This window comes from Tauraco erythrolophus, chromosome 1 (assembly GCF_009769465.1).
Source record: "Tauraco erythrolophus isolate bTauEry1 chromosome 1, bTauEry1.pri, whole genome shotgun sequence".
NCBI lineage: Eukaryota > Metazoa > Chordata > Aves > Musophagiformes > Musophagidae > Tauraco > Tauraco erythrolophus.
Genome location: NC_141465.1, coordinates 58,556,110 through 58,627,420, shown reverse-complemented (window position 1 = coordinate 58,627,420; position 71,311 = coordinate 58,556,110). Strand labels below are relative to the sequence as shown.

The following is a 71,311-nucleotide window of genomic DNA, read 5'->3' as shown; positions in this document are numbered from 1 at the left end:
TATTTTTTCTATAGTCTTCACTGAACATCGGCCACAGAAAGAAGGAAAGAAATTTGAAAACATAGAAAGGAAATGGAAGATAAGCTTTTCTTCTTGCAGAAAACTATGTTGTCTGATGTTGCAGAAAGAATATTAAATGTTGTTAACAGAACTTAACAGAATATTACTGTTAAAAATCAATTTAAAAAAAAACACAAACCCAACCCCCCCCAAAAGATTATAAATACTAACTATATTTTAGTCATCGGAATTTAGCAGCATGTATAAGAACTATTTTATGTGTAGAGGTTTGGTAGAACAGCACCTAAACTTTGTAGAATCATTTGCCATTTTCTGTAAATGTCCTTCCATGATGCATGGTGCCAGTGTCTTTCTTTGAAATCTTTCAAAAACGCCACAAACTGACTCAGAATGAAGCGCCTGCAGTTCTTTCCTTTTGAAGTTGAAGTGGCCAACATTAACTCAGACATCACAGGCAGGCAGAGCCCTCTGTGTCCTGTAGCACATGAGCAGGGCCAGGTTGGGGACAGATTCTTTCAACTGTTGAGTGATCATCAGACAAGACAAAGTGACAAACCAAATCTGATATAAATCCAGGAAGTCCTCTCTCCATCTGTCTCTTCATCTCTGGGTGTTGCAAAGTGGTTTTGCAATGGGAGGATGCCCATAACCTCCTTCTAAAATGCGGCTGTGAACTGCTCTGTAAGAAGCTGTCTGAGAGGCCACAGCGTCAGAAAAAAAGCGTTGTAGAAAGAATCAGACAGATTACAGCAACATCTTGGGGTGGATGGAAGGGTGAAGTGACACACTTTGGTGAGATGCAGAAGTTACCAAGTTGGGACTGGAGAGGGACTGTAAGAAACACTGGTTCAGCAGACTGTTTGGTACAAGCACTGGAGTCACAGGCCTAGATGAACTCAGCCATGTCTGTCCATATTATGGACCATAAGCAGGTCTGGCTAATTAGATCCAGCTGTAGATTGATCGCAGTATCGATGCTTGAATTGGTCCCACGGAGATGTTCTTCCGGGCTGATGGAGGCTGTGCCAGCATGATGCTGTGTCAGATGCAGGTTACTCAGCAGCCTAGTGAACTTCTACAGTGACCTCATCCTCTGCTGTGAATCCAGTCAGGCATTCCACTTCACCCCTTCCTAGCATTCTAGGTTCTGGTACACAGTCAGCACCATTGTGGATCATTCTCCTTCTTTGAGAAGATGCCACCATTCAGCAGCAGCTTTGACCAATGGGTAGTTACACTGGCACTTTAGAAGCTATCATGGTTTGATGTGGGGGGGAGGTTCTGGTGGCAGGAGCTGCCCATCAGATCGGACTCCCATCCCCCTTGGGGCCTAAGCCAATTGGTGCCTCTGCAAATTGTCCTATTTACGTCGGGACAAAGGAACCGGAAAGGTGTGTGCCTTTGCCCAGGAGCGAGGAGAAGGGAGGGGGGCGCTGCCCCGGCTCCCCAGCACCCGGCCAGGCGGCGGCCTGGGCCAGGCCGGTGCCACCCGCTGAGGATGGCAGCGGCGGAGCTGCTTGGGGAACTCGAGGAGAGCTCCGCTCCTGGGGTGCCCACCGGGCCAAGTTCACCCAGAGAGGACTGAGATCTGAGAGAAACGGCCACACCGACAACAGCTCAGTGAAGATGGAATGGGACAAAGTGTTCCGGAGCTGAGTTTCCCCTGCAACCGGTGGCAAGACGGCAAGTGGCCCCCTTGCAGCCAAAGGCAGTCCCAGGGGAGCAGAGACCCACTCGCAGCCCTTGGAAAACGCACGTCAAGAAGAGATGCCTGAGCCTGAGTACGGTACGCATCTAAAGTCCGTGGGACAAACCCCATCGATGGGGAGGTGTTTTGTTCAGAGGAGATGCCTGAGCCTGAGACTATTGTGAATCATGGGCACAGGTCGAGACGCATTGACACATTGACGCGTTTTAAAGTCTGTATGGAGACACATTTAAAGTCTATATGACAACCCACGCCAGGGCGAGTGGCAACAACTCCCTAAGAATCCGAGACTGTGGTAAAGCCCACACCTGAGCAATCTGTTAGGGAAGGATTGCATCCTGCAGGTAGGACTCACACTGGAGAAGTTTGTGGATTTTTCCCCATGAGTAGGGGATCCACTGGAGCAAGGGACAATGGTGTAAGGACTCCTTCTCCTTTAAGAGAAGAGGCAGTAACAACATGGAATGAACTGATCTGCACTCCCCCATTCCCTGTCCCCCTGCGCTGCTGGGGGAGGAGGTAGAGCCGGGAAGAAAAGGCAAAGGGGGGTGGAGAGGTGTTGTTTTTAAGATCTGGCCTTGTTTTCTTTTTATCCTTTTAAGTAACTGGTTTTGCTTGTCTTTATTCTTTTAAGTAGCTGTTAATAAATTGTTTTGCTTTAAGAAAGCTGAGTCTGTCTTGCCCAGGACCATGGTTGGTGGGTGCTCCCTCTGTTCTTGTCTCGACCCTCAGTCCTTTTATTATACTTTTTCTCCTCTCCATTTACTGGAGTGAGAGAGCGGCTGCATGGAGTTTAGTTGCCGGATTGGCCTAAAACCACGACAACTGCTGAGTCCTGTTACCTCTTATGTGGAATCACCTATATGTGGGAAATATATCAAAGACCCTGATGAGACCTGAAGAGAAGGTTGTCTATGAACTTCCTATCACAAATAAGCATTTAGAAGAGTCATTTCTTCATGCTGTCTCAATAAACTGAAGGCTCAGCAGACATCTTCAGTTCACAATTTTCATCCAGTTCACTGTAGAGCTTAAAAAGATTATCAGCAGTTGTGAAATTCACCAAATGCCCACCTTTTCTGTCACAGCTTATTTTGAGAACACTTACCAGAATCTTTACCTCAAGCACAAGGCTTGAGCCAGCTGTGAGGGAATAACAAGATCTGGGTTTCTCCATGAGCCGAGAGGAGCCACAGGTGTGTCCTGGTTTCAACTGGGAAAGAGTTTTTCTTTTAAGCAGCTAGAAGAGCTCTGTGTTTTGGATTTAGTCTGGGATTGGCGAGAAGAAGAATGTTGATAGTTCATTGATGTTTATAGTTGGTGCTGAGACATCAAGGACCTTTCAGCTTGCCGTGTTCTTGCCAGTGGGCAGAAGCACAACAGGATAGGGGGGAGCATGGCCGGGACAAAGGGTCCACAAGTCCCCTTATGATTTGAACTTAGAATTGAGGGCCAAATTGACCAGTGGAGTATTCCACATAATGCAATGTTTAATTTCATATTATTATTATTGTTAAATTGTTCTTATCTTAACCCACAAGTCTCCTTCCCTTTTTTCCTTTAATTCCTCAGGGGGCGGGGGAGGGTAAGCAAGCAGCTGCTCGGGGTTTAGCTACTGGCTGGGTTAAACCACGACATTGCAGCACTGACAGGGCAGCATTCTCACCAGACAGGGCACTGACAGGCTCCTCAGACTGCCTGATGATCACCATACAGGGCAAGGTGCCAAGTCCAGTCCAAGGTCAATCCTGGAATCCGGTCAGCAAGTCAGAACTGCCTACACCATGTCTCAGGTGGGGTCCTTGGGCAGAGGATCCAGCGGGGGGGGACCCAGGTGATGCTGGTCAGGGCAGTTAAGGTCTGCTGGCACACTCCAGGCCCTTGAAAAAGACCATTTGAACTTCATAAATCCCCGTGTAAGGTTTTTTGCTTGATGGCGAAAGATGCATCACACTTCTTTAGAGTCTTCACAGCAGCCTTTTACATAGGCAGCATTACTGATGGCTTCTCATGAGAAAATATAACTATTACACAGACAAAAAAATGTGCAAAAAGCTTTGCCTTACATTGAATTTCCCAGTTTTCCTATAACCCTTGATTGAGTTTATCCTAACACCTGTAAATCACTTATAAAGAGAAAACTCACACAGAGGTTGTCACTTGTATTTTCACTCACGAATCCCGATTATCCCCCTGCAAAAGAGGTGAGAACATTGTGGCTGCCTTGCCAAAAACTGTCCGCTCTTGGTGTGTGTAGCCTCAGTTATCGCTTATTTCTTCCTATGATTTAATGGGAAGACCTGGAACAGGAAGGTGTATTAGGATCTTTGCAAGTTCTCATATCCTGGTGGCAGATTGAACTTTCATGCTACTTTGAGCACTCAGTTAGATTAAAAAAAAATAATGAGTAGAGCTAATGGAAGGAAATCGAGTGATTTGTGCAGCTATTTCTCACCGTGGGAAATAAAACAGGTGCATTCCTCTGTTCCTATCCACTTCACGGCTTAATTTTACTTTATGGAGAGAGGCTATTTAGAGTCTGAAAACAACATTGCAATTGCTCTTCAACAGTTATGCACTCTCTGAGAGATTCTTCTGTGCTGCTGCCTCCACCTTCAAACACCATTTGTAAACTGTTAGATCACACAGTGAATCATTTTCTTTTCCCTTCAGAGAGAGAATAAAGAGATTTCCCCTCTTCATTGACAAAAGAAAACAGAAATCACATTAAAAGTAACCACAGGGTGCCACATATTCTTTTTCTAAAAAGATACATACTAGGAATATTTCTGGAAATTATATAGTAGAGAAGATTTAGATGAGCACAGGAGGTAAATCATTCTCCAACATACACACCTAAGTTGTAAACTAAAAAAAATTTCTCTTCTTCTTTGGTATGTTTTGGAGAGGAAGGAAGATGGAAGGAAAGGAAATAGAATTATACTGGGTTGTTGTTTTATTTTATGTAAACACCCACGTAACATCTTGCATGCATTACCGCAAGTGACCATTAAGGTCAAGAAAATGGTGCATTTCAGGAAGAGCAGAAGCACACAGATAAGACCACACGTAGTTGGGAGAATTATATCCTTTTCCAAGAAAGGAAGAATGGTCTGTATTATGGCATGAATACAAAACCTAGTATCTGCTGTTTATAGTTTAATTGTGTTTATGAATAGACCTAGGATATATATGTAAATAACAAGCACTCCCTCTAGTGAACTTTTGTGGGATTCAGTGTTGTAACTACTGGAGGTACGGACGAGGAAGTTCATAAGCAAACTGACATCTGCTATTAGACTGTCTGTTGAGGTCGGAAAAAAAGTACAAGCTTTTAAACACACTAGATGTTTTTTAAGGTCAGTATCGCAATTTATTTGTCAGAGTTGGGCAGAGACAATGTCTTACAGTAAAAAACAGACCTACATACAGTGTTGCACTTGAATGCAGTCTCCTACTGATGTTTACTTTGCCTGTTCATCCTGCCTCTTCCTGGTAGGTGTGATACCCTCACTTTACTGACCTTCATTTCAGACGCTGAAACCTGAAGGGAGACATTTCATTTACTCATTTAGGTATCTCACTACAGTGAAAAATAATAATAAAAATGACACGTCTGCCCAACACAGAGGACTGCATTTGAGCAGAGACGCTGTTTACCCTTGCCACACCGCAGAACTGATGCTTGATTACATCTTTTAAAAGTTATGTACATTATCATTACTTCTTCTTGCCCATATATTTTACAATATTATTAAATGTAATACTTGTAACATTTATTTCAACTTTGAGTATATCAGAAAAATAGTCTATGAAAGCTGTTACAGTTGTGGCTGATGTCAAGGCATGGATAACCTCAGTTCTGGCATTTTGTAATTTCTCAGAGCATTGATTTACCCTTTTCATTTAAAAATACAGAATATTTATTTCTGGCACAGTTTTAGGGGCTGGGCCTATCATTATGCACAGGATTCAAAATCTTTGCCATACATAGTGTCTTCACTGTGCTGCTACTGAAACTCTCCGGAATGTAACTAGGTCTGCTTTGCATGCTCCCAAGTGCAAGTTTGTAGGAGGCGTGACGTACGATGCAGGGGTTCTCAGGCTATAATGCACACTACTGTTGCATGGTAGCAGCAGTTTCTGATTCTGCCTTTACACTAGTACTTTACTAAACCGTAAAAGAAACAGATTAGGGGCAGCAGTTAGCAGCGCCCGTGATGTGAAATAGCACCTCTGGACAACACCTGTGGTCTCACTGCAGCTGCTGGACTGATGGTGACCTCCTGCACTGAGTGTTTTCATTGATGCTTCAGAGTCATTATGTCCACAAAGTGGTTGCCACCAGCCTGCCGCTGAAGGTTACTGCAGTCCCAGTTTCTCATGTGGAGGGAGTTTATCCAAGGTAGGACCTGGCGCCTGTTTCAAAATGCTGGAACAGCGGTAGGAAGGTGCTGTAGTGAGTGAGACACTGGATGAGGGCAGGAGGTTGGTGGCAGCAGCAGGAACAGCTCATGGGTGAGGGACGAGCAGTAGAAAATTGAGGGAGGTAGGCAGGGATGTGCAACTACAGTCCCAACGTTGAAACTCAAGTTATGTGGTGTCCCAGTTTTAGCTGGGACAGAGTTTTTTTTTTAACAGCCAGAAGAGCTCCCTGTTTTGGTTTCACTCAGAGGCTCACTCTGAGAAGAATGTTGATAGCAAGCTGATGTTTGTGGTTGGAAGTGAAACTCCAAGGACTTTTCAGTGTGCGGAGTACAGAAACACGGCAGGATAAGGGGGGAGCATAGCTGGGACAAGGGGGACACGATTCCCCTTGTCATTTGTGTGGAACTTAAGACTGAGGGCCAAACTGGCCAATTAGTATTCCATATCATGCAGCGTCATGCCCAGTATAAAAGCGAGGGTCAGCCGGGAAGAGGGGCTTTTGCGCTTTTGCTCTTTTTGCACTTTTGCTCTTTTGCGCTTGCTGCGCTGCTGCTCTGCTGTTTTTTTTTTTTCTTTCTCTCTCTCTCTTTCTCTCCCTCTCTGCCCCTCTCTATTTCGGGGCCTCACGTTCGTCCGGGATTTGCAGTTTTCGGGACGAGACGGGCTTCGCATACGAGGGGTGGTGAGCACCTACATTGTATTAAATCATCTGTATTAAATCACTCTTATCTCAACCCACGGGTTTCACGTTTATCCTTTAATTCTCTCCCTCATTCCTGGGGGTGGGGGAGGGGGAGTGACCGGCTGTGTGTGGGGCGGTTCAACATAACCCACGACAGTCTTAATTGGCGCCCAACGTGGGGCCCGAAGGGGTTGAGATAACGATGTGGCTGGCCGGAATGCTGTTTGTTATGCTTGCGTACATGTTACCGGACATTCATAATTTATTGTCTTATCTACCCTATATGATGTTAGGCGGAATGTTTATGCGGTTTTCTGGCTCTGGGTGTTGGACCGGCATGAAAAGTATGTTATCGGTAATTAAGGGTTTTGCTATACTGTACGGTGTAACTCTGATAAGATCATCGGTGCTGGGTCCGGCTCAGTCTTTGTATTCGGCGGTGCAGAGGGGGATGGTGATGTGGAACTCGTTTATTAATTTTGAGCGTCACCTGGCGGATATCATCGCCAATTATACCGGTGACTTTTCATTCACAAAAGCTTACGTTGATTTTGATAATGCCGAACATCATTGGAATAATTTAACCGGTTTGATTGTCCTGCAAGGTCTCCTGAATATATGTTTAATTATCTATATATTCAAAATCAATCGGCCATTTAGGGGTGTATATCAATTTATTTCTCGGGTTATTGTGCTTGCCATCTCAACTCCCATGACAAGCACTATAGCTACTCAGACTACAACGTTATCAGTTGCCCCCGTAAGGAAAAGAAAATGTATACAAAAGTTAGACGACGAAGAAGAGGAATCAGGGCCATCACAACAACCAAATGAGGAAGAGCAACCAGGACCATCAAAGCAACCAGACAAAGAAGAACAACCGGGGCCATCACAACGATTGGAGGAAGAGAAACCAAGGAAATGTCTGCGAAAGTCAGAACGCAGAGGAGAGGATGATGATGATGATGAAGAGCGACCAGGGCCATCACGAGAAATGAAGCGGGAGCGTTCTGTTTCGCCCCAGAGGAAATCTCAATGGAGGAGGAGTGACATCATAGATGAGAGGATAACCACCAGATCTCTAAAAATGAGCGAGCTGCGAGATATTCGAAAAGATTATGGCCGCCTTAAAGGTGAGCCCATTGTCTCTTGGTTGCTCAGATGCTGGGACATGGGAGCCAATAGTGTGGAGTTAGATGGTAGTGAAGCTAGGCAGCTGGGAGCCCTTGCCATGGATGGAGGCATTGATAAAGCAATTGGAAGGCAGACACAAGTCCGCAGCCTCTGGAGACGACTCCTGGCAGCCATAAAGGAAAGGTACCCCTACAAGGACGAGGTGCCATGTAATGTAAGCAGGTGGACCAACATAGAAAAAGCTATTCAGTATCTGAGAGAACTGGCTGTGCGAGAGTTGATTTATCTTGACTCGAGAAGCGGACCAAGACTCGAAGATCCAGATGACGTCCGGTGCACACGACCAATGTGGCAGAAGATTATACGGAGTGCGCCAGCCGCATATTCCACCTCATTGGCAATAATGGACTTCGGGGACGATGAAGCACCACTATCCGTAGGTAATCTGGTCACCTACCTCCGACGATATGATGATGACACTTCTATACGAACCTGTGTTGCGGCTGTGGAAAAGCTGTCTGAAGAGGTCCGAGAATTAAGAGAAAAAGTAGATTTCCCACCACCCGAACGTTCTAGAATTTCAGCTGTCAGAACCAGGCGTTACCCTCCTCGAGAGAGACAAGAGAGACGGTACAGATCACGGGGTGAGCTATGGTTCTACCTCCGTGATCATGGAGAAGACATGAGAAGGTGGGATGGAAAACCCACCTCCGCTTTAGAGGCCAGGGTACGCCAGTTGGGAGGAAGAACCAACAGGAATAGAACTTTCTCCAATTCCTCCAGGACAGCTGTTGCCCCAGTCTACAGTGAGCAGTCCACTAGTCAAAATGGGAGGGCTGATCCTCCTAGCCATCCTGACTCCAATCCTGCTGATTCCTCTGATGAATATGATAACAGGCATTAGAGGGGCCCTGCCTCCAGCCAGGTGGAGGAGAGGGATAATCGAGTGTACTGGACTGTGTGGATTCGGTGGCCTGGCACATCATACCCTAGAAAGTATAAGGCTTTAGTGGATACTGGTGCCCAATGCACTTTGATACCATCGAACTTCAGAGGGGCAGAATCCATCTCTATTTCTGGAGTGACAGGGGGGTCTCAACAACTGACTGTGTTAGAGGCTGAAGTGAGCCTAACTGGACAGCAGTGGCAAAAACACCCTATTGTAACTGGCCCAGAAGCCCCGTGCATCCTTGGCATAGATTATCTTAAGAGAGGGTATTTCAAAGACCCAAAAGGGTATCGGTGGGCTTTTGGCATAGCTGCAGTAGAGACAGAAGAAGGCAGGCAGCTGTCTACTTTGCCTGGTCTCTCAACGGACCCTTCTGCTGTGGGGTTACTGAGGGTCGAAGAACAGCAGGTGCCAATTGCTAATACAACAGTGCACCGACGGCAATATCGTACCAACCGAGACTCTCTAATTCCTATCCATAAGTTGATTCGTCAACTGGAGAGTCAAGGAGTCATCACAAAGACCCGCTCCCCTTTTAACAGCCCTATATGGCCTGTGCGTAAGTCCAATGGCGAGTGGAGGCTGACGGTAGACTATCGTGGCTTGAATGAAGTTACACCACCATTGAGTGCTGCCGTGCCAGATATGCTGGAACTTCAGTATGAACTGGAGTCAAAGGCAGCCAGGTGGTACGCTACAATTGATATCGCTAATGCGTTTTTCTCAATTCCTTTGGCACCGGAATGCAGGCCACAGTTTGCTTTCACTTGGAGGGGCATCCAGTATACCTGGAATCGACTGCCCCAGGGGTGGAAACACAGCCCCACTATTTGCCATGGACTGATCCAGACCACACTGGAACAGGGTGATGCCCCAGAACATCTGCAATACATTGATGACATCATTGTATGGGGCAACACAGCAGAAGAAGTTTTTGAGAAAGGTGAAAAGATAATCCAAATCCTTCTGAAAGCAGGCTTTGCCATAAAACAGAGTAAAGTCAAGGGACCTGCCCAGGAGATTCAGTTTTTGGGAATAAAATGGCAAGATGGGCGTCGTCAGATTCCGATGGACGTGATTAATAAAATAACAGCTATGTCCCCACCAACCAACAAAAAGGAAGCACAAGCTTTCTTAGGCATTGTGGGTTTCTGGCGAATGCATATTCCTGACTACAGCCAGATTGTAAAACCCCTCTACCAAATAACCCGAAAGAGGAATAATTTTGAATGGGGCCCAGAGCAAAAACAAGCCTTTGAACAAATTAAACAAGAAATAGTCCATGCGGTAGCCCTGGGACCAGTCCGGACAGGACAAGATGTCAAAAACGTGCTCTACACCGCAGCCGGGGAGAATGGTCCCACCTGGAGTCTCTGGCAAAAAGCGCCAGGGGAGACGCGAGGTCGACCTCTTGGGTTTTGGAGTCGAGGATACAAAGGATCCGAAACCAACTATACTCCAACGGAAAAAGAGATATTGGCAGCATATGAAGGAGTCCGAGCTGCTTCTGAAGTGATTGGTACAGAAGCACAGTTGCTCCTGGCACCCCGATTGCCAGTGCTTGGCTGGATGTTCAAAGGGAGCGTCCCGTCTACACACCACGCAACTGATGCCACATGGAGCAAGTGGATCGCGCTGATCACACAAAGAGCTCGGATAGGAAACCTCAATCGCCCAGGAATTTTGGAAGTAATCACTAACTGGGCTGAAGGTAAAGACTTTGGAATGTCACCAGAGGAGGAGGAGGTGACACGTGCTGAGGAGGCTCCACCTTATAATGAACTATCAGACAATGAGAAGAAGTACGCTCTGTTTACCGACGGGTCCTGTCGCCTTGTAGGAAAACATCGAAAATGGAAAGCTGCTGTATGGAGTCCTACTCGACAGGTCGCAGAAGCTACCGAAGGAGAAGGTGAATCAAGCCAGTTCGCAGAGGTGAAAGCCATCCAACTGGCTTTAGACATCGCTGAACGAGAAAAGTGGCCAATGCTCTATCTCTATACCGACTCTTGGATGGTAGCAAATGCCCTGTGGGGATGGCTACGGCAATGGAAGCAGAGCAGCTGGCAACGCAGAGGTAAACCCATCTGGGCTGCCCCGTTGTGGAAAGACATTGCTGCTCGAGTAGAGAAGCTGATTGTGAAAGTACGACATGTAGATGCCCATGTACCCAAGAGTCGGGCCACAGAAGAACATGAAAACAATCAACAGGTGGATCAGGCCGCCAAGATTAAAGTGGCTCAGGTGGATCTGGACTGGCAACATAAAGGTGAAAAATTTCTAGCTCGTTGGGCCCATGATGCCTCAGGCCATCAAGGAAGGGACGCCACATACAAATGGGCTCGTGATCGAGGGGTGGACCTAACTATGGACACCATTGCAGAGGTGATCCATGAATGTAAAACGTGTGCTGCAATCAAGCAAGCCAAGCGGTTGAAACCTCTTTGGTATGGAGGGCGTTGGTCGAAATATCAATATGGAGAGGCTTGGCAAATTGACTATGTCACACTTCCACAAACTCGCAGTGGCAAGCGTTATGTGCTTACAATGGTGGAAGCGACCACTGGATGGCTGGAAACCTATGCTGTGCCCCATGCCACCGCCCGGAACACGATCTTGGGCCTTGAAAAGCAAGTCTTGTGGCGGCATGGCACCCCAGAAAGAATTGAGTCGGACAACGGGACTCATTTCCGTAACAATCTTATAGACACCTGGGCCAAAGAGCATGGCATCGAGTGGGTATATCACATCCCTTATCATGCACCAGCTTCTGGAAAGATTGAACGATATAATGGATTGCTAAAAACCACACTGAAAGCAATGGGTGGTGGAACCTTCAAACATTGGGATACGCATTTAGCAAAAGCCACCTGGTTAGTTAACACTAGAGGATCTGCCAATCGAGCTGGTCCTGCGCAATCAGAACTTCTACGTACTGTAGAAGGAGACAAAGTCCCTGTAGTGCACATGAGGAATATACTCGGGAAGACAGTTTGGGTTATTCCTGCCTCGGGTAAAGGTAAACCCATTCGTGGGATTGCTTTTGCTCAGGGACCTGGGTGTACTTGGTGGGTGATGCAGAAGGACGGGGAAGTCCGATGTGTACCTCAAGGGGATTTGATGTTGGGTGAAAATAGATGATAAAATGAATTGAATTGTGTGATATTAATTGCTGAATAACCCTGTCCCTGCATACCATCATCACTATGGTTGTCACATTGTACTAATGTCATTATATTAAGAATCATCCAGGTTAATGAAGAATGAACTTCGTCAGAATCAGAACTGATTCCAAACAACCAGCAACTTCTTCAAGATCAACATCTTCAACCTGCAGACAGCGGCCGGATACACCAACTACGAGCTCCAGGCGCCACACGCAACAAAGACTACATGTCATCCGTTCTACCGACTGAGCGAATTCCACGTCGTCTTTCCTGCCCTGAGAGACTGCTGTAACAGATGAAGACACATTTTGGAGGGATGACCCATGGCTAAGGGAATAGTATATATGTAAGGTTTGAGCATGACATGCATGGTATGGAATAAGGGGTGGATACTGTCCCAGTTTTAGCTGGGACAGAGTTTTTTTTTTAACAGCCAGAAGAGCTCCCTGTTTTGGTTTCACTCAGAGGCTCACTCTGAGAAGAATGTTGATAGCAAGCTGATGTTTGTGGTTGGAAGTGAAACTCCAAGGACTTTTCAGTGTGCGGAGTACAGAAACACGGCAGGATAAGGGGGGAGCATAGCTGGGACAAGGGGGACACGATTCCCCTTGTCATTTGTGTGGAACTTAAGACTGAGGGCCAAACTGGCCAATTAGTATTCCATATCATGCAGCGTCATGCCCAGTATAAAAGCGAGGGTCAGCCGGGAAGAGGGGCTTTTGCGCTTTTGCTCTTTTTGCACTTTTGCTCTTTTGCGCTTGCTGCGCTGCTGCTCTGCTGTTTTTTTTTTTTTCTTTCTCTCTCTCTCTTTCTCTCCCTCTCTGCCCCTCTCTATTTCGGGGCCTCGCGTTCGTCCGGGATTTGCAGTTTTCGGGACGAGACGGGCTTCGCATACGAGGGGTGGTGAGCACCTACATTGTATTAAATCATCTGTATTAAATCACTCGTATCTCAACCCACGGGTTTCACGTTTATCCTTTAATTCTCTCCCTCATTCCTGGGGGTGGGGGAGGGGGAGTGACCGGCTGTGTGTGGGGCAGTTCAACATAACCCACGACATGTGGGAACGCAGGAGCACGTATCTGAAGGCGGTGACACAGGGATCGGAGGCAGGCCTTCTCCTGAGCGTATATGGAAACTTCTGCAGCCTTCACTTGCGGTGAACCCGAGTATGAGGAATCCACTGATGGTAAAGCTACAGTGAGAAGCTCTGATGTGTTATCTGCAAAACAGTAGAAGATCATTTAAGAACTGTGCTCTCATTTGTTCAGTGGGCAAAGCAGACATAAAAAGTAAATGAGCACAAAATGGACAACTGCCTCCTGTGCCCACTACTGCAACTTAAACCCCTTTTTTTCACTGCTGTAAACTGAGAACCAATGCAGGACGAGAGGACATTCAAGAGATGTGTGATGTTACGCCTTAAATATTTATCGGTGAACAATTATGCAAAGACACATCAATACTTTCTATACTTCCCTTTCTTCTCCCTGTGCAGATGGGGATCTTGTCCCATTCAGGTGCCAGTTGATTAAATAATTCCTGGATACTGAGAACACCAAGAGTATCCTCCTGTTAAAGATTCGGACCTCTGAATTCATATGTCTGCATGCCAATAGCTTACTTGTAAACTAGAAACGGGATTTGGCTTCCTGGCATAGGGACAGAGCATCTATCGAGGTGCTCTAGGGTACTGAAGATAACAGCTAAGGTGCAGTAGGTTCAACCTAGGATTTGAGAAGACTCATACCCTCCTAAAGCAGTAGCTGAAAGCCAAGCAGGACACAGACCCCACAGCCCCTAAGACGACACCGAAGGCTCAATCCAGTTGTTTAACTCACGTGCCTACTGCCCTTTGGGATGCTGTAGGGTATCCAGCATAACCTCCAGCTGACAGTGCAGTCGGGTTTCCTGTAGGTCATGTGGCACATTTTCCAGACCCGTGTATGTAGCTTGGGTATCTTACAGCATCTCAAATAGCACCGGTCACTCATGTTTAAGCAACTAAATTATGTCTTGTTGATTTGTGCCATTCTTTCATCAATACAGAGTTTGGGTTTGTTTTGAAAAAAAGCACAAACTGCTGGAAATGGGCGGTAGGCAGCACGTTGGAGGCTATCTCCCTTGGCACTCCGACCAAGACAGACACCTCCGCTCTGCTCTCTACTGGGCAGGGCGGCGCTTGGAATGTTTCTGCGCCCGCGTGTCCCGGGCTTTTAGAAGGAAACGGCGAAAATTCCCGTATTGCGACACACACCCGCTCGTGCGCGCACTGAGCGCACTGCACAGCGCGTGTCTCCACGGCAACGCGAGAGACGGGTGCGTGCGCTCCGCCGCGCGCTGGCCGCCATTTTATCCGCCAGCCTCCGCTCTCTCGCCCCGCCGCCAGGTGCCGCTGTCACGGCGCCGCCATAGAGAGGGCTCCGGCGGAGAGCGCGCCCGCCCCCTTGCCGGCCTGAGAGACTTCCGCCGCGCGGAAGCGGAAGCAGCCCCGACGGCGGCGGCGGCGCGCGGAGGGGCACGGGCCAGAGGCGGCGCGCGCGGGGCCGGGCCACGCCGCCAGCTGCGGGTGAGGCGGCGGGCGGGGGGAGGGGAGGGGAGGGGAGGGGAGGGGTCCCCTCCGGGGGCGGGGGGGGCCGGCGGGGCGCCGCTCGGCTGCGGCGGCTGGGGTTGCGCAGGGGAGCCGGCGGGGGAGGGCGCGGGTAGCCCTGCTCGGCCCGGCCCCCTGGAGAGCTTCCCCGCCAGCGTCTGCTGGGGTCTCGGCCCGGCGCCTCCCGCCGGGGTCAGCTGCCGCGCTGCGCGGCCGGCACTGGCTGCGGGCTCCGGTGCGGCCCACGGCGCAGCTCCGCCGCCGCTTATGTGCTGCTCGGAGGGCGATGGGGCTGCTGGCTTCTAAAGAAAGGGGACTTTCGTTCTGTCGTTGCAGATGCCTTCGAAGTCTCTCCGCTGGAGAACGTGAGACCCGCCTCGGCGCTAGCCTGCTGGGGTTTGCTGGTTGTTAAGTAGGCGTCAAAGCGGTGTGACGTTGCTCCGCCAGTCCCTTCCTTCCGTAAAAAGGGTAGCTGCTTTCTGAGCCATCCCATACCAACTTCATGTATTCCTAAGATTGTCATCAGCTTCTCGTGGTTGTTTTTTTTTTTTTTTTTTCCTGAGGCCTTACTGAGGTTTAATTACTTATAGGCTCTAGTGGTTATAAAGTAATGTAAGATGTTTGTACTACTCGGTTTTAACTCTCTAATTGACTCTTGTATTAAGAGACATTGTTTTAACTTGGGAATGGTTAAATGGCCAAAGATTTCAGTTATTTACGGATAAGGGCTGTTTTATTTGACTACTGTTGGCCTGCAACTTAAACTTGCATGTTTTAATTTTTTTATCCTATGCTTTTTCTGTGTTATGGCTGCCGCAACAATAGTTCATGATACATCAGAAGCCGTAGAGCTCTGTGCTCCCTGTGGTTTATACCTTAAACCCATTACAAAAATGACCATCAGTGTGGCCCTTCCTCAGCTGAAACAACCAGGAAAATCCATTTCGAACTGGGAAGTGATGGAAAGATTGAAAGGGATGGTGCAAACTCATCAGTTTTCCACTCTGCGGATTTCTAAAAGCACAATGGATTTCATCCGGTTTGAAGGAGAGGTTGAAAACAAGAGTTTGGTTAAATCTTTTCTGGCATGCCTTGATGGCAAGACAATAAAGCTGAGTGGCTTCTCTGACATTTTAAAAGTCCGTGCTGCAGAGTATAAGATTGACTTTCCTACCAGACACGACTGGGACTCGTTCTTCCGTGATGCAAAAGATATGAATGAAACTTTGCCAGGGGAGAGGCCGGATACTATTCACTTAGAGGGCTTACCTTGCAAGTGGTTTGCAGCAAAGGACTCTGGCTCGGAAAAGCCGAGTGAAGAAATCCTTATAAAAGTTTTCAGGAAATTTGGAGAAATACGTAATGTGGACATACCCATGCTGGACCCTTACAGAGAAGAAATGACTGGCAGAAACTTCCACACTTTCAGTTTTGGAGGCCATTTAAATTTTGAAGCTTACGTTCAGTATCACGAGTACGCAGGTTTCATTAAGGCCATGAACGCCCTGCGAGGGATGAAGCTGATGTATAAAGGCGATGACGGCAAAGCAGTGGCTTGCAATATAAAGGTGAGAAACTTCGGGCCTTGTTCTGGGGACCTGTGTGAAAGACGAAGTACAACTGAGTGTTATTTCCCTAGTGCTGAAAATCCATGTCTTTATACTGTAGAGGTGACAACAGTTGACATTAACAGCACTAATGGAGTCTTGTGAAACAGCCATAATAAGAATTTTAAAAGGAAAACGATAGAAGAAAAGTGTGTTGTTAGACCATGTGAACAAAGTGGGTGGGGTTTTGCTTTTTTTAACAAGACAGTTCTAGAAATAAAAATTGCTTAATGGAACGACTAAGTATATGAACATGACCTGCTAAATGCTTTTTAGAAAGTAATGTGTTATTTATAAATCTAGTCATTTCACTTAAACATTTTAATTCTGAACAAGATCAGACATATTTCACTGGACAGCTGACTTTAAAGTGCGGGAGAATTTCACAGCCTCTGTGTTCGATCCCTGTGTTCATAATGAGGTCTACCAGACAAGTGTCAGAACTGTGAAGTTTAGTAGCACGTGGCCTTTAAGACCTGTGGAATACACAGTTAATCATTAGTGTACTTCTCATACAGAAAGGCCCCACTAAAGCTTAAATAATAGTGTTAATCTGTAGCACAGTTTCCTCTGAATACAGTATGCTTAATTCATAATATTTACACACTGAGTTTTCCAGATCTTTTTTTCCGTAATCTTATTGTCTTGGAAAATACAACTATGACAGGAGAGAACAAGGCATTCTGTTCAGGTGTTGCATCTGTGAAAGCATGACCTGAGGAAAATTTGCTCTGAGATGTGGCCTGTGTGTTTACATAGTAGTTGAGTGAAACATTTGCAGGTGTATTTCGGCACGCTCAATAGTCATTCATCAAATCAGAAAGTGTGTTTCAGAAAAATCTTGAGTATTCCTTTGTGTAATGTGGGAAAATGCAAATATTTATTCAAGTTGTAGTTTAGTCAGTATAAATAAAACAATCTAACCTTTTATCTTGTTGTCGAAGTTTGTCAGTTGGAGCATAGAAGCTGTTTGTACCTTGACCCTCAAGGTTTTCAAGGGGATGTGAAATTCAAACTGTTACTTACATACAGGGGATCACGGTTCCCAAATTTAGTTTGGCTGTGCAGGAGGAAGCATGCCTTCCTGGCAGCTGCCTTGGGGATTGATAGGAAAGAGGGGGGACTGTGTTTATGACTGTACTGTCAAGACAGACCTCTTTCATACAAGGTCACAGAACCTTGTCTGTTTCTACCTGTCTGTCCTTTTAGCCTGTTAGTGAAACATCATTTTACCTAGAGGCTGGGTGAAATAAACTGCAGAGTATGTTTTCTTTATTCTCTGCTCCATGGTTCATGACGATCGGCCTGCAGGAATGTACTATGGATCTCTGCCTGCCTGCACAGGCATTGGTATCTAGAATAAGAGATTAGGACACCAGGGCTGTGATGTCTGCTGGTGTCCTGTTCCACTGTGCAGCTGGACATGGCCAAGATGTGCCCATGTGTCCTGCATGCTGAGCTTTTTCCCAGGTCTCATTGCTCAGATGCGTGTAACTTCCCTTTCTCTTATGTTCCCGGTCTCAAAGAGCTTCAGCCCAGTGTACCTCAATTTGGGAATCTTGGTGTTGGAATTGGTGGGGAAGCACTTGCTTAAACCAGGTGCTGAATGTTGTAGAACTGTTTCTTCTGCTCAACTTGAGGATCACAGTGTTAGACAGAAGGGGAGGTCTTTCTTTAGGCCCTCTTTTACCTAGTGCTGTACAGTCCCTAGTAGCATACATGAATTGAAAGAGTTCTGTGTGTTCCTGTTCTGACAGGTTGAAAACATTGGACAGCCAGGGCCTAAACCGCACTAGGGTTTACTTTTGGGTGTTGAGCACACAAAAGTGAAAACTGGTAACCTGATTGTGCTAGTGTGCAGGCATTTAGTTCTCAGTTATGTACTCTGGTGCCTGCTCTGGGGACACAGAGAAGTTCCCTTTGTTTTAAAAAAGGTTTTCTATTTCTGGTTGTACTTACACTGAGTTTCAAATACCTTTGTGCTAGGTTAAAATCGTTGGGGATTGTGTAGGTTGTTGAGGATTTTTTTTTGTCTACTTAAAACTTTTCAATTGTATCCTGTAAAGGTTTCTTTTGACTCAACAAAACACCTCAGTGATGCATCAATTAAGAAGCGTCAGCTCGAAAGGCAAAAGCTTCAAGAGCTTGAAAAACAGAGAGAAGAACAAAAACGTAAAGAGAAAGAAGCTGAGGAAAAACAAAAAGAGGAAGAAAGGTATTTATCACCTATTGCTTAGATGTATTTTTAACAACGAGGCATAACAAAACTGTAGTTATACCTTCATATCAGCATCAATGGATAGAAAATAACTAAATGCAAGTTTCCTGTCAGAGTTCTACTCCTGTAGGTAAAGTGGAACACTTAAAATATTGTGGTCCTTTTGAGGAAGTAGAATTCAGGGATTATGAGATTTGGAGAAGAGTGTTTTGCACCTTTTTTTTTTCTTTGGTTGAAGTGTAATTCTAAGAGCTGGGAACTTACATGATTTGTAGTCATTCTGATGGAAGAATGTGCATTGTAGATTGAGAGTAGAAAATTATGCACTAGTTCCACTATTAAGTAACTTTGATATTATAAAGCTCATTTGTTCTTAACATCAGTATTTTTCCAGGAAAGAGATGGGGTACAAGCATATCTTAACAGTGACATTTTAAGAAAATATATGTAGCTGAAAATGTCATAAGGCAGCTGTTCAAAATATAAACACGAATGCAGCAAATTGCTTCAGAGGTTGTATGGTGTCCAGTTGCCTTGATGTGTGTAAATTCTCATTGCTGTTTAGATGTTAAACAATTTCTGAAACTGTTCTTAACATCAGTATTTTTCCAGGAAAGAGATGGGGTACAAGCATATCTTAACAGTGACATTTTAAGAAAATATATGTAGCTGAAAATGTCATAAGGCAGCTGTTCAAAATATAAACACGAATGCAGCAAATTGCTTCAGAGGTTGTATGGTGTCCAGTTGCCTTGATGTGTGTAAATTCTCATTGCTGTTTAGATGTTAAACAATTTCTGAAACTGTAGGTTATTTAGATCATCACTAATGCTTATGTTCAGTTTAAAATAGTAAATCTGAAAAATACTTAATTTCCTAAAAATCTGGCCATTAGACACCCGACCTCAGAAACCCTCGGCCTTTTACGTAAGCTACCATTTTGTCCTAATGACTGAAATAAAAACCACCAACCCCCGCACACATTAATTGGCGTGGTAATTTTCTTCTCACTGTGACGATTGACTGCCTAGCTGCCTGATGCGTTGTTATTGTCTCTGGTCACATTGATTTTAAAAAAAAAACCAAACAAACTATTTTGTTGTAGCCATGTTTTACGTTTGGACTCCAACTGGTTTTCAGATACTGACAGGCTGATGATTGTTTGCTATCACAACTAATGGTTAAAATGTTCACTGTTTTCTACTTCTGTTTTTCAGTAATCAACAAGACTTACTTAGAAACAAACTTACTCAAAGTACGAAATATATTTTCACATAGAGTAGGAGTCTAAAATTGTACGTGGCCTAGATAAGGTAAAAATATTAACCTCTTTTTAGGAAGCAGAGAGAGCTGGAAGAATACGAGAGAGAGAGAAAAAGAGAAGAAAAGTTGCGCAAGAGAGAACAGAAACAGAAAGATCGTGAAGTTCGTCGAAACAAAAAGCAACTTGAAAAGCTTCAAGCTGAAGAACAGAAAAAACTTCAAGAGAAGATAAAGTTAGAAGAAAGGAAGCTCCTGTTAGCTCAGAGAAATCTTCAGTCCATTAGACTAATTGCAGAGCTGCTAAGCAGGGCAAAGGTAACTTCAGTATTTATTTCAGAAGCTAATGAAGAACCTAGCAGAACAAAGTCTTTTACTGCCTTAAGAGGGGGTGGGGAGCACAGTTGATTAAACAACAGATTTAGTACCTCTCCGGATGTTATTCCTTAGACCAAAAATTAAAAAAAGTGCAATGAAACAGTATTTCTCCCTTGGTAAAATACCCACTGATAAGTAAATAGAGGGTGAATTTGAACCTGAAGTCCTGAATAGCATTTTCACATGTAAACTAATTGGCAGGCTTGTTCTTAAGGCCAGTAAGAGAATGTGTAAGCATGATAAAGCGAACTAAACACAGGATAAGATGCAAGACTCCCTACTTCTAACTTCAGTTTTTGATGCTGTTTCCCATCTGGCTTTCAGCAGTTCTGTTAACTGTTCTTTGCAGTTTCAGAGAATGTGCTTTAATTATTCTGTTTGAAAATGTGCGGAATGATTTCTCTGTAGGAGAAGTACTATCAGCCAAGGCTTCAAATGTTAGATCCTGTCTCTCTTAACAGTATGGTTATTTTTCACTGAAACAGGGTATCGTTTGCTTAAGACTTTGATAAAGTCACGTTAGAGTGTAATGTAATGCATGCTAAATATTTTCTGTAGAAATTAAAAACTCTGTGGGAAAGCACAGATTTCTTTTCCTTGATGCCATTGGTTTTGAACTCATGCAGTGCTATGTGGTCAGTTATATGCTAGGAGAAGGGAGAAATACTTCTTGCAGGCTTTGTAACTTTGTAGATGTGAAACAGAAAGGTTGTCTGATGAAACGGAACAGTGTGTTTCCTTCACTCTCAGAATTTTGAGGTCTACTCTAAGCCATTTGTCTGGGTCAGAATAAAAAAAAGGTTTAAACCTTCTTTTTCAGTATCATGAGTTTCTAAAGTGGTTGACAAAATGAAAATCAGTTTCTACATAGTATCTGTGTGTTTTAAGTATTTCTTGGGTTTATGAACTCATTATAAAGTCATCTATGAACCACAGATTGCAGTCATCTAAGAGAAACTTGACTGAAACCTTCAAGTGTTGACCCTGATAAATGTACTTTAATACTTCAAATTTCATGTGTGTTACTCTTGTCGTATTAAGGAGCCATAAAGACCAGGCTTTGTTTTTGCTCTGTGAAACAACTAGGACAAATTAACACTCAAAAGAGTTTGTGGACTAATACTAGTGTTTCACCTTGCAACAGTTGTGTGTTAGTGGGGTTTTTTTTTGTTTGGTTGGTTTGGGTTTTTTTTCCCTTTGAGAGGGAAACAACCATTTTATTTTGGGATGGTTAAATTCTATTTGTTGGATTTTATTTTCTTGTCATATTGCTGCGTTGGTGTTATGGTATAATTTGGAAGCATGAGCAGGTCTATAATATTTTCTTGTTTACTCTTACCTTCCCTTTGACTATCTTTCAGACAGTAAAGCTTTTGGAGCAAGAACAAAATGAAGAAAAGATTCGTCTTCAGCAGCTAGAGGAGAGACGAAGGCTGCAGGAGGCTGAACTCAAACGTGTGGAAGAGGAAAAAGAGAGAGCACTGGGGCTGCAGAGAAAAGAAAAGGAACTGAGGGAGAAACTACTGAACAATCTTCTGAGCAAGAAAATGGATGCAGTTAATCAAAACAAAGAAGAAACTGAAGCACCTCAGTCTGACTCTGACTCACTGAAAACCCCTAGTGGTGTTCCACACACTGTGTCATCCAGCTGCATCACTTCTACCTCAGGACAGGCTGTTACAGACAAACTGGCTCCTGGCTCTCAAAGAGAAGTAGCATCCCCTGAGAGTGTGAACACTCAGTGCAAATACTTGAATGGCAATGTTCATGACAAAGTTCACGTCAAAGAAGGTCAGAAACTTCATACCACAAACTCTGAGAAAAGAAGTTCCGGGGTACTTTCATGTGTTCCTGCCAATAACCAGCAGCAGAAGAGCCTCTCTCGCTATGACCAGAACACCTGCCGGAAGGACTCACGCTGTGAGCAGGGCAAACGTAGCACAGAGCCAAGGAGAAGAAAGAGCCGTTCGTGTAGCAGCATAAACACTGATGAGAGTAGAGGTAAACGAGAGAGGAGCAGACACAGAAGAGATGTGAGCTACCAGGATGAAAAGCGCAGGAAAGAAAGGAGGTATTATAGACACTCTAGCAGAAGTTACAGTCCTCGACGAAGCCATAGTCCTCGTCGAAGAAGCGTAAGCCCCAGACGTTCACGTTACAGAAGAACTCGCAGTAGCGAACGTAAACGAGACAGAAGAGAGAGAAGTCACAGTCGCAGAAGCGCAAGCAGGAGGCGAAGGCACCGGAGGAGATCACTGAGTAAGCAAAGGAGTACTTGGAGCGGGTAGTGGAGGCCTTGGCTCCTTGGAAAGGCTGTGGTTGGACAAAAGGGCCAGAAAGTTGTAAAGGAGACCTCATCAGTGTGACTGCTATAGAAAGCACGTTTGTTTCAACCAATGTTTAACTTGCATCTAGTCCCTGAGATCCAGAAAATAGACACCTGATTTTTTGATGTTCCTTCGTGCTTTGTTGTCTCTCTTCTAGGTTTCTGCCACAATGTAGATATAACCACCAGTGCTTGTGCTCAAGTTCCTGCAGTGCTAAAAGCCAACCTGTTTTCTTGATTCTCAGTTTTCTAAACCTTAATTTTAGTTGATTTAGATTTTAGCTCTGTGTCACCTAATTTGGTTTGAGAAGTACATGGGTGCCAGTTACAGGAACTCCACATGCGACAAGCTGTTACATACAGATTTGGTTTGAACTGCTTTCTGGTGCGTTCAGTGAAATCACATTTAACAAAGTAGAGTCTTTGCCGATGGAAATGGATAACAGGACTTTCATGTAGTTCTTAAAACTGACTATAAAGATACACAGGATATCTTTTAAACTGCTACGATTCCCTCATATGTCTGTATGATACCAAGCTTTGTGGCCCAAATTATTCTGGCATTAATGCCACTTGTATAATAGTACTTTCCATCTAAGAGAGGCACACTGATGCAGGAAGTAAGAATCAGTGGTAAAATGACTGAAAAAATATTCTCTTATTTTGTTGACATATTTGGCTTTGTAATTACTTCAGGTAGCATAGAGCCACTTGAAGCATTTTTTCAGGTACACGCAGAGCTAGCCATTGTCTTTTGAAAAAGGGGCCTTCTTGCTAAATTATTTTTACTTGTGGTGTGGGAAAGTAAGGCTGCAGTGTCTCTTGTTAAATCCATTTAAGAATACTTTTGCTTCTAAAATGCAGCTCAGGAATATTAAAAGCTATAACATTACAGTGAAAGAGTTTATTTTGCCTTTTTATGGTAAAATTAAAAAGAAAACTTTCCAGTGAACTGAAGTTGCTGTTTTCATATGTGAGTGTATTAATATCTGCAGAAGTGTTGTCTGAAAACCCATTTGTTGAAAAAATGACTTGACACATTTGAATAATGAAGCTCAACCCCTCTTCTTGATGGTCCTGTTATGTACAGCTACGTCAACCGTTAATTCAGCAGGATGTGCAGTCTTTATTTACAGCCTTCAGATGCCGTTTTCCTCACACTGATCCATCAAATTGAAGTGCATCGCTTTCCTGGAGTGCCTGTGGAGCACATTGGTGCTGCAGCCCAGCTGGATCCCTGACCGGCTGAGTCTGTCTGCTTTGATTTCAGTGAATCCATGTGGGGTTTGTTCCTCACTAGACCATGCTGCTGAAACCTTTGTAGTTACTAGCTGTGGAAGGAAAAGGTAGACATTCTTTTATCTTCCTGGCAGTTCATGTTTTTAAAGATCTACAATTAATTATGTTACTTCTCAAGGTTTTGTGACTTCCCTTGTGAGTTTCACCAGTGTCTTGGGGGCTGAGAGCTAGACTGATTTATTTAATCATTTCAACGCCACTGATCTCTTGAATTCTGAGCAGTTACTTTCTGTGGAGAGTTCATTTTTCTACTATCTTTGTTAAAGCGTTAAAAGCTTATCTACCTAATCATCTTTAGTAATGATTCAGCTAAGATCCAATCTAATGTTAGTTGCAAGTATTTGATAAGACTGTTTGTAAACGCGTGCAGTTCTGCTTAGCCTACTTTTAAATACTGACACACTGTCCATGGTAACACCACTTTTTTTTTAAAAAGTGTGTTCTATCTGCAGTTATGTGAGAAGTTTAACTAATGGCTGTCAGGACCAATGTCATTGAACTCAGGATTAGATTCTTACTAGTATTTCTGCAGTATGTTTCTACTGTGGGTTTCCACTGGGATTGATATGTTGGGTAGGACGTCTTGATGATGCATTACAAGTAATCAGGGAGATGCTAGTTTATAATGCTACTTTCAGGAAGTCATCAAGCTGTGAACGCAGTGTCGTTACCAGGAGTGGAAGCAGTTAAAGCATTGGCATTCACCAAAAAGTGTTGGAGTCATACTAGATGAATCCAACAGCTATTGTTAATTGATATGAGAAAAGACTGTGCTTGATAGATTTTTTTTTTTTTTTTTTTTTTTTTTTTTTTGCTCCAGAGAAGGCACCAGGAGCAGGTTTCATATCCCACCCTGAAATGATTAAATTCTGTAAGCTCCCCTGATGTTTAGGGCAATTTCTGAGGCCAGAGAAGGTATTTGTGGGGTGAATGTTCTGCCGGGCTTTGATAATAATCATTCAGCTCAACACACCATGTCCAGCACTGGCTTCATACAATGTCCTAAAAGTGCAGTAACATAAAGTAACTCAGTTGTTTATAGTGCTTGTATTACTTCTTCTTTTCACAGCAGCTTCAGGAAGAAAAGCCTGAAAATGCTTTGAAGCTAACTTGCAAATGCTTACTTTCCCAAATGCAGAGGGAATGTGGAAGAAGTCATCTTTCAGTTGACCAGCTGAACCCAATCAAAGCCTCTTAAAGCTCCTAGTACTTAAAGTTGCCCAGTAACTGCTCAGTGCAGAGTTTTATCTAGTCTAACACTTAGCAGTGTTGTTGCTTCAGGTACGTGTTTTGCGTCAAAGCTCTCCAAAACCTTTTCAGAGCTGAATCCTCTGAAATGGATATTGCATCGTGTGTCCTTGTACTGGGTCTGGCTGTGATGGAGTTAACTTTCTTCGTAGCTGCCAGTACAGTGCTGTGTTTTGGATTTGTGACAGCGTTGGTAACACACACGTGCTTTACCTGTTGCAGAGCAGTGCTCGCACAGTGCCAGGGCCTTCTCTGTTTCCCATTTTTTGCACACCCCCCCGAATGGGTGGGCTGAGGTTGCGAGGGGACACGGCTGAGACAGCTGATCCCAGCTGACCAAAGGGAGATCCTGTGCCATACAACATCATGCTCGGTAATAAAACCAGAGGCTTTTGTCTTTCCAAGGTAGCCATTGCTCTAAGAATGCAATGGGCATCAGTTCGCTTGTGGTTGTCATTGATGATGGACTTTGAACTGCAAGAAAAAGAGTTGAAACTGTAATATTTTAATAAGGTCACAAATAGAAATTATGCCACGCCCAATATAATTTATTCAGGTTTTTATTATGTCTGAGGTATGTGCTTGTATTACTGTAAAAATCCTGCTGATGCAAAAACTTAATATAATTTTTGATAGTAAACAATTGTTCTTTGTTCTGTGTTGATTGTAAGTCAGTACGTTTCTACCAAGTATCTTCTAGGGGTCTTGGTGTTTCAAATGAAAGAACCTAGGACACCAGCAGGCTTTATAATGGCTTCTAGAAGCTGAAGTACTAAAGTTACTGATATTTTTCCTTACTCTGGAAGAATATTGTCGTGCTGATTGCTTAAATCTTACCTGATTGCTTAGATTTGCAAGACTGACTTTCAGGAGCTGTCTAATAGCAGATAAAATTAGTTGGTCTTTTTTCTTCCGTTTCAGTGTATGTCTGTTGAGTGACTTTGAGTTCATATGAGAAGATAAGTATTTAATACCTATCTTTTGCTGTTTTAGCTGCTTTAAAGCAATGTCCTTTTGAAATGGGCTTCAAACTTTGTTGAGCAAACTTTAGTCTAATTAATGAAGTAGTTCCAATAATCCACACTACTGTTCTTGTTTAATTATTAAATTTAAGGTGCTTAAAAGCACACCCTGCAATGTGTGCTCGCAGCCCAGAAAGCCAATGGTATCCTGGGCTGCATCCAAAGCAGCATGGCCAGCACGTCCAGGGAGGTGATTCTGCCCCTCTGCTCTCGTGAGACCCCACCTGGAGTACTGCATTCAGCTCTGGGGTCCCCAGCATAAGGGCATGGAGCAGTTGGAGTGGGTCCAGAGGAGGGCCACGAAGATGATCTGAGCACCTCTCCTGTGAAGACAAGCTGAGAGAGTTGGGGCTGTCCAGCCTGGAGAACAGAAGGCTCTGGGGAGACTTATTGTGGCCTTTCAGTACTTAAAGGGGGCTTATAAGAAAGATGGGGCAGGCTTTTTAGTAGGGCCTGTTGTAATAGGACAACGGGCAATGGCTTTAAACTGAAAGAGGGTAGATTTTGACTAGGTCTAAGGAAGAAATTCTTCACTCTGAGGATGGTGAGGCAGTGGAACAGATTGCCCGGAGGAGTTGTGGATACCCCATCCCTGGAGGTGTTCCAAGGCCAGGTTGGATGAGGCTTTGAGCAACCTTGTCTAGTGGAAGATGTCCCTGCCCATGTCGTGGAGGTTTGGAACTAGATGATCTTTAAGGTCCCTTCCAACCCAAACCATTCTATGATTCTAAATCATGCTGCATTCACAGGCTATGATATATATGTTAAGATAACTGAAGAATATGAGATTTAGCAACTAATACTTATCAAAGACATGCTAAACTAATAAATACTTCTGAAACAATGGATTTTGTTGTTATGGGCAAGTATTGGATAGAGTCTGACTTAGCTACTATACTACCTCTACTTTCAGACCGTTACCTGCTAGAAATCCAATCCAGTGAGAATGTCTGCAAAGGTATCTGCCTATTTACTTTTGAAACTGGGCAGTGAGGATTATGTGCCAGTAGTAACAGGCTTGTCATGAGTTGCATGTTACTTATGTCTCGTTACATCAGTTACATATCTTATTTCATTTATCTGTCAATATTCAGGGTTTGGTTTTGTTTTGATGGCTTTGTTCCCCTGGCTTATAAGCAGGAATATAGATTTATTCACTGTTTTATCAGAACATCAAGGATTTGGGTGAGCAAGATGGTAAGTTTTTGTTTCTTCTCCATTAGACTACTGTTTGAAAAGTTGTAGCCTGGATTTCAGCTTTCATCTTGACAGAACACATGGCAGCCTCAGGGCTATAGGGTAGAGACGGAAAGAAATCCTTGAAGATGATGGAAGACTTCAGCACAAGTCATTCCCCCAGAACTGTTAAGCTTATTCCATGCATTTGACTTCATTTTTTTTGTCCTGCCTTCAAACTCTGAAGCTCTTCCCATGCCATTGCAAAGCCAACAACTCACATAGTTCCAAACTTCTTGCTCTGTGTCAGGCAGTCAATTTGAACCTTACTTTAAGGTCAGCCTTTGTTGCTGGGAAAAGCTGGAGTTCACTCTTTACTGGTATGTTTTTTTCCTTCAATAGTGGAAAAATTTCACAGTGAGCAGGACTGGTGGGGTATAAATATGGGGTGTAAACTCCATTAAACCATGGATCGGGCAACTCCACAGTGGAGCACTGTGTTCATGGCTGCTCAAAAGAGGCCTCTGAGCCCTATTCTACTTACTGAGTGTCAAGAAATGCCCAGGGTTTCTTCTGATGTTCTACCTCCATTCTTAAGTCACACAATGAGACAGGAAGAGAGTTTTCTCAGTTATGAGAATGCACCTCTTTTATTGCACTCAGCTCCGGGAGAGAAGTGCCACATCTGCCACTGCAGAACACAACGTCTCCCTTTTGTCCGCACAGAGGTGCCAGGAGGATAATACAGAGCCAGCGGGCACCCACCTTGGTCTTGATGATGTGTAGGGTTCAGAATTGTATTAATTGTCTGATGGCACAATGCAGTGTGTAACCTCTTCCTCTCTGAGGATGAGGACTCTCATCACAGACTGCACACAGCAAGGTCTGAGCTAAAGGGGGTGGGAAGGCAGTGTGGCAAAGCTCCCAAGCCTCCATGTGCCGTGCAAGAGCTGGTGCATGCGGTCCCTGCGTGTGTTGCTGCCTCACCGTGGCTGTTGGCTCTAGCAGCCAGGAGTGGTTTTCTTGCAGCCCTTGTTAAGCAAAGAAGAACATGAGCCTCGAAAGGGTAAGAAATCCAAGTTCTGTTGCTGTGGACAGTGCTACCACGTTGTCCTGTTACCAGGTAGTCCTGTTCTGACCCTTAAAGAAGGATGTCTCCTGTTTCTGTCTGAGGGCCGATGAGCCTCTACACTTACCAGCCTTTCAGCCTGCGGTTTTCTTTTTATCTCCTGGCCTCAGCCTGCTGTAGGTGACTCAGGAAGCAGCGAATAAGCAGAAACTACAGCTTCTTCACAAGGGCAAGGCCAAGCCCTTCAATATGACTGTTGTGGTGCTTTCCATCTGCTTACTGCTTGCTGTGATAAAGTAATTTTGATAACGTATGAGTCATTGCCAGAAGTAATTGATATTAGTAAGAAGCAGTTACCAAAGCTGTGATGTTTTTTTCTAATTGACTCTACGTTTGTAGAGTAATCTATTCAGTGACCTAGAATAAGGGTATGTGCATGATTAGATATCCATATAAAAAACTTTTGATCTGTTATCTGGAAATATGAAAAAGTATCTTAATTGGAGCTGTTAGAGAAAATGGGAATTTTTGCAGTAGCTCCCAAAATTGTGAGCATAGGACTGTACCAGGCACCACAAGGCTGTAAACACAAACCGATGAGAGCTGATCAGTGCTACCTGGACATTGCACCAGCGTCAGCTTTAGGGCAGTTCTTGAACATTTGTAGGATCATATAATAGACTGTTTTGGCTGCCCATGTTTGATAGCAGCGGTAGAAATGATGTTAGGTTCTGTATGACAGCAATTAAACCAACTAGTTTGGCAGATGCCTTAATTCATAAACGGGTGAGCAAAACTGACCACCAATGCCTTGTATTGCTATACAAGTTAAGGTTTGGGGGTTTTTTACTATAATTAAGGAGAAATACATGTATTGCCTGTGTTTTGATCTGGTATCCTGCCTTTGAGGTTTGGTTATAATCTGGACTCAACACCCCTTTCATTAAGCTCATGTTGTATTCTGTTGGTCTGGCCCTTCCCCAGCTCAATGAATATGTTATTTGCAGAATGTATCTTTTGCTGCCCCACAATAAGTTTGCAGAGTTGTCTCTAGTGTTTGTATAAAGCAGCAGTCTAGTTGCAGTCAATCCTTCAGAACCGGGTGTGCAGAATGGATCTCGTGTCTTGCATTCCTATGTGTGTAAGTATTATTCATATTAAAAGGAAGTGTTATCTCTATCTTTTTTTTTTACTTAATCTGATACTGGGTTCTTGAGGTAGTTTGAAATAGTATGCACCACCATCCTTTAATCATAGCACATAAAATGAGTTTGATCTAGTTCCCCCTCATTTGCTTTATCCCCTGAGTACATCTCCTGCTGCCTCAGAAAAAAACAGTTCATAGAATAGCTCAAACAATTGCTTTGCCATAGTAGTAGGTTACAAAACTTTTGAAGCAGGCTAAGGCTGATTGGAATTGTTTTCTAATTGATATCTAGTGTAGTCTCATGCATTGTCACACCTGCAAAGTGAGCTCTACCTGCTCTGGATGGGATGCCCAGGAGTGCTGTCCTTGGAACTGGACTAGCTGTAAGACAACACAAAGGGATAATGATGTGATAGCTCCACAGTCACTCCCAGACAGCAGTTGGAACCTGCTAACAAAGTGTCTGAACAAGAATTGATCACTCTTGGACCAGGTCTTCCCTGAAATTCTGCATGTGATTCAGACGTCTTTAAATGCTCTGAGGAATTGCGTAGTGGTGTCTGTTACTTGCTACCTTAACTGAAGAAGGGAAGGGTTGGCAAAGTATTTCTCTTCTGCTCAATGTGCCTGACATGGCTTGCTATCGTGGTTTAACCCCAGCTGGGAACTAAGACCCACGCAGCCACTCCCTCGCTCCCCCTGATGGGATAGGGGAGAGAATCGGAAGGCTAAAAGTGAGAAAACTCATGGGTTGAGATAAAGACAGTTTAATAGGTAAAGTAAAAGCCACATGCACAAGCAAAGCAAAATAAGGAATTCATTCACTGCTCCCCATGGGCAGGCAGGTGGTCAGCCATCTCCAGGAAAGCAGGGCTCCATCATGCATAACGGTGACTTGGGAAGACAAACAACATCACTCTGAATATACCCCCTCTTCCTTCTTCTTCCCCTAGATTTATATGCTGAGCATGATGTCATATCGTATGGAATATCTCTTTGGTCAGTTGGGGTCAGCTGTCCCAGCTGTGTCTCCTCCCAACTTCTTGTGTACCCCCAGCCTGCTCGCTTACACTCTGTGTAAGCACTGCTCAGCAATAACTAAAACATCTCTGTGTTATCAACCCTGTTTCCAGCACAAATCTAAAACATAGCCCCATACTAGCTACTGTGAAGAAATTAAACTATTCCAGCCAAAACCAGTACGCTTGTAAGCAGCATAAGACTGTAAAAAAAACATGTGAGGTGAGCCACCAGGTAAAAGGACTTAAGGGGTGCTTGCCCATGGCGAGCCATGGGAACGCTTCTTTCTGAAGTTCTTATTCTGAAGAAGCGGAGGAGAGGATGATCAGTTTAGCAAGTGTAAAATGGCCTGCGCAAGGCAGTTGCGTGTCTACTGATTGCTTTTGTGATGCTTGACAGTACACAAATAATTTCTGGTGTGAGAGCCTGCCTCAGCTGCTGTCCGTCTTGGTTTTGTTTTTACATCTCTTTCTCTTTAAAGTTTTGGCCTCTAACATTTTTAGCTAGTGAACCTGCCCTTCCTCAGGCACACTATGCCTCTTATTTGCTGGGCCTTTCCTGTGACAGAGATCTCAATCTCTGAATTATTTGTTGAGAGATTATTTGCAGGCCAGGAAGTTAAACCACTAATAACTCTGGATTGCTTGTGATGGGCTTTAAAAGTCTCAGTCAGAATTTTTACTGTAAAGAATACTGAGAAGAGAGAGTTTGCTTAGAGAATGAGCTGGATATACAGGATTTCCTGCCCACTCCAAATGTCTGCCAGAAGTATATGTGATGTAAACAGAAAAAAAATAAAATCAGTTAATGTAAAAAGCTGACAGAAGCAATAGTCATGTTACTAGAGAAATGCGTCTATTGTAAAACATGAGAAGAATTAGAAGTTATAAAGAAGAAAATAAGCATTTTGTTAAAACTGGATGTTCTATTTCAAAGGCCAGCTGTGATACTGAGTATCTTGATTTTTTTAGGATTCTTAAAAAAAATTTTAAAAAAGGCCCAAACTGTATTATCTTAGTACACTTCCAGGCCATCTGATATAAGCTGTAAGCTGGGCATACTTAAGAGGCTTAATAATGATAGCAAGGCACAGTTGTTTCCATACTGGCATTACTGAAACTCATTATCGTAGTTCTGAGATTTATACTTACTGCTTGTAAGGAAGGCTGTATGTAAGAAAAGAGTGTCATCTGCCATTTCTCACTGGCAGACACATTAATTTTACTAAATCTGCTTTGTTCATAGATAATTTCTTGCTTTCAAATGTTATGCAAAACTGACGTAGTTATTTTTTTGTGTAGTATTTGTAGTGAGTCATTTAGGCAAAGAAAAATTCATCACCAAAATAGAACCATGGCAGTAAAGTAACAGCTTTAGCCTGTGCATGGTCTGAGCGCTATGACAAAAACCTTGATGTGGTTTTCAGAGAAAGCAAGCCATTGCAATTTCATCTTCATGAATGCATTTGTAGCTTAAAAGCTTAGACTTTAAGCCTCACTAACAATTTACTTGGAAACAGCAACACGCTGTGTGTGGCTTTGCATCAATCTGGTGTGGGTTATCTGCAACCCTCATCCCCTACATCTCGCTACCAGTAGTAATCCCATTAGATGATTACATCTGGTGTCCTCAACAGACAGATTTAGTCATCATTGAAAAATTACTTCAAGTGGATTTAATTAGCTGTGTGGTCATTTTATTACCAGCGCCTCTCGTACCCTATAACTTTGCCTTAAGTGAAGTGAATTTATGGCCCGCTAGGACATGCTAGTCTACAGTTGTGCGCATAACTGTCTGTTATTTAGTCAAAACTACAAGAATCAAGGGTTGAGCGGTTTTGTACTCATGAATCTTTAATGCAGCTGTACTAAATGTCACTGTAATATCTGATTACCAATTTGTGGCTGAGTCATTTGAGGAAGGTGGTCTGTAAGCTGGTGAGAGCAGTTAGCTCTTCCTAGACTTGTTTTGTTTAGCTCAATGGAAGAGAAATGTATATTTCAGCATGGCGAGCATTTGCTTGCAGTGTGGCTGATGGCCTGGATCTGAATAGCTGTTATGATCTCAGAAATAGGAAATCTTCAAGCTTGGGCAAAATTGCACCCATTTGTTGCTCAGTAACAGGCAGGCAGAAACTGGCCTTTAGCAGAGAAGTATTTTTATTTTCCTACACCTTTCTAATCTTTTGGCTAATGATATTTATCTTTGGCTAGTGATATTGATCTATGTACAATTTATTTATCTTATTTTACTTGGAGAAGAGGGAAAACTATTGAGGGGGTCTCTTTAGCTTGGAGAAGAGGAGACTGAGGGGTGACCTCATTAATGTTTATAAATATGTAAAGGGTGACTGTCATGAGGACGGAGCCAGGCTCTTCTCACTGGCATCCGATGATAGGACAAGGGGAAATGGATATAAGCTGGAACATAGGAGGTTCCGCTTAAACATGAGGAAGAACTTCCCAGTAAGGGTAACAGAACACTGGAACAGGCTGCCCAGAGAGGTTGTGGAGTCTCCTTCTCTGGAGATGTTCAAAACCCACCTGGACGCATTCTTGTGTGATCTGATCTAGGTGGTCCTACTCCGGCAGGGGGATTGGACTAGATGATCCTTTGAGGTCCCTTCCAATCCCTAACATTCTGTGGTTCTGTGAAAGAAGTTGAACTGGTTATCCATATGGATGGAGACTTAGTGAGAAGTTTTTGAGCTTTCTTTTCCTATAGAGCTGTCTCTGGAGTGGATCTGAGGAACTGAAAAAGGTGTAGCACGTTCACTAAGAGTGGGTCCAGATTTGGGCAAGTGAATGAGCTCTGCAGACCCACACTTAGCACACGTGTAGACGGAAGTTCCTAAATAGAAACTGAGATCATGCACACTCCTTGAGGTGGAGATAGCAGGGGAAGATGTCCATTATGAATGTAGCTGTGTTCTTGAAACCTGTTGTCCAGGCTTTTCCTTCAGAGAAACCATGTCTTGTTAAATAAAAGGCTGCGCAGATTCAGTCATTCTGGCAGAGAGGTGTCTTGTGGTCTCCAGCCTCCACAGTACAAAATAAACAGAGTATAAGCATCTAACCTGTACTGAACAGTGAAGCCTGGTGCACTAGTAAGACGGTAACACTGTATTTACGGGCTATGTTGGCCAGAATGAGGAGGTCTAAGTGTTTCTACAGTTTGGTGTTTCCTGTAACTTTTGTATGTTTGGACCTAGTGTTCTGGCAACACAGGAGACCCTGTGATGTTAGAACCTGGGGAACGGGTACTGTTGCTGAGTTGTGTACAGAGGGGAGACAGGCTGATAACTGTGACATCTGCTTAGCTAACTTTAACACTTGAAGTAGGTTTCTATTTCACTATTCGCTAAAAAAAATAATTATATCTTTTGGCTGAAATGTAAGGATCTGAATGGTAAGTACAGATTTACAGTGAAACTTTTTGGTTGAGAAAGTTTCACTGCATCCATAAGATCATCCGAAGGAACGTGGAAAATTTTATACTGGCCTGTTTCTTCTAAATTCAGGCAGGTTCAAAAGAGAAGCACAGGACTAACCTTCAGCAGCAGCATATAAATACAACCTTACTTACTAGGAAAGGAAGAGAACATAAAAAAGTTATGCTGGGACAAAGTTAAGTGCAGTCTTTAAACATACACCAAGCTAAGGTACACAAAATGTTGAGCTGCATGTTGATCACTGTATTGCTCAAGTTTTTCCCATTAACTTGATTGCTGAAGCATGGAGAAAGCTACCACTGAAGAAAATGCTGTTTCATAACATTTCACTCTCCCTGTATTACCTAAGTCAGGTCTCATTTAATCTTGTTGCCTGAAGGGTCACTAAACATGTGATATAAAAACTGTGGGCCTTTCCTTGATCAATAGGGTCTTTTCTCACCTGAGAGCTGCAGCATCTGCCCAAAAAGGCAATATGGGCCAGATGGCAGGCATTTACAAGCTGGAGCAATGGACGGTGGGGCAGAGAGGTTTCAGGAAAATAATCCAGGGTTTTAATTTTCTGATGAATGACCTATGAGGCATGTTCTCCATGAAGTTGAAATCCATACCACATCTGGCACTTGGCAGTCATTTCATCGTTTCTTCCCAAGGACTTTCTGCATGTCCCTGGTTGGTTTTGCGGAGAAGGGGAGGAAGACTGTGGCAGCCAGCTGGAAAACATGGAACGTTTTGTCACCTCTCGGCACCCTGCTCTGCCGAAACATGTCAAAGCACAAGTGGGACACCCCTGCTGTGCTGCTGGTATCAAACAGGCATTGCCTTCTGAGTCGGTATGTGGAGGGACCTGCAGAAAACGGAAGAGGAAGAAGAGTACATTTAATTCCTTGTAGACTTCGCCTGAGTGTTGTCAAAGCAAAGTAGTCACTGCGACAAAGCAGCGCAGCAAACAGACTCTTACAGCTTCTCTTCGGACTGGCTGCTTCTGTACTTAGGGATGGGGTGTACCTTACTGCTAGCCCCAGGGTCACCTGGACCCGTGCCCATCACAGCAAGTTTCAACTCCCCTCTAGCTGCTCCCCTGTATTTCTTTTATCCTTTCTATGGACACAGCTTGCAAAGCAGGCCAGAGGATCACATCCTTGGATGGAAATTACTCCAGGCACAGGCTGTGGTGGGATGCCTTCTCCTTCAGCTCCTTGTGTGGACTCTGCTCTCAGATTATTGCCTTGGCAGCTTGTCTGCTGTGTAGTAGTTATGCCAGTAATTTTCCTTGCGTGGGGAAGGACTAAGGTCTTGGGTACAGGACCCAGAGCTCAAGGCTGAACAAGTCTCTCTTTCAGCATGGTGAAAGTAAGTGCTGTGCATATGCTTGAGTGAGGGGTGAGTGAAATTAAGGCCATGGGAGATGCCAGGCTTGGCCAGGAGTATGCTGTGACCACTCAGAGCTGAGCTGATATTCCTTCAGTCTTAAACCCCTGGGAATGTCCACATTTCACCTGAAGAATTGTGTTGCCAAATTGTCAACTTTCCTCTGGTGTCATGTCATTGGGCTGACTGCAACATGTGAGGATTTCTATTCTTGGGAAGTCTTCCAGCATCAAAATGTCAGCCCAGTGGAGTAGAGCTGCTTTGGAACAAGCCTCAGGTAAGACTCTGCTTTGGTTTATGAACTCAGTTTTATTGCACCAAGTTCAGGTTCTTGATGCTGTTCTGTACCGATTTCTATTTTGTTTGTTACAAACTTTGAAGTGCTTCTAAAGTACCAGCATGTTTAACTGACTGCATATAAGCTTTAATCTGTAGCTTCTTTAGTCTTGTACTTGATGATGGAAGAGCCAAAGAAACAGCTGAACCTGGTAGAAGAGTCCATCAAAGCCAAATAACTTAGCTAACACGTTTTGTAACCAGTGTGTTTCTCAGAAGCAATAAGATTAAGTGGATCATGTGGTGTGCTCTGTGCCTGGTGGAAAGAAGCTTATTTAAATTAAGAGGAGCAGAGAATCTGTGCCTCAGTCCAGAAAGAAAATGAGTTCCACAGAAGACCTTGACTATCCTCAAGTCATCTTGCAATATAACAGTGGATTTTTAGTCTCAAAGGTAAGAAATATAACTCAGTCTTGGATAGATGCCTAAGAGTATGCAGACAGAAATATTCAAGGATCTCACTTTAGGTCCTGAATATAATAAGTCTTTGGAGCAAAAACTATCTCATACAAGGGCATCCTGCCTGCTTATCTAGTCAGGAAGGAAATTTGAAAAGAGAAAAGATTTGAAAGTGATCTGGCCCCTCAGGATAGACTTAGCATTTATTGAGACCTCTCTGAACTTTGGGGGCTTGGATGAGCAGACCTTGTCTGTGCATAACACTTTATAAAAACCACAGGAGTTTATAGCTGAGGGCTTGCTCTCTGACTGCTTCAAATATGAAAGGTTCCTTTGGTGGTGCGATTTCTTCTCGCTTTTCATTTTTGGAATTTGAGAAACAGAGAGCTGACTTGAATAGCCTTTTTCCCCTCCTTGTTAAACTGTGCAAAGAACCAGATTTTTCAAATATCTTCTCAAAGAATTTCCTTCCCTCTCCCATGGTTTGTCTGTATGTATTATGTAGAAGGCTGAGCTTGAGAACTTCTGTGTATTGCCTCTTCTCAGGTGAAAGAAAAAGTCTAGTATAATGACTGTTTTTCCAAACAGCATTTGATTAATGCACAAAGGTAGAACTAGTAGTTTCACTTTCCTTATTTTTACTGATATTATTTGCCTTTTTGTGTGTGTAAGCACATGAGCATGAAATGACAATATCCAGTGCAGTGGAGATTTTTTCCTCATTTACTATTTAGTTGCCTTTCCTATTGTCCCTTGCTGCACCTCTGGCCAACATGATAAAGGAAGGAATGCTCTTTGGGTTGTGCAAATACTGCTGCATCCTAAGGCTCCAGGAAGGCAGAGCTGACAGTAAGGAGAGGAAAAATGGCTAATGAAAAATCTTTTTGCTCATTGAGAAAGAGGAGTGCCCAATGTTTTCCAAATTGACACTGGTACTATGTTTTTGAGAAACAATCTCAACTTTGATTAAACCATGTTTTTACTGAGGGAAGGAGCTTCCCATGGACTTTATCAAATCATTTGTAGATACAGGCAGTCAATTGACTTGATGCCTTTGTTACTGTTTTAAGAGTGTTTGTGTGGCCAGAGAAATATGCTAATACTTGTAAACTTCGCTGTATGCAGCTAAAGAAGGGTTTTTTCTTATGTATGGTTACATCTGTCTGTCTGAAGGTTGAGGGTTCTTTGGGGAGATGTTACACATCTTCTCTATGAAAAGACAGGGCAATTCTGCTGGCCCAAATGAGGCAGTCCTTTTGTTTGAAAGTAACATCCCTCTTAACCAAACTGCCTGAGTCAGTCAGGGAGACCACTGTAGTCAGGCACATCAATCCCTGAAAATAGGGTCCATAGAGTGGAATATTCCCCCCTGCTGCAAGCCATAGGAGAGTCCCCAGGGTTCACTGGCGCATACATTAGATTCCTAGTTAAAAAATAAAAACAACAATAGAAAAACCCACCACCACACAGTCTTGCCTTGCACTCTCCAGGCAAAAAACAAGAGAGACTGAGAATGTGCTCTGAAACTAAGGAAGAGGCAGGAACATTCACACCCAAACACTGGTCTCTAAATGTGAACCTTTGTGAGCCAAAAACATTGGCTGGCTTCACCAGAAAAGGAAAAGAAATGACAAAACGTGCACTACAAGCACTGTATGATATTATCGGTGTTCAGAGAAACTTAGATTTAATCATTGGACTTGTTAATATGAAATATGATTTTACATTAAAAAAATATTATGTGTATGTTTTCCCAACAAAGCAACTTCAGAAATGCAGTACACTTTGGTGCTTTCATCTGATCCTTCACTTCCACCTTTCCTTACCCCCAGGTTATGTTCACTGCCTGTGAGTTGGGGGTGTTTGATCTTCTCCTGGAGTCAGGAGAGCCTCTGTCTTCAGATGCCATTGCTGTGCGCTTGGGTACCAGCACCACAGGGATGGAAAGACTGCTGGATGCCTGTGTGGGATTGAAGCTCTTGGCAGTAGACCTGACACAAGAAGGAGGTAATAATGGCAGAAGAAGGGGAAGAAACTAAAAGACTTAAACCTCAGATGGTTTTGAAAGTGAGGCAAGGTGTGTGGGAGAGGTGATATCTAGTGTTAGGCCAGTTACCGTAGCTGGAAGGAGGAGAGAATCACTTGGGAATGCCTTCCCCTCTTCAACTGAAAGAGAAGCAGCAAATGTCAGCATGATTAAAGGTGTAAAGTAAAACCCAGGTGAAGGGCTCTATATCCCTAAAGTTATTAGTGCAAGAGCCTCAAGTGACCTTGGAGAAGATATGCAGGGTCTCTGCAGAGCTGGTCTCAAGAAAACTCTGAGGTTCGGGCATAATTTTAAACCTTAGAACAAAATGCGAGGGTGGATAGGCAAAAGCATGATTTAAAAACATGTTTTGTGTTTCTTTGGGGTTTTACCACCATGTGAAGTATTTTGTTAGATTGCTGATCTGAATTGAGAGGTGATGCACGTTTGCCCTTGCATCAGAGATGTTGAGCCCACATAGTCAGAAGGGATCTGTGGCCATCAGACAGCTGGTCAGGACTCGCCAGAGTCTTGCAAGTTGTGTCCCTTACTTTGGCTTGTGTTGCCTTGCGTTGGGCTTACAGTAGTTGCCCAATGAGTTTAGGGAGAACAGGATCTGTCTTTTACATTCCTTTTGTATGCCAGTCCTGTGAGTGAGCTATGCCACTGCAGATGTATTGGAGGAAGTGGGAGAGATTTCTGTTAGTCCTTTAGGCATTCATCTGTCTGCCGAAGGTCCTGCCCTAGTGAACTGAGAGAGGGTAGGTGTGGCTGGCATGCCATTTTGGAGACTTGTCTTCCACTTGCTAACTTTGTTGATCAGAAAAAAGACTTGGCTGCAAGGACTTCTCATTTAAATAGAGCATACCAAAAGCTTCCTCTGATAGCAGAAGCCTATAGGTAAATGATGACACTTGTAAGGCATTCCCCTTGTTCTTGAAGGAAGTGTTTGTGCTGGAGTAAATATAAGTGGATAGTGTTTACTCTCATTGAATGGATCAATACGCATTTCAGCAGCCCTTACCCACTGCTCATTGCAGTGGAAGGGTTGATTGTAGAAGCAACGTGGTTGTGTCTTTGGTCATATGGACATCTTCTGGTGATAAATACCATGCTGTACAAAAGGCTTGGTAAGGTGGTATATCATACATTTTAGTAAATATATTTATTTCACCCTTTAGCCCTCTACAGAAACACAGAAATTTCCAACATCTATCTTACAAAATCAAGTCCCAAGTCTCAGTATCATATTATGATGTACTACTCCAATACAGTCTACTTGTGCTGGCACTACCTGGCTGATGCTGTGAGGTAAGGAGGAGTGTTGTGCTGTCTGTTACAGATTGCTTTGCGGCATCTGTGTGGCTGCTTTAAGCAGTGTGTTTCTGGGGAAGGACACAGTGAGGATTCTGGCTGGCTCTTGGAAAGAAAAAACAACTGACCATTTTGGCTGTTAACATGACCAGTATGTGTTCTTGTTTTTTCCTGTTTTTCCATTTGTGTGTGTTCTTGTTTTCCTTTTCCTTCTGATGATAGAGATGATCTAGGAATCAGATTTTTGTGTGTTTGACCTTCAGGAAAGCACAGAGCATTACAGTGTCTTTTACTTGAGGAGATGTAGACAAAGTAAATGATGAGTGAAGTTGGCTAAGTATACTGCTGTTGCAAAGGTGTATAGAAGTAGTTTAATATAGGGTTGGAGTCTCACTTGTTCCAGTCTGTGCAACTGATGATCAAACATGGTGTTTGTGATGGTGATGATTGCACCAGTCTCATACATTTAACTGAGATGTGTTCCCATAAATCATGGAATCATGGAATAGTTTGAGTTGGAAGGGACCTTAAAGATTATCTAGTTCCAATCTCCCTGCCATGGGCAGGGACACCTTCCACTACATCAGGTTGCTCAAAGCCCCATTGTCATGGTTTAGGCTGGCTGGCAGCTAAATGCCACACAGCTGCTCACTCACTCTCCCCCACCCCTGGGAAACAGGGAAGAGAATTAAAGGAGAAAAGGGAAGGAGACTTGTGAGTTGAGGTAAGGACAATTTAGTACTAATATAAAATTAAAAGTAGTAATGATAAAACAATAATATATGGATATATATATACATATAATGCTAATAATATATACGAAAAAGTGATGCACAGTGTAATTGCTGACCACCCAATGACCAACACCTGTCCCATCCCAGTAAATGATTCTGAAAGAGCTAAGTCCTGATGTTACAATCCTGGATGAGCGAGAGGCCTGAAAAATGAGGGTGAGAGAGAGGTAATGCTCCAAGAGTGTGAGCCCCTGGAAGAGCAAAGGCCTTCCTTTCCGGTCAGCCCTCTTGCCCTCTTCTATATACTAGGTATGACGTTGCATGATATGGAATGCTCCATTGGCCAATTTGGCCCTCAATCCTAAGTCTAAGTTCAAATCATAAGGGGAGTTGTGGGCCTTTTGTCCCAGCCATGCTCCCCCCAGCCTGTTGTGCTCCTGCGCACTGGCAAGAACTGAAGACCTGAAAGGTCCTTAATCTCTCAGCACCAACTATAAACATCAGTGCACTATCAACATTCCTCTCATAGCCAATTTCAGACTAAAACCAAACCACAGAGCTCTTCTAGCTGCTAAAAAGAAAAACTAACTCTGTCACAGTCAAAACCAGGACACTCATCCAACCCGGCCTTGAAAAGAACCAGTCATTCTTGTGAAAGGTTGAGAAATGTATCAGCACATTTTGGGGTGGCAAATGAGAGTGCCTTTACAGCCGTTACAAACAGGCTGACATATATTCTCTACGAAGTTGACCACCTTCCACAGTGATGAACTGGCTGAAACTACAGCCCCGAGGTGCGTCTGGGGTAAAATAAAAAGAAATCCACACTCATATGCTTTTGGTTGCTGTTTTAGAGAAGGAAGAAACCAATATGAAAGAGCTTTTGGCATTTTACCTAAGGACCCTTTTGGAGCAATGTACAGGTAATCATTAGTATATTTATAGAAATTTTGTTCTTATTATTGTAGAAAAAAATAATGTTTTTAATTATGGCTCAGGGCAAATAAATACAATGATGTGAGAATCCCACTCATCAGAACCATCATGCAGCATTTTCCTTTCTCTACAATATCCATTCCTGGGACACTGTTTGATAATTTGAATAGAAGTATATAATTTCCTATTCTGAAAACTGATCACAGGTCTCTGGCACAGAGGTAGTGATAGTTAAAGGAAAAAAAAAAAATCCCTTTGAAGCCTGAGAATTAACAGCGTAATACACTGTTGGACTTCACTAGTATTAACGCCCTATTTAAACGCACGAATGTATAGCTGGACTCTGGCTACAGTAACACTCAAGGTAGGTTTATATGCAAAGAGAATATATTCTGTGTAAATAAAAACAGAGATTAGTGTTCAACCTAAAACTTGTAATAACAGTTATGTGGTAGGAATCACCAAGGATATTGTAGGTTACCTTTCCTATGTGCTGTGTCTGTTTGCATTATCAGATCAGAAGAAGAAATGCTGAAATTCATGGCTGGCCAGAACTCCGTATGGAGTATATGTGGCAGAGATGTTCTTGCCGCATTTGATCTTTCCCCTTTCACGCAGATCTATGACCTGGGAGGTGAGTATGAACAGATCTTGTTTAACGAGCCTCTGAACTGTTGTCTTTTACAAACTCTGAAAAGAAAAATAACTCCTATGTTATTTGATGGGCAAAACAATGAAAAGCAGGATGTATCTCAGCAATAAGGGGAGCATTTTACTGTCTTGGTTAAGTTAAAAAGAGAAATGTGAGAGTGGTGAGAGCATTAGGAAGCTGAATGCTTTTCTCTACAGTCTCATTTGTGTGAGTAGTGGCTTATCCCCTTGTGTATGTGGCAGCTTTGGCATTTTTTCCCACCTCCCTTGGTACATTCTTCTAGTTACAGACTCTTTCCCTTGTCCCCTTCAGTCAGTGTCCTCGAGATATTGTCTGCAGCCTCTTACCCTGCAGTGCCCCGCTGTCTCACCACTGCTAAGCGCTGCCAGGATTCATGGGACAGGTCAGAGTCCCTCACTGCTTCCCCAGTGCCTGATTTAGTGGCTGTTTTTCATTTCCCGCCTTCCAGCATCCACAGCTGGATCTGGCTGAGGGGTGCGTAAGAGCGGTAAGGGCTGGGGCTGACCCCATGGGGCTGGGGACCTGGAGCTTCCTGCAGAGCAACTGGAGGCAGTGGCCTCTCCTGTCCCTCTTCTTCCCTTTCAGCAACACACGGGGAATTAATTGCCTTTCCAGCTTCCATGAAGCTGAACGCACTGTTGCCTGCATCGCTTCAAGGGGGTGTTGCTGAACAGGTTGTTTTTTTTGTCAGCACTGACCTTCTTTTGCTCTCCCCAAAGGAGGTGGAGGAGCTTTGGCCCGGGAGTGTATTTCTTTGTACCCAAATTCCACGGTCACAATTTATGACCTGCCGAAAGTAGTGCAAGTGGCCAAAGAAAAATTTATTCCCCCTGAGGAGCGTCGGATCGCTTTCCATGAAGGTAGGTGCCAACAGCGGTGTAGTGTTGTCACAGCTGTTGCTCCTGAGCCCCTTGTCTCTGCTCAGAGGTACCATACTGGAGGCTGAGGTCTCCAGCTGCCCCGTATGTGGGCAGACTGTCGCAAACTGCAGCTTCTCCAGCCCACGTCTGCAGTTCATTGCTACTGCAGGGCTGTCCCAGCTGTGCATCTGCAGTGCATCTGCAGCTACCTTCTATCAAAGATGCGACTGTTATCCAGCAACCCAGAAGCTCTGTACTCCTGAACAGAACTATTTGATGTCTTCAGAACAAGAGTACTTTAAAAAAAAAAAAAAAAGTCCTGCAATTTTGAAAATCTGTCGTGCCATGTTATAAATCTTCCTAACATTCCCTTTTCTCCTGTGCAGACCTCCTGGCAGATGTGCAGGGCGCCAGGCCTGCTCTGAGCAAGGGGTGTTCCTTCTCTGGTCACGATTTAGTGGCCTTAATGTCCTAGATATTTCAGGCTTTGAATGTGGGTGAGCCAGACCATATTCCTCTTGCCTAGTCCATAGACCTTGCATGGTCTTTGCACCATCTGTGATGAAAATGAATGTAGCCAGAGCTGATTTTTAATGTTTACAAAAGCCTTCAAGGCGTTGGAATGACTTAACATTGCTTGAAGCTCAGAGAGAGGAAAGAAACCTTGAGGAGGGAGTATATAAAAACAAAGATGGAGAAACGCAGGAAATGCTATGTGTGCTGGTGGTGCACAAATACGGGAGCAGAAATGACAAAGACGCACAGAGAAAAACCTGAATGCAGTATACCTGGTGCTGAACAAAAGGCATAATGATGAAGCTAGTGCTAGGAGGTGAGAGTTGTGTATTTTCTCCTTATGGATTTATGATGCAGCTCTGTGGCTGCTGAAAGTCTTTGAAAATTTGCTTACATAAAGGAAATACATTCCTTTTTTCCATGACAGAAACCATAAGAAACTGTCTTCTCCTTTTAATGCTTTATGAATCTGAATTCCTATCATTGGGGAAAACTTAGACTCAAGTGTTTTCCTGTTCATCAAAAGCTATTTCAGGTGAGCTGCTGCTTTTAAACGTTTTAGACCTTCTTGAACCTGAACAAGAACAAAATCACTTGTGCAGTGCCGCAGAGGGCTTTCACCTGCTAATTCTGTTGCTGTCTGATGTGGGTGGGTGATGGATATGGCAAGCCCAGAGTCTGTAGAACTGTACAGAACTGAAAATATTTGCTCAACTCAGCCATCTGTGTTTCGGGAGTTTTGTGTAGTACAGGAGTTCTGTGTAATAATTCTTGCTTTACAGGAGATTTCTTTAACGAATCAGTTCCAGAAGCTGAACTGTATATCTTATCCAAGATACTGCACGATTGGGATGATGACAAATGTAGGCAACTGCTGGCAAAAGTCTACAAGGCTTGCAAACCTGGTAGGTGTGAGTTCTTGAAGAGCAGTGAGACTCTGACCTATCAGTAATGTGAAGCATAGCACTCTTCATGCTCAATTTGCGTGGGAGAGTTTCAGTGCAGGAGTTTCTTGGTTTATTCTTTTGCTTTCCTAAGCCAGCCGTGTGCAGCTGAGCCAAATGGGGCCTAGTCTATGTTGTCATTACCCATCTTCGGGTTTTAGTCTCCTTTGCTACAGGCACTCATCTTTCAAGGTATTTAGATGTAAGAATAGGGGATTTTGGATATTGTTTAGATAGAAAGGTGTATACATTATAGTAAAAATTCCATTAAGCATCACATTGAACCCTCGAAGCTCTCTAAACACTGCCTACAGAGCTGGGCTCCCAGCAAAATCAGTAAGCTCCTGTGGATTTCAGCTGGGGGATATGGGAGATTTCCATCCGAGCCACAGCATCCCCTGCAGCCCTGGTACATCAGTACCTATGTAGCCAAGCAGAGGCATGCTCTGATGCTTTTGCTCTTTCATTGTCTTCTGTGATGCTGAAATATGACTTAACATAGAGGCTGCTTCTTCCTGAAACTAAATGTTAGGATCTATTAACTCAGCTGAAAAATGTCTCGTCTTCTCAGAGCTCAGTGTGTGTTTTATTTCTCTTTATCCAACCAGGCGGTGGAGTGCTGCTGGTTGAATCACTTCTGAATGAAGATAGAAGTGGGCCTTTAGAAACCCAACTGTATTCCATGAATATGTTGGTGCAGACAGAAGGAAAGGAGCGAACAGCAGCAGAGTACAGCAAGCTCCTCGAGGCAGCTGGCTTTGGAGCGATTCAAGTCAAGAGGACTGGAAAACTCTATGATGCTGTTTTAGGAAGGAAATAACAATATCTCTTTTATGTACCTAATAAGATAGAGTAAGTGGAGGAATGCGGTATTCTCTTCTTAGAGGGGAATCATCAACTTAGCTTTTAGTTAAGGCAGCCAACTTTTTTGTAAGCTGATACATTGTCAGGAGAATCACTAATGATTGATCTTGAGTGTGCCTGGATTATGAGTCTGGCAGCCTGATCTGGCCTTGCCTTTGCATCTGGAAGGGAGAGAGAGAAATCAACACCTATTCCACAAGAAATAAATAGAAATAAACTACACAATTCTTTTGCAGGTTATCTGCTTCATATTTTTTCTTTCTTTTGAATTTTAACACTGTATCTGACAAAAGCAAAGCTGAATTTCTACTTGAACTCCTGTAAAATAAAACTGATCTCCATGCTGTGCTCTGTTACCTGAATTTTTGTTCCTGAGGAACTGATATACTACAAACAAACCAAATTATGTCTCCTTGTGGTTAATCTTTTCAGAGTTCAGGAGAAATCCTGTCTGAGCTTTGGGGAATTTGGCATGAAAAATGATACTAATTTTTTATTTCCTCTAGATTTGATTTAAGTGATAAGAATTTTGTAGCTTGATGACTGGCTGAAGCCTAGGGATGCTCTTTACAGGGCAGGCCCTGAGATGACATCCGAGAGGGAGAACGATGGAGCCAAGTCATTCAGGCACTGGGGAAGTCCTTATTGCATGCTTCCTGCTATTTCTTTAAATCATTTGATCAAGCACAACCTGTTATAACCTACCTAATTCTTGGAAGCAGAATTACAGATTACTGAAGTGAGAAACATTTGGAGAGAGCACCAGAAAGTCACTCTCTGCAGCTGTGGCTTGAGCACTAATTGCATTTGCACATTAAGCTGGATACTAGAGGAGCCTGAGATATTCTTCTCAGTAGCCATCTACGGGAGCCTTTGATGGTAGGAGGAGCATAGTGGGAAAGTAGCCTCAGTAGGGGAAAGCTGGCCGTTTGTCACCTTTTGTGGTATCAAAATCAAATCACAAGGCTGTAATAGCTCTTCTCGTCCTTAGAAGTTACAGGGCACAGTCCATAAGCCACTGTGCAGTTATAGTGGGTTTATGCTTGAGTAGGATCTTGCCCTGTAGATATCAACAGGATACTGCAGGAGTTGGGGCAAGTGGTTTTGGAGATTTCCCTCAGAAGCTGCAGTCACTGTGCAGTGTTCCCTACCTGTGAGATATGTGGCATGAAGGTGACTTTGCCAGGAGCTGCAGCCTGTGAGTAATGTGTTCTGAGTGCTCACTTGCTTTCCTGACAAAGCGAGGTGTTACATCCCGCAGCAGCCAGTCACGAACACAAATAATGTAATGAGGCTGACCAGGTCTTTGTTGATTTCCCCCGCACCCCAAAAAAACAAATGTTCAGAGAAATTATTTTGCTGGTTTGACTGTACCAAGCAGCCGATGAAGCATACTGGGGGGAAAAAATCTTGAAACTCGACTTTCTCTGATGTGCTTTTTGCCCCCAAAAAGTTATATGCCTGTGGACTTCTGGTTGCTTATGTAGCTGTGCTGTTTCCTGAGCCAGTAGACAGTCCAGTCATGGTCAGCGTGCTGCAGCTGCGTATATAAACTGACACATCATATAACCTTGATGGGTCAGAGAATTCCTGTCTTGGCTGGTGTCAGTAGTAATTCTGCCCTTGACTTGAAAAAAATCATGAGCAGGCTGTTTTGGTATGTCAAAACAAGTTCCTTAAATACAGTACTTTGGCATTGACTTGATTCATGACATGCTGTGCATGTCGTTAACTTACCAGTGAGTGGCTTGGGCACAACTTAAGCAAGATGCACACCTGGTTCTAACATGTCTTTTAGCTGTATCAAGGTTCAAAGACAATGGGTCTTTAAAGAACAGGATTGACCCATCAGTACAGATGGAAATGAATGAACTGAAAAATGATGATTGCAGAATTTGAAGATTGTATTTGAAGAAGTATTTAAATGACTTTTAAGGGTTAGATATGATGTCATATCAGAGCAGCTAAACACCAAGGTACGATCACAGTGTGCTATCACTTCTTGTGTGAAGCAGGCTATAGCTTCAGCTACTCGTTTCTTATCTGCTAGTTGACATTTGAGCATCCAGCTTCCTGGAGGACACTAAAGCACTCTTGGCTGCTGTCTTATGCTCAATGACCAAGGAAATACTGGAGTATACATAAGGAAGATACTGAAATTCTGTATTCACCTTCAGAGACCAGACCTTTGAAACCATAAAGTAATGTAATACAAGGACTTGTGCTGTTTTCTTTAGGCTATATTTATTTATCTACTCAGTTCTGGTTTTCCTATTCTTCTTCTTCAACCCTTCTGCCCTTTCCTTTACAGAGTATTTAACCTCCTTGTCCTTCAGAGCCTCTCTTTTCTCCCATGTGCCTTTGACCTTCGTCCATCCTTTAGTCCTTCCTTCCTGACCCAAAGAGAGAAGGTTGCTCTACAAGCACAGAACAAGTCAGTGCCAGAGTAAGAGTGGGCTCAGAGTGCTCTGAGGACCTGCCTTGACAAAGCAGAGGCATAGCTGGTCTCATCAGAACCTCTTCCTTTTTTTTTTTTTTTGCTTTTTTTTTTTCCTTTTTCTTTTCTTTTTCTTTTTTTTTTTTTTCCCCAGATGACAAACACTGTGAAGAAGACCTGACACAAGCGCTTTGCTGTATACAGGCAAATTAAAACTCTCTTCTCTGGTTTCCATGCTCCAGTAGGCATTTACTGATGACGCCTTATCATATATCAGGTCTTTCAGTTGTTTTTTTTGCTTGGATATTTTAATGTTAAAAAAGATTGTATAGTAACAAAGCAATAAGGTGGAGGTTTCCAAGTTACTTGTGTTTTAGGTAATGAAACAGTTCCTAAGTTTAGACCCTTTCATATTGCTGGGATGGGAGGTTTTCTCTTTGATGCAGATGGCTTTTGTCAACAGAGTTCTTTCCCCCTCTCCTATATGGCTTTTTGCCATATAGACTGAGATAAATTTTCTAGCTCCCAGTGTGACTTAGGAGTAATGAATCAAACCTGGCCATAGCTGGGGTGCATCAGCCAAGAGCAGAGGAGGAAGGTGCCAGGCAGGAGACAGTCCATGAGCTGAGACTGGCTGTGCCCAGCTGGACTGGGCGAGTGCAGCTGACCCCAAGGCTACTCTGTCTGTTAGGCATCAGGGCTTTGGCCTGGGAATTATACGGAAGAGCAGAGGGCAGGAGGAGCCAGGGAATTTGCCTGTTGGCATGCTGACTGGAAGCTGAAGGCTGCTGACTTTCAAAGGCAGATCTCTTCACCCTAAAGGTCCTTTTGGGAAGTTTCCTTCCGTGTAGCTGCAGGGAGCTGAGCCCAGGATGCTCTGTAATGTCTTCTGAGGCGTATCAGTGAGAGGTGCACCCAGCGTTGCTCTTGGTACCCATGAGCATGTACACATTCATGGGTCCCTGGAATATGACCATGGCCTCTACTTCCATCTGATCTTCGTGCCTCACCTGGTCACCATCTCTCACCTCTGGTCTTTCCAGATCAGTTGGATCTTCTCCTACTTAGCCAACGACACCTCTGGCCAAGGACCCATCGTCTGCTAGCATGTCCAGGTGCTTGGGCCAACCATAGCCCTACTGAATACGTGTATAGCAATATTAAATGTATCGGGTTTTTTGTTGATTTAATTTCTTTTTGTCTGTGACAGAAGTCTCTTCCTTTTCAGTGGTAGCTAGGCCTGGGCTAATAATTCAGTTCTCCAGACTTCATTAGACTGTGTGGGATAGGCTCCTCGCTTTGCATGAGAGAGGTGTTACTCTTGCCCCTAAGAGTGATTCCCGGTGTCTCAGTGAGAAGAAGACAGCCTTTGCTGGTGAGAGGCCACCAGCCTTATACTGACTTTGCTTTGTGTTGACTTTGCAAGGCTCTAGCTCTAGCCTTGTTATCTTGCTGCTTTGAAGAACTACGTGTGAAGCAGAACTTGATAGCAAGTATCTCTTGCTGTTTGTCATTCCACACTTAAACTTCCCCACCGTAACAAAAGCCTTGAAAACGTGGGTGCAGACTGAAGACAGATGCCCCAGCATCATCAAGAGCTTGCTGACAGTCATTGGTTGTTGAAGAAGCACAATCTTGAGCACTGGGAAAAGTGCTTCAAATATAACAAACAAAAGAAGCAGTAACTAGGCAAGAAAAAACACTGGAGGAACAGACTAAGGAACCTCTGGCTAGAAAAACAGCAGCCCAATATGCAGCTGGATTACTCAGAGGCTGGAGGCTGAGTGCTGCCTAGAGACACCTCACCACAGGAGTCCTCAAATGGAGGGGAGAAGGGTGAGAAATTGCCACCAGGAGAGCTGTGGTTGCAGAACGGCTGGATGGTGAGAACCAGGCACATGCCCCGAGGCTCCCCGCTGGCTCCCGGGTCCAGCTCTCCCTCCCTCCACCTGCCGGCTCCTAGAGCCCCCTCGAGGGACTTGGGACCTGCCCACCCGTTGTCCTGGGCCAGGTGTGCTGCTATGAGTCTCTGTGTGTTTTTCCCCACAAATTCTGCATGTTTCTCCCCTCTAATGCTCTAGCCCCTCAAAAAAACTTTATTGTAAACTAATTTAGTTTTGGGTGAGAGCAACATTTTGAATGAAGCTCCAGCAAGGTTATGGATAATGTCCTACACGGGGGTGGGGGGGTGAGATGAGAGAGAGATGGTGGGGGTGCTTTCTGAATCTCACTAAGGAAGGCCAGAAACAAATGGCTTAATGAAATAACTGTTTTAATAAGACAGAATAAGAAGAGGAATATAGACAGCAAGCAGATCTTACGTCCCTTCAGATGCCAGGCACCCATATTCATGCAGCATTAGATGAAGCCCAGCTGGATTTTCCCACAGTAGGTTATACAGATGCTGTCCATGGAGGGAAGTGCCTCATTTTGGGTTGAGTTATTATATAGTTTTCTTACAAGATGAACGACGTTCTCATGAGAACTTGTTGCTGTGCTGTTAGATACGGGCAAGGCTGCGCAGGTGGTGTAATCACCGGCACCAAGTGGGAGCTGCCTGCAGGCTCCTCTCTTACAATTACTGGCCAAGCTTATCCTACAGCTGAGGGATGTGAGCAGAACAAGATGGGTCTGAAGGCCACGCTGTATGTGCAGCGCAGCGCTGCATGGGTCTGCACCAGCCCACGTTAGCTGTGCTATGGATCACTACCTCCTAAACATGCAATGGGCTCCTGGCCAGGATCAATATGTTCCACCTCTTGATCCACGTACAGCTTACCTTTCCCAAAGATATATAAATTACAGATTACATTAATAGCATACAGGCTTCTCAAGTCCTAAGCATGAGGTCCAGTAGAGCAGATATGGCCTGTCCAAGATCACTGACTCCTTGAGCACAGTGTCTTCTGCAAGGCTGCCTGTAGAGTGGCTTCCAGAAGGTCAGCATGTTTCTGAAGAACTGGAATTTTTTACACCTTGCAGCCTCTGAAAGGGTGCAGTATCTGCATCCAGGCTTTCCAAAAGTAATTTGATTGTAACAGGATGAAACACTTTTCTTAAAATACGAAATATGTCTGTGTGTTACTTATTTGTGCAACCAGACTGTCAGGAGCTGACTAAAAGCACATAAACATCAATATTTCTTTCCAACTTCTCAGGGTGGGTTTTGAGAATGACTTAAGGTTTGTGTTGTTAGAAAGGGACGTATTTAGTCTTTCTCCTGTGCCATATCTTGTAGCTTTAAAGCAGATAATGCTTTTTGAAATGGAATACAGTTTTCAATCAATAAACCTTCGGTGTGATAAATAAGGTAGTGTCAGTAGCACATGTTGCTGATTTTTTCTTTCAGCATTTATCATTCTAGGATTTATAATACAAAAGGAAGACTGCAGTTCCAGGCTATGAAATGAATGGTAAGGATGCCAATGTGTGACAAAACTGTTTACCTCTTAATGCTTATTAAAACATTAAAAAAAATAAAAATCTCATATGGAAACACTGAAATGTTGATAGGATTTAATTTTTGGTCGGAGTCTGAATAGTCTAATACTACTATAGAAATATTTCTTTCAGGTCTCTAGCTTTCAGAAGTGGCATTCAACCGCCTTTGACACCAAAGGAGGCTAAAAAGGCAATAAAAGTGACAGCATTAATATGCGTAGGAGTAAATGTTAAAGCCTCAGTGTTACAGCTGCTGAGGGCAAGGATGTCTCATTGGCAAGGAGTATTTTGTGTGCAAGGAGGATGCAAAAAGGATGGAGCCAGGCTCTTTTCAGTAGTGCCCAGTGACAGGACCGGAGGCAATGGGCACAAACTGAAACACAGGAGATTCTCTCTGAGCATCAGGAAACATTGTTTTACTGTAAGGGTGACTGAGCACTGGCACAGGCTGCCCAGGGAGGTTGTGGAGTCTCCCTCCTCAGAGATATCTAAAGGCTGTCTAGACATGGTCCTGTGCAACCAGCTCTAGGTGAACCTGCTTGATCACGAGGACTGGACCAGACGACCTGCAGAGATCCCTTCCAACCTCAAACATCCTGGGATTCTGTGTGTCCAAATAAGGATGGATTTAAGGCATGATGTGTCTGGCAGCTTATTTTTAAGGCATGATAACTTAGTGTTCACCTTTAGCTAATAAGTTTCATGTAGCGTCTTGAATAGGCTCTCTTATAGGCTGCCCAGGGAGGTGATTGAGTCCCCATCCCTGGATGTGTTTAAGAATAGGGTGGATGATCTACTTAGGGATATGGTTTAATGGGATAAGGGACGGTTGGACTCGATGATCTCTAAGGTCTTTTCCAACCTAGAAATCTATGAATCTATGAATGATGGTAGGAAAAATCAGATTTCAACTGTCTATTGGAGATGGGCAAATCAAGCTTCCAACCTGGGAGGAGACCAAGATCATTCCTAGAGGAAAATATCTCTCCAGGTGTGGGCTGAAGATAAATCAGAGGGAGGGTAAATCAGAGGATAAATCAAAGTACTGGCTACTAGTCCTGATTCAGCCCCACCACACTGGGGCAGGTGGCTAAAGGAGGCTGGGAAAGGACTGTGGCCTCCCCTTGAAAGCTGAGTTCAGCTACAGGCACATGCAGTGACCTGGTGTATATGGCAATCTCCAGTGTGGCCTGTGCTCAAAGGAGGCGGTAAAACACAGCCCACAGATGGTGGGCAACAGCGTCAACCCTAAGGGCTGTGACCCCACAGATGGCTCCTTTACAGCCAAGATGCCTGAGGTACTGGCTGCAATTGTAGACAAGATGAGTTGGTTTAGGATAATAGATTATGCAAGGTCATGGGCTGATCAAGTTCCCACCCTAAAGGGAAGGCTACCTGAAGGAAAAAGCAGCAGTGCATATAAAGATTGTTGTACCTGCATTGCTTGTAAGGTTCAGCCTTTTGCAGGGGCACGAACGGTAGAAATATGAGTTGTCTAAAACACATTGCCAACGACTGATCAAATTGGTCCACTGTGGGCTCTGCTGGGATGACTCCTATGGAATATGGCAAGCAACTGGAATACAGTCAGGTTTCATAATGATTTTGCAATCCAAGACAGGAAACCAGGCATGTAAAAGCTGACATGGAGAGCAGACCAAGTAGTCTTGCCCTGGAAAGCCCCCATTTGGGTTGCTCATGCATAGAAGAGCACTTTAGAAAAGAAATACAGAAACTAAATGGAATAATTGTGTTTTGGCACAGATCCCTTCTGATACCCAGATCCTTCAAAAAGTCTTTTCATCTAAGGTCGGCATTTAGAGCTCAAGAGGTTGTATTTGAAGACTGACAAGACAGAGGATCAGGTGGTTTAGCTATCGTGTTGGAATTATAAATACACCAGTATCTTTTTTTATCAGTGATTCCCGACCTTTGTATGGGTGAGAATATCCCAAATTGTTTTACATTGATGACTTGTGTGCTAAATGGAGTGTAAAAATTAGCAAACATACCATAAAAAAACCCAGCTCCACTGGAATGTAAAATGATCTGTCAGTCAATGACCTGGTCAATCTTTGCTTGGGGCACTGTAAAAATAAAAATTTTGGAGCTACTTTGACATTGCCTATCTAAACTTCATGAAAGTAGGGTCCCCAACAGTTAGCCATTCCCTGGGTTCCTTTTCTTTTTTTGCTGTATTACAGGAAGGATAGCAGTTTTGATGTGAACCATGTGATATTCACAACCTTTTAATAGATTCAGTGAAGTTCAGGGAAGAAAATGATCAACTAAAATTTTAGGTGGATGTCTAATTCTGGGGGGAGAAACCCAGCTTTTCAAAATCATAGAATCATAGAATCATAGAATCATAGAATGGTTAGGGTTGGAAGGGACCATAAGGATCATCTAGTTCCAACCCCCCTGCCATGGGCAGAGAAATCATCCACTACACCAGGTTGCCCAAAGCCTCATCCAACCTGGCCTTGAACACTTCCAGGGATGGGGCATCCACAACTTCTCTGGGCAACCTGTTCCAGTGCCTCACCACCCTCAATGTAAAAAATTTCTTCCTTACATCTAATCTAAATCTGCCCTTTTTCAGTTTGAATCCATTGCCCCTTGTCCTATCACTACACGCCCTTGTAAAAAGTCCCTCTCCAGCTTTCCTGTAGGCCCCCTTTGAGTACGGGAAAGCTGCAATAAGATCACCCCGGAGCCTTCTCTTCTCCAGGCTGAACAGCCCCAACTCTCTCAGCCTGTCTTCATAGCAGAGCAGTGCAGATTAAAGCTTGTATGCAGTCAGTTAGAACTCAATGCACAGCATGCAGATCCTCTTATTTAAGCCATCACTTAAGTCTGATTGACTAAGGCATTGTCTGATACTATATTTAGGATGTTATGCCAACATGCAAATAAGGTATAGAGACCAGAAGCTGGCTCTTGTAACGTTTCTACAGTGCACATTTTGGGATGGTCAAGGTGAGGTGTGAGTCCTCTGGAAGGTACAGTGGTAACAGCAATCTGTTAATTTTGTGTGACTATACAGAGACAGGCTGTCTCTTCTAACTGCATACATTTGTCTGTATCTACCTATAACACATATAGCCTCATGAGTTTTAAATTGATAACATTTTCCTGTTTGTGAAAGAAATTCCTCACTTTATTTTTTTCCAGGATCTAGCTGAGAAATATCACACTTGGTAGTTCTGGACACAATGTAATGTGCATATTTAAAACAGGGTATCAAGTAAACTCGATTGCAGTGGGTTGACCCTGTCCAGCATTCAAGCAACCTCCTGCAGCATGTTCACTCCCTGCCCCCAGTGGGGTGGGAGAGAGAATTGAATGAGCAAAGCCAAGAAAGACCTTGTGGATTATGACAAAAACAGCTCAACAAGTGAAACAAATAGGTGAGGAAAACAAAACAGAACAAAACAAGTGGTGCAAAGGCAATCACTCACCTCCTCCCACCAGCAGACTGATGCCCAACAATCCTCTGAGAAGTAAATGTCTTGGAAAGACTACACCCAGATTTTACTATTGAGCATGGAGTTTCATGGTATGGGATATCCCTCTGGCCAGTTTGGGTCAGCTGTACCTGCTATGTCCTTTCCCAGCTTCTTGCACATTCCTAGCCTATTTGATGCGGTGGCAGACTGAGAAACCGAGAAGGCTCTGATGGTGTACAAGCACTGCTCAGCAATAGCTAAAACATCCCTGTGTTATCAACACCGTTTTGGGCACAAATCTAAAACACAGCACTGTATGGGCTGCTGTGAAGAAAGCTAACTCCATCTCAGCCAGACTCAGTACAGTGGTAAAGAGGATGCATGTTTTAACTACAAAATTGTCTCTCTTGAATAATGGGTGACTAACATACTAAACACATGACTAGTGCCAGAAGGCAAAAAGAGAAAAAAAAATAGTAAAATGTTTTGAACCTTATGTGGAGAGGACAAGGTACACTCCTGTCCCTGCAGGAATCCCAAGTGTCTTATACATCTGATGTTCCTCTCATGCTCAAAGCATCATACTGTTCATTACCTGAGTACCTAACAAAACCATAACTACATACATAATTTCCCATGAAATTCTGCTGTTATGCTTCTGTATGTTAAAATCTGAGTGCTAAATAGGATACAAACATATTGTCACCAAATCAATTGGTGCTTGAAGTAATGACACAGTGTTAGTCATATGAAGAAAAGGAAGAGTTAAGACTATTTTATATTTGATATATATACATTCTATATATTATATATGCATGTAAATATGAGAAAGTTTTTATATGCAAATTATTACAGAAGAAGTTTTCTGTTACTGCTTTCTATTCTTTCTATTTCTATTTGTGTCTGGTTTATATTCTATTAACTGGAGTTCGTCTCTGCTCTGGTGCAGCCACCACCAACTCACTTGCCACTAGATGTTGCTGTTGCTGCACTTGTCCGCTGAGATGGCATCAGCCATGGTTAAGGGAAATACCATAAAGATCTAAGTGGTCATTCGGGGTCACAGCTGAGGTGCCATGTAAATTACACAGTTTAGATATTGCGAGTCGAGAGAAAAGTGGTTAAAGAGTCTCTGTGTTCAGCTCTTAATAAACACAGACCCATTTTTTGTCACACAGCTCTCAGTCCAGAGCCACACAGGGAAGAAGGATCAAACTCTTCATCTTCATGTACAGTGAGGGCTGCGATGTGAACCTGTCCTTGCTTACCGCCTTTGACACGAAGCAGAGCCAGAGCCGCTCTTCACAAAAGGTTGTGTCAGTTCAGCAGAGCTTGGCTGTAAAAGCCCCTTTACGGTGGCACAGGAAAACTGACATTGCAGCCTCACATTTCATTTCTGCATGTTACTCAGAGAATAAAAGCATCCTTGCAAATGCAGAGCCAGGTTGCATCACTGGGTTGGCACCTCTCTGCCGGTGCTGCCAGCCTCCTGAGGGGCTGTCTTGCCAGGCCCTGCTGCCTCGTCCACTCCGTGGAGTCTGAGCTCCCTCACCAGCCACCCTGTGACTGCAGCCACCACTCTGGCAGTTTCTCAGAGTCCGCTCAGCCAGCAACGCCTCCAGCCAGGGTCTCATCGTCTGCCAGAGATGCGTGGCAGTTGTTCTTAGACAGCTCACTGATGACCAAGGCACTTCTGCAATGGCATTGAAGCGGTGTGCAATGGAGCCTATGATGGCTGTCCACGGTTTGTGGCTGTAAGCAACAAAGCCAGGTAATGCGATCTGCTTGGATTCGTGACAAAGTCTGGGAAAAGCAAAGAGTAGGACCGACCTCCACCAATACCATGCCTATGCACTAGTCACTAGAGAGACTTCATAGTACATGTCATTATCATGGTCTAGCTGTGATACTCAACCAGTTTTTCCACAGATCTGGTCATACCAGAGTTCCCCTACTGTAGCATCAACTCATTTAGTGTAGACAGTGGCCCATATGATACAACCAGAATCTTTCATAAGTATTTCTTCAATTTTATGTATTCACATTTACCTTTTTCTCATGTCTTTGGATTCATGTTCTGCACACATCCACGCTTTGTGCGTTAGACTTTGTCTCTCACAGTAATGGAGATCACGTTCCTGCATTAAACAGCAACATGTGAACAGACACAAACCAGAACTTTTTGACTTTTGGACAATTTCTGAGGTCTTTTGAAGGCAAAAATCATGATTGGAGGTGAAGACTGTGAAGGAACTATGTTTTTCCCTGACTCAAATTGATCCCAATTGTGGCGATTTGACCCTGTTCAGCAGCTAAGCACCACGCAGCTACTTGCCTACTTGCCCCCTCAGTGGGATGAGGGAGGGAATATGAAGAGCAAAAGTGAGAAAATTTGTGAGCTGAGATAAAGACAGTTTGATAAGCTAAGGAAAGAGGAAGAAAAAAACAAACAAGTGATGCAAAGACAGTCACTCACCGCCTCCCACATATAGATTGATTCCCACTCAGTCTCCAAGCAATGACTACCTTGGTCAATCTGAATCCCTTTGGTCAATCTGTGTCACTGTCCAGCCTGCTTGCTGGGGGAGCAAAGCGGGAAATAGAGAAGACCTTGAGGCTGTGCAAACACTGCTGAGAAAGAGCTAAAACACTGGTGTGTTATTAACACTGTTTTAGTCACAAAACCAAAATGCAGCACCATACAGGCTGCTACAAAGAAAATTAACCCCAACCCAGACAGACCCAGTACACTAATTTGAAAGAAAATTCCACTGGGATTCATGATCATTGCCAACTAAAGTAAAATTCTGAAAGATCAGTGCTTTGCATTTGAGAAGGAAACGTCTTCTCTGCTTTCTTTCATTGCTGATCCATCATGGTGAGTGACAGATGAATGCACTTATGGGAAATGATGGTTTTATTCTGAGTGTATGATGTCCATGTTAAAGTTCAGGCTCCTGGAGTGATGTGAGTGTCTAAGAACACCTTTCTTAATTTCAAAATACCTTTTAATCCCCATATTCAAGGGAAAAGTCCTGAAAACACATTCTAAGTGCTTGATAATGAATAATAAACCAATGCTAAATAAGAAAGAAAAAAAAAAATCTTCTTTTAAAGCAAGACTTCCGGTGAATCTAATTAATGACTTTCAAAGTATGGGTTTGGAAACACTTCCTCTGTGCCTACCTTCTCAGGATGAGATATTTATAGTTATGTAAATGCACTTTAAAGCTAGTTCCATTGTCTTAAATCCTTGACTGAGTCATCTAATTCTCTGAGCACCTGGCTGCACAACAGGAAGCTTCTAGAACTGGTCCTACACACCTGGAGTTTGAACTATGGAGAGTGAGCTCACACAGGAGGACTACTGAAGGAGACACACAAGATCTACTGAAGATGGCAGTAGAAGTACCAGGGAGAAGGCCAATGTCAGATGCATGACAAGTGACTATCATGGGACAACTGAAATACGGAGCTGAGCCTGGACATGCTGCAGATTGTTTTACCAGCCCCTTTATGGAAGCAATACATCCTGTCTGCACAGAGACGAAAGAATGAAAATGAGATAAGGAATGAAAGTGTGGGTTTGAAAGAGATCAGTCTACATGGATCATTTAGCATTTGGATTAAGGTTAGTGTTTGGGTTGAGAGAAAGCAAGCCTAGAGCTTCAGGTGGAGTGGGGCTGGAAATGAGCTGTCGTCAGAAATGATCAGCTGCAAAGAGAACTTGCCTGCAAGAGGTTTTTTTGTCTAGATAACAGCTTGATGACTTTGTCGAAGGCTCAGCCCAAACTTAAAATCTTATCTTCCAGCTGATGTGCAGACTGCAAGGTTGGAGTTGCTTCTGGATATGTTGACAAAGTCTTGTATTTCTACTTTCCTTCCACCAGGGCAGATGGTGGAAGTGTCTTACTACTCTTTCCTAATCTTCCTTCAGGCTTGATATGGAAAATTGTTTTATGGTGTAAGCAGACATTTCAGATGTGATACCTTTCTCCTGAATGGCTTATCTTATGAACATTTTGGCCGACATTTCATATTATATTTATTTATCTTTTGTGTCATTCTACATTAAAATTATAATATTTACCTTTCATTTTGGGCCAGAAGCTGTTATTTACAGTCTTGTCAACCTGTATTGGCTCTGGCTGAGATGGAGTTAGTTTTCCCCATAGCAGCCCTCATAGTGCTGTGCTGTGTATTGGTAGCTAGAAAGGTGTTGCTAACACACCAGTGTTTTGGCTGCTGCTGAGCAGTGCTTGAGCAACAACAAGGCGCTCTCTCCGACATTCCCACCCCACCTCTCACCAATAGGCTGGAAGTGGGCAAGATCTTGGGAGGGGACATAGTCAGGACAGCTGACCCAAACTGACCAAAGGGATATTCTATAACATATGATGGCTGCTCTTCTTTTAAAAATGAGCAAAGAGAAAGGAGGGGGAAGGAGGGGCATTCATTATTTATGACATTTGTCCTACAGAGCAGCTGCTACACGTATGGAAGCGCTGCTTCCCAGGAAGTGGCTGAACATCATCTGCTGATGGGAAGTAGAGAAAAAATCTTTTTGTTTTCCTTTGCCTCCATACACAGCCTTTGTTTTTGCTTTACTAAACTGCCTTTGTCTTGACCCATCTTATTTTTCCCCCCTCCTTGTCCTGCTGAGGAGGGGAGTGATAGAGTGGCTTGGTGGGCACCTGGCATCCAGCCAAGGTCAACCCGCCACACAACCTTAAGTGCTCAAAGATTAGGAAGGCTTGCAAATCATGATATTTAGTTTTAAAGTGTATTGGCATTTTCAACTTGCTTTCACATTTATGAAACTCTAGGATATGTTTTTCATGTTTATGAACATCTCTGCACAGATACACAGGCTAAGAGCCTCTCTCTCTCCCCCTCTCTTTTAATGAAAGATGAGATTTTACTTGCTTGTGATTCTCTGGCTATTAGGAGAACTCTCCTACTAGGTAAAAAAGACAATAAAATTTAAAGGATAATGAAAGCAGAGAAGCAGTGGTATATTCATCTTTGTTTGAGGGGAACTCATCTCATCTGAACCTCTGAAAGTGGTCCCTTAGGTTCCAGGCATTTCAGGGTACCATTTTTTCCAAAATATTTTGCATGTCCTATTAACCTACAGGGACTAGAATGCAAAGTGAGAGTGACTGGATGAGACAGAGACATCAGTTGATCTTATCCGTAGTGCCTTTAATTCAAGAACAGCTGCCTTTCGGAAATGAATGTTCAGTTCAGTGAGTTGTTGACCTCAGTAATAGGCATCAAAGCATGCGTAAGAAGTCTTTGCAAAGGGTATCAGTTCTGTGGGGCTAATCTCACTGGGCTCTCCTTATGATCAGAGGAGACAGAAGGAGTCTGCACTTACAGCCATCTACAGGAACCACCCCCTCACTTGACTGTAGGAGGAGCATAGGGACAAAAGAGCATCAGTAGGGAAAAGCTGACCTTTTGTAACACTCTGTGATAGGCACAAAATAAAATCACAAGACTGTAATGGTCCTTCTCATCCTTAAAAGCAACAGGGCATAGTTCATGAGCCACTTATGCCCAAGTATGATCTCGCCCTGTAGATATCGACAGGATACTGGAGAGTTCCCTCAGAAGCTGCAGTCACTGTGCAATGTTCCCTACCTGTGAGATATGTGGCATGAAGGTGACTTTGCCAGGAGCTGCAGCCTGTGAGTAATGTGTTCCGAATGCTCACTTGCTTTCCAGACAAAGCGAGGTGTTACATCCTGCAGCAGCCAGTCACGAACACAAATAATGAAATGAGGCTGACCAAACAGCCAGCAGGGATGTGTGGGACTGACTCAGGTCTTTGTCGATTTCCCCACTAACACCTTAAAAATAAAACAGTTCAGAGAAATGATTTTGCTTATTTGACTGCACCAGCAATATTAGTTTCATGCTAAAAGGTAGCCTGAGGGAAGTGGGGGTATCTGTGAATTAATTACCCTTCTAAGTGAATGAATTAAGTGGCTAAATGTGAACCTTTTACAGTTTTTACCAAGGAAACGTTGATTTGCCCTTGAATGAGGAGCATTGCAAAATCAGCCTGTGTTACATGCCGGAAAAAAAAATCTTGTACGTGTGTGCTTGCAAGCTCTCCCAAACACTTCTTTCCCACAGTGGACACACAACATCAAGACCATCTCCATGTCTTCTACGCTTGTAATTTCTGTTCTCTTATGCCCTTTCCAATTCTGCGACTGCCAGTTCTGATCCTTGCTGTGTAAAGCCCACTGTAAATTGTCAGATATTCAGAGTATTGAGCTGTCACTTCATGTGCTTGTAAAGCAACCTGCATGTCCGTGGATTGCTGTGACTCAAGACAAAGAATTTGGTCTCAGGATGTGGCTAGCCAGTGTGCTTAGGGCACGTGCGATGTACCCCAAATCCTGTGATTCTCTACCCAGGCACAACAGCCTGGCTTAGTATTGCAGCAGTAACTACTCAAATGCGTTGGGCAGGTGTCAGTGAAAAGGGCACAGTCTAAGTCCTGCAGACCTTTACGCTGTGAATAGGAAGGCTTGCAAAAAAATGAAACAAGGTGCCTTTGATTTCGAGGATGAAGCTGGAGATGGGCAAAGAGGTAAAGGAAGAAAAAGATAAAACCAGAGCATGTCCACGGACTGCCATTTGCTCGTGTTGCTGCTTCATTCCATGAGTCAGCAGATAGACTGGTCGCAGTAAATATGCTTCAGCTGCATATATAAACTGATGTTTAAGCTTGATGAGTCAGAGAATTCCTGTCTCAGAGTCAGTGGTGATTCTGCCCTTGTCTTCAGTAAGTGCAAGAATGGAACATTTTAATCTGTCAGACCTAATTCTCTAAATGCAGTACTGCTGCGAGTCAATTCATTACAGTAAGAAAAGGGCAATGACATGGACTTTATTGTGTCTTTGCTGGAAAACCTTTATGAGGTGAGCTCAGAGTGCTTTCTGTTCTTTTGGATGTTGAAGTGATTTTGTTGTTTAGGCACCAGCATCTTTGTTGGAAGATACGTATCAGCTTGGATGGATGAGCTTAAATGAAAACTCTACCACTTCCACTTCAAAAACATGATTTTATTTTTTTATTATTATTATTTTTTTCCCCCTGTGAGTTCCAGTATGGAGGATCTGAAAGAGCCTGAAGTCAAGTTGTGCTTGCCATGTCAGAGATAGGGTAATCCCTGACTGCTCTGAATTTAAGACAGAGGGATGGAGGCATCACCAGTCTTATCAGAGCCTCTTCCTGTTTTTCTTCATAAATGACAAACACTGTGAAGAAGACTTTTTCCCCACATGAGGAACACATACGTGTTCAGCAGAACGAAGTTGCTTCGTTTACTTATGAGGACATTGCTGTGTGAGGAGCAGCTACCCTTGGCAAGATTTCTGCTGACCCTGGTGATAAATCTCAAGGAAAAACCTGCCTTTGCAGGGATCTTTCTGTGCAACAAGCGCTTTGCTGTATGCAGGCAAATTAAAACTCTGTTTGCTCTATGGTTTCCACGATCCAACAGGGATTTCTGATGACATCTTTTTATATTTGGGGTCTTTCAGCTGCGTTTTTGCCTGTCATTGTACGTTTTAATGCATATATTCCAGCGACAGATACACCGGCATCCTCCCAGCAACCTTTAACTGTCCTTTAATCAAATTGCAATCAGCATAACTAGTTTTAGCAGAACTTTAATTGAGAAATGTGATCTGGGAGTCTCTTACATATGATTGGGTAATACAGTCTACAAGGTTCTCACTAAAAGCATTTTATTTAATAAGCAATTAATTTTGGAGTTTAGTTTTTCACCTGAATTTTCAGCTGTGTTGAACTTCCAGCCCTGACACTGAAGAGCAGTGTCAGCCTTTGAAAAAAAATAATAGTCTGGGTGTGGAAAGATCCTCTGCAAGAGAGGCTTGAGTGAATGCCTTGTATCAGTGAGGGTGTCCCGTTTCCATAGGAATGATGAAAGCTAGATAGTCAGAGGAAAAAACCCACATGATTTCAGCAGAGGCTTTGCTGCCTCTCTAAGACTACCCGGGTGAAGCTGATGAACCATGTTGGTGTGTTTGAGTGATAACTTGTGCCCATTCCTTCTACGTTATTTTGTTTTTCTTGGGTTCTGACTGGGTTCTTCCTAGAGCAGTGGAATGGGAGAAGCAAATTGTCTTTTATATTTTTTTTTCCTCTCCTGCTGACATTGAAAATTGGTAGGACAGTGATTTGTGAGTTTTGGGTGATGGCTATAACATGAAGGCATTACCCAAGTTTGGACCTTGTGCTGGGGGTAGAAGTTTGCTCCAATGGATGCAGATGGCTCTTACTGACAGGGTTCTTCCCTCTCCTCTCATCACTGATCCCATACCAAAAATCTCCTTGCACCTTCTCTGCCTTTGTATTTTTTAAAACCTTGGAGTCTTTGCTTCTCCAGAGGAGCATTAACTCTTCTTATGTCTCTAGAAAAAACATCACAGCTGTTTTTTATGGATGTATAAGCTACTGTTCATGCAACAGAACTGCTCAGGGCAGAAGGAGACTAAAAGCAGTTACCCGTGAGGTTCATGGTATGTTTTAACTCTGAAAGCATGCTGCAGCTCATGAATCACTTTTCCTTTACACTAGTGGGGAATGTGACTGGAAAAGGCATCTATACACTATAAAAATCCAAGTTCAGGTACCATAAAGAAAAGAAAATCTGTGAATTCTTACCCTTCATATTAGAGTATCAATGTCTAAATTCCCAGTAATGAAAATTAACTGAAAATTGAGATTTTGCCACTTTTTCTGAGGCAAAAATTAGTCTATCAAACGTAAAGCAGCCATTGTGCAAATATGAAACAAAACAAGCCATAGAATGAAGACGTCCGTTTTTCACCAGACATATTGGCTGCAAGTCTGTTGCTTTATTTCTTCCTATTTCTTGCTTTGACATTCAATTCATGGTATCAAAATTATTTCTCATGCATATAGACCCTAAAACTTCAGAATATGAATTTCTATCTATAGCCTCGGAGGCTAACATGACATTCTACAGAACTAGAGATGGCCCTGATCCATGTTAGAGCATCACTTTCAGTTTTCTTTTCAAATCCAGAATGTAACACGACAGCACCTCCTCTGGTTCATAATCTGAAAGATACTTTTTTCACCATAATGAAATAGAAATATCAAACCTGACAAGTCAGTAAGGAGAGGAATATGTGGCTCAATTCTTCACACTGGTCCAAGTGCACTACTTAGAGAAGATAATAAACCAGTCAAAAGAATAACATTGCTGTTCATTAAAAGATAAATTGCAGGGAAAATTTTAATTATGAAAGTGAAAGGTTATTCAATGTGAAACCATTTAAAAATTAATTTATCTTCACAAAAAAGCAACTGTTAAAACTGCCCTGAGTATTTATGTTTGACCTTGATTGTTAAGTCCCTGTTAAGAAAATCCTAGCAGTTTTCTTTAGAAAGATAGCAATTAATGAAATTGCCATTGGGTGTAGCTATTGTGTTACTTTCTCCCTAGATGATCTTACAACAAATACAGAAAGAGTTATTTTTGCGAGACAGCCAGTATAGAAAAATTATTTCTTCATAATAATTTCAGGTTCAACAGTATCTTAGAAGCATGACAGAAATCATGCTAATTATTAGCACTCCCTACAGCATGAAAAGAAAGTTTACCACAAACCCATTCTTGTAACTGATGCATATTTTAATCATTGAACTGTTTTTAAAAAATGCATACAGTACATTTTGTGCTCGAGTTTGAAGTTGGCATACTTGAGGAGATGTGTCTTTCCCTAGTTTGAATAAATTTGGTTTTGAAATAACAATGATCTGGAGGAGTGGAAAAAATCCACTTAAAGTTAATGAAACCTCGAGAGTATGCAGAGGTGTCTCATAAGCAGATTCTGTGTGCCTAGCAGAACTTGTTGTTCTACTCCCACGTGATTAGTAGTTCTCATGGGAATAAAGGCAGCAAAATAAATGGTTCTTCCTCCCTCTCCCTCATTCCTCAGCATATGGGAGACTGAGATGTAAGCATTCGACTGCTTTTTAAAATGTTAGTGGACAAAGCAAGAGAAGTAAAAAGATCACAAAACTAGGCCAAAATAACACAGTGACCTTCCAGTCTTCTCCAATCTGTTGAAGAGTTCACCACTTCTAGACTGGTGCTTATGTACAAATTTAAAAGGCTAAATTTATGTCGCTTAGCAAACTTTGACTGTATTATATGTCTAACGTTAAAACCACTGCTTTCAAGATAAAGGTATGATGCAACAATGAAATCATTTGGAGAGTGGTAGACATGAGGACTTTTCAGAGTTTCTGAGATTTGAATGTTGAGATGGCAGAGTGAAGGACATTCCTCCTGTATCAAGGGCTAGTCTGTTCACTACTCTTCTGCTGCAATGCAAGGCATACATGACTTCCCAGGGGGGAAGGACAGAAAAGTCAGTCTCCCTGATTTTCTTGTAGGTTAGGGAAGCAGAGCTTGCAGGATGGAAAACGTGGTGGCATAAGTGATGTCTGGGAGACCCTTTGTGACTGATCATTGTGCTGTGTCTTCACTTGAAGTCATAGCTGCCTCCAGGCGGGGATATGGTCTCTGTAGTTGTACTGAGTGGCTTCAAACACACTTCTGTTTTTAGCTCTAACAGCTTCTTCTTTCAAAATAAATTTTTTAAGTGGTCAAAAGCTGACTTCGGAGCATCTTGAAGCTTCAGCTGACACAGCAGTTTTGTTTCTGGAGTACTTTAAAATACCTGTAAGAAAAATAATTTACTATGTTGCTCTAATTTGGTGTTCATTAAAGACAGGGAGTTCTAACCCTGACTTCCACTAACACACAGTACAACCAGATGTTTTCATGCACCTTCACACAGGTCTGTTGGTCTGCAGATCCTTCAACACTTGTAACTATGGAATGTCAAGGAATGGCCTGTGCCAAGATGCAGGGAAAGGTCAGACTCCAGGCTAGCATTATAAGGGAGGAGTGCAAGTGACAAATGAATATGGGACTCCTTCAACAGAGTCAATGATAGTCACTAATCTTGGTCTTAACCAGAAACATTTCCACAGCCATTTTAAATGGGCAGTTATCTGTTCAGCTATCAATCAGTTTATTTGTGATCCAAGTTACCTAAGACATGTTAGTTCAGTGGAAATAGCCGGTCATTTGCAGGGAAGTATTTGATTATTTTTCAAATTATTTTTTTTTAGACAATTAACTAGAATAACCCTGAGACTCAGAAAACTACTAGTAAAGTAAAAGAATATTAAGAATTTTATATTTGACCCAGAGAATTATAGGAAATGTGGGTACAGATTCAAAAGTTCCAAATAGTCCCAAAGAGTGAAATAAGCATGTTGTCCGTTTGAAAGTATTAACTCTATTCATGGTTTTAATAAGGTATATTACAAGATCCCACGCTGGACATATTGTTATTCCATATCAGAATACTGATAATCAATACACAGAAAACATTCGGTGTTCATAAAAAGCAAAGTATAGCCAAGAAGTTATTGGTGAATTGTACTTTGGCCAGTTAAGTCACTGGGAGGACAAAGAGCCTTTTTTTCTGCGTGAATTTTGGCTCTTGCAATGAGTCTGCTACCTGTTTTAGCCTTTTATCTTTCTACAAATAGATGTTCATCGGGTAACACCAAATCATGCTTCTTGTTTCCCGGTCGCAGGAGACCTGGGGAGGGCCCTACGGTTCCTCCTCATTTAACAGCAGAAGCAAGCTAGCGTGGATGAAGGGAGCAGGTCTTATTTATGCTCTTGTGACATTTTCAGGAGTAAAGCCTCTTTGTGATGTTGCATTGTACCTCCAGACAAAGCCTGCTTCCAGACTCTGTCTGTGATGACATTTTCAGTTGCATTGCATTAGAAAGACATTACAGAATTGTAGCACTAAAAGTTACATTGAAGGATAAAGATGAAAGAAAAAGAAATATAAAAAAATTAAGTGTAGTGTTGGTAAGAATAGAGAAGAACCTAAGAACCAGATAAAAATAACGAAAACGAAAGTTAAAAAAAAAATTACTTCCAGTACTTAAAATAGTACTCCACTATGAGAAAGGAGGTGGGAGAATTATCAAAACCAAGTTTTCCTAAACCCTACATAGCCATTCAAAACTGGTTTCCAAGCAACGAGAACATGTAGATAGCCCCAGGAGTAAGAGGTATTATGAATGCTTGGAGACACAAAGCAGATGAGAAAGCTGAAACAGAGCTGGAGTCAGGCTGGGAAGACACTGGAGTGGAGGGCTCCCCTCATATGGCACCAGCACTGCTGCTGGTGGGGTGGAAGGTGAGCTGCCTCGTGCTGAGAAGGCTCCCCAAAAGTAGGAAAATAAAGGAAAGAAAGCATACAGCGCATGTAAGAACCTAGATGAAGAGCATATGCTTTGTATCATCTTTCAGACCTACCATTAAACAAATGGGCAAGAATACATATCTTGCTGGATGTAATTATCTTTGTTTTGGAGAAGACTGACATTTACAGTTCCCCTGTGCTTTATTCTAGCTGTTTAAGAAATGTTTGTATTAGCTTTTGTCCAGATCAGTAATTGTTCACTTCTTATTCTGGCAAATCTTTCATAAATGGCTGGATTTAATCACAAAGGAGAAAGATGAGTGTCTAAAAAATTACTAGTTGGCTAGATACACAGCAAAATGTGTATAATTGACTGAATTTGATAGAAAATACTGAAAAACTCGTCAAAATGGTTGTAATATTACCAGCCAGGGTAAGCAGAGTTTGCAGAATAAGGTTCCCCAGAGAGGTTGTGGAGCCTCCATCCTTGCAGATATTCAAAACCTGCCTGGACATGGTCCTAGGCAGCCTACTCTGGATGGCTTTGTGTGAGCCAGGGAGGTTGGACCAGATGACCCCCACAAGTCCCTTCCTACCTCAACTGTTCTGTGATTCTGTGAAATATAGGAGGGTCCATGACAACAAGTTTTAAGGTAAGAATATTTGCCTATTCTCTCTTTGTTTTACCCTGTTTTTCCTACGTGTTTGACTTCCCTGACCTCTCTTTTAAAACTCAGTAAGTGCAGCCTGAGACACTACAGCTCTCCATAAGTCATGGGACTGAAGCCTCCCAAAGCTGCTCCCAGCTGAATCCCAGTGGCAGTACAGCTAACCACATGCATGCTGAGGATCCAGATCTCTTCCTTGCTGTATCCATCAAATTCAGAACCTACCTTTGTTCTTGAGTTAAATCTGGTATTTGCCATGCATGTACATATCTAAGTACATTTTCAGCTTGTTTTACTGTGGAAGATTCTCAATGGCAAATTTCTTCAATCCAATCTTTATGTTATATAAATCCTTACAGTAAATAAATTAAGTAATGTATGTCTCATTACTGACTCACTGAACATCTCCCACACCAATCCAAGGACTGTCTATTTTCTCACATTTTTAGGAATAAAATATATCTTGGTCTTTTCCCCTAAATCACTTTACTCTAATATAAATAACTGCAGTTAGTAGTTACTAGGGGAAAGGATGGTCTGACACGCAGCACACAGGCCACATGATTGTTTATCCTCATTTCTTTGGGAAATGAGGCTAAAATTACAATGTTTTCAACTGTTTTGATGGGAAATTGGGAAGCCTGGGACATTTTTGTTTGTTACCTTTTTTTGGAGGGTAGTTTAGATCTGGGAAATCACCATGATCCCTCTACCATTCAGTTCTTATGGAGAAGGGTAGGAGCCAGAGGAAAACATCTTCCAATCTCAGAGGAGCCATTTCTTTGCAAAATGTGTGCTAATTACTTAGGCCAACGCAAGAAAGGCTGAGACCAACATGTTAAATCTGAATGGAGAAGAACTGTCCCAGAGAAGATGGAAACTCCTCTACAGCGTTCACCGTCTTGCACTTTGCATGATACCTTGTCAAATGTCTCAGGACATGTTCCCAGCATGAAGAAAATTTAATAACTCTTTTAGTTAATATTTTTCACCCAAATATAATTTTCAAAGCTTGTTATTAGTTAAGAGTACTAGATAAAAAAAAAAAAAAGAAAAAGAAAAAAGAAGAAGGAAATAAAAATAAAAGCCAGAAATTTCTAATAGAGTTATATTGGCTTTACCAAAGTTGACAGTCTTTGGATTAGTGAAACTGTCCACAACTGAAAAAGACTGTAGACCTTGCTGAATGTGGCTGCAGTCAGAAAGGCCTGAGTGTATTCAGTAGGGAAGAACATAGATCAAACTCTCCATCTTCCAGGTTTCTTCCTGAAGCTACACATTGCTTGTGTCTGTCCCTGAGAGGAGCAATGTAGGGCACATGCACTACCACTTTGGTGTCCAGAAGCCACCTTCTACCTGAAGGAACATGTGTTGGGTTTGCGGGTGGGGTTTTGGTGGGGAGGCAGGGGCTACAGGGGTGGCTCCTGTGAGAAGCTGCAAGAAGCTTCCTCGGCTCCAAGTCAGACCCACCTCTGGACAGGGCTGAGCCCATCAGCGACAGTGGTAACTCCTCTATGATGATAACATATTTAAGAAGGGAAAAAAAGCTGCTGGAGAATCTGGAGTGGAGAGAGGAGGAAGACACAGACCTCACCCATGGCACCTGCACAGGCACTGCTGTGACAAAAAGAGATTTGACTACGAGGTCCAAGCAAACGGTTTATCTGGACTGCACTTACAGGTTTAACTGTAAGGTCCAAGACAACAATTTACTTGAACTGCACTCGCAGATTCAATACGCCGCTATTACAGGTTCTTATAGGTACAACGGAGGAATGCACTATTGCAATTTAAAACCAAAATATACACTATTACAATACACTATCACAGCACACAAGAGAGTCATGGAATGTGCTATTACAGCACAGCAGAGTCACAGAATGCGCTATTACACACACAAGAGAGAGAGAGCACACAGGCGCACTAGACTTAAAGCATGCTAAACAGAGAAAAAAAAGAAATCACTTACACCCTCAGGTAAGGGCTCTCAATCCCAGGGAAGTTACCTTGGCCGGTGTCCCGATGAAGGGGGGAAACAATCTCCTCACAGACTAGCCATGTAGTTGGAGAAGCAACTCCCGATTTCCAACCCAAATCATAGGGCTTTTATCCCCTAATGCACGTGACTGTGTAGGTACCATGCCTATGGAAGATCTTTAAGGGTATGACAGGGAGTTTCCCCTTATCGGTTGTACCGGGATGTGGGGGGGGGGGGCTGGGGGGGGGAGGGTGTGTGTGTGTGGGGGGGGGGTGTGGGGGTGTGGGGGTGTGTGTGTCTTTGAGGGTCTTCAAGGGTCTTTAAGGGTCTTCAAGGATCTTCAAGGGTCTTTAAGGGTCTTTAAGGATGTGACAAGGAGTTTCCCCTTACCGATTGTGCCCGAATACCTTATCTCAGGCAACTGGACCATGGTTGAATTGAGACTTAGGGCATATTCTTTGTTGAGGGATTTCAAGGCTCAAATCAAGTTTTGGCTCTTTGTATAACGCAGCACTGACTCACCAGACAACTCAGGGCTGAGCGATCTACACAGCTCCCCGTGGGTCGTCTCTGCCTCAACGCAATACAAAGCTGGGTTGCTTCTACAACCCCCCTGTGTCACCTGTGTGCTGGGCATTGCCGAGAAACTTGATTTGGATTTATGAGCCGGATCATCCATACAACTGCCTGTGACCACAGCCGCCAGAGTTTGTCATGTTGGTTGGGGCTGGCACAGCGGTGGGGGAGAGGAGTGGGATGTGAGAGAATCAGCTCTGCAGGCACTAGGTCAGTGGAGACAGAGCAGGAGGGGGTGTGGGGGAGAGGAGTGGGATGTGAGAGAATCAGCTCTGCAGGCACTAGGTCAGTGGAGACAGAGCAGGAGGGGGTGTGGGGGAGAGGAGTGGGATGTGAGAGAATCAGCTCTGCAGGCACTAGGTCAGTGGAGACAGAGCAGGAGGGGGTGTGCGGGAGATGAGATACCCCTGAAGCCCATGGTGAGAGGGCAGGCTCCCCTCTGCAGCCCATGGGATTATTGGTGGAGCCACGCATGAAGACCTACAGCCACGGAGGACCCCATACCTGAGAAGGTGGCTGTGCCCAAAGAAGGCCATGACTCCGTGGGAAGCTCATGCTGGAGAAGTTCCTGAAGAAATGTAGTCCACAAAAGAGACTCACGTTGAAGGAGTTCGTGGAGGACTGTCTCCTGTGGGAGAGATCCCATGCTCGAGCAGGGGGAAGAGTGTGAAGAGTTCTTTCTCCTGAGGAGGATGGAGTGGAAGAGAAAACGTGTGATGAACTGACCATGAACCCCTTTCCCCATCCCCCTGTGCCACTGAGGGGGAGGAGGCAGAGAAATTGAGAGAGAAGGTGAGCACAGTAAGAAGAGAGGGGTGGGGGAAGATGTTTTAAAGATTTGGTTTTATTTCTCATTATCCTGCTCTGATTTGATTGGTAACAAATTAAATCGATTTTTTCCCAAGTCGAGACTGTTTTGCCCGTGACCATAATTGGTGAGTGGTCCCTCCATGGCCTTATCTCAACCCACAAGCCTTTCATTATATTGTATCCTCCTCATCCCATTGAGGGGAGATGAGTGAACGAGCAGCCACGTGGTGCTTAGCTGCCGACTGAGCTAAACCACAACAGAATTCAGCATGATCAGCTTTGAGGCTTTCTTATGGCTCCCAGCACAGCAGCAGAATTAAAATCACTATTACAGTGAGATACAGCCTGCAGCAATTTACCTTTATTTACTCACCAGTTTTCCTGTCAGTGACCAAGAACCATTTCAACAGCTAATGGAAAACATAAATCATGTCCTTATTTGACGTATCTGTAACGTGTATCTAGACAATGATTTAATTACCAAAAAGCACTCTGAGTCTCTGATTCATCTCTAGCTTTTTTTTTGAAAGTCCAAGGATTTTTTAATAGGTACTCTTGACTAAACTGGGGATGATCAGCTGTAATTTACATAGGCTGTTAACCTGTTAATGTAGTATTTGATTTCCATCTCAATTTCCCAATAGTTCCTTACTTTTGAGTAAGAAAATTCATACAGTCACTTCAGCTTATACAGCTCAATTTCCGCCTGTTCAAAAGGTATTTCTCCATTCTGGGAGTGATGTACTTTAGACATTTCACTA

At 43.4% G+C, this 71,311-nt stretch overlaps 2 protein-coding genes across 3 annotated transcripts; both read left to right on the top strand.

The window, feature by feature from the left end:
• Positions 1-14,621: 14,621 nt before the first annotated feature.
• AKAP17A (A-kinase anchoring protein 17A) lies at positions 14,622-24,599 on the top strand. Of its 2 annotated transcripts, XM_086619088.1 has the most exons (5): positions 14,622-14,658; positions 15,016-16,247; positions 18,353-18,501; positions 19,842-20,082; positions 21,504-24,599. In XM_086619088.1, exons 2-5 carry the CDS (start codon positions 15,486-15,488, stop codon positions 22,428-22,430), a joined length of 2,079 nt encoding a protein of 692 aa, XP_086475214.1. In that variant the 5' UTR covers positions 14,622-14,658; positions 15,016-15,485; the 3' UTR covers positions 22,431-24,599. The 2 variants fall into 2 exon arrangements, with proteins under 2 accessions (XP_086475214.1, XP_009978191.2); XM_009979889.2 differs by lacking the exon at positions 14,622-14,658 and having other exon boundaries at positions 14,993-16,247.
• A 10,397-nt stretch (positions 24,600-34,996) lies between these two features.
• On the top strand, positions 34,997-45,073 carry ASMT (acetylserotonin O-methyltransferase). Its single transcript, XM_009979890.2, has 8 exons — positions 34,997-36,000; positions 37,839-38,013; positions 39,214-39,343; positions 40,935-41,003; positions 41,532-41,650; positions 42,409-42,549; positions 43,848-43,970; positions 44,618-45,073. Exons 1-8 carry the CDS (start codon positions 35,929-35,931, stop codon positions 44,827-44,829), a joined length of 1,041 nt encoding a protein of 346 aa, XP_009978192.1. The 5' UTR covers positions 34,997-35,928; the 3' UTR covers positions 44,830-45,073.
• Positions 45,074-71,311: the final 26,238 nt, after the last annotated feature.

Excerpts from the sequence above, each read along its gene's own strand:
- AKAP17A (XM_086619088.1), top strand. The coding sequence starts at position 15,486 with ATGGCTGCCGCAACAATAGTTCATGATACATCAGAAGCCGTAGAGCTC. Across the intron at positions 18,502-19,841 it reads AAACAAAAAGAGGAAGAAAG|GAAGCAGAGAGAGCTGGAAG; the intron begins GTATTTATCACC and ends ACCTCTTTTTAG. Across the intron at positions 20,083-21,503 it reads AGCTGCTAAGCAGGGCAAAG|ACAGTAAAGCTTTTGGAGCA; the intron begins GTAACTTCAGTA and ends ACTATCTTTCAG.
- ASMT (XM_009979890.2), top strand. The coding sequence starts at position 35,929 with ATGAGTTCCACAGAAGACCTTGACTATCCTCAAGTCATCTTGCAATAT. Across the intron at positions 38,014-39,213 it reads AGACCTGACACAAGAAGGAG|CCCTCTACAGAAACACAGAA; the intron begins GTAATAATGGCA and ends TTCACCCTTTAG. Across the intron at positions 41,651-42,408 it reads GCAGATCTATGACCTGGGAG|GAGGTGGAGGAGCTTTGGCC; the intron begins GTGAGTATGAAC and ends CTCTCCCCAAAG.